Below are 71,882 nucleotides of genomic sequence, written 5' to 3'. Positions count from 1 at the left end.
CACAGCCTGTGTGGCTTCTGTGTACTGCCTTCAGTTTATGCACCGCTTCCCCATTTCTTCAGGCCTCCTTGGACAACCTTGAAATTAGCCTGCCCTGACCACCCCTGCCTGCACACGTTGCTTAAAATAATCTCATCGACACGACTTCACCCAGCGGTGGCCAGAAGCTGCTCTTGCTCCCTCGGAGGGGTAGGATTAGGAACGGCAGGTCGAAACACGGGACGTACAGGTGGGGAGGCTGACGAGAAAAAAAGCGTGGAGGGAGAGCAGAAAGGAAAAAGTGGGGCTGACTGATTAGTGAGAGCATAAAAGAGCAAAGCAGAGACTGGTATGCAGCACGGCAGTAGGGAGAGTGCTGTATAAATAAAACATTGTACGGGAACCACAGAAGCCTGGAGAAAACTGGGAACGCAGAGAAAGGCGAACGCAGGAGGAGACAAAGCAGCACGCAAAGAAAAAGCAAAAAGAGAAAGCAAAAACATCCGTGCTCGGTTGCTTACAGGCGGTGAGACTCTCCTTGCTTTCTCCTCTGTCAAGAAATGCCATGGAAGTTTCCAACAAAGTGTCCCAGCTCTCCTGACACCGCACCCACCCCATACGAGGCAGCTGCTCTCCCTTGTGTCCTTCACCAGCTCTGGTCTTGTGGGAAATCCTGGTTGTTGTCCGGGCTGATGGCATGCCCGCGGGTACCGGCAGCATGACAAATGCATGTTTTTTGCTTTTTAGAAACTCCTGGTCTAAATGCCATTTGCCACAGCACATAGCAGCATGTAACTCCTCTAAGTGTGCATTATGAGACACAGCCCACAAGGACTCTGCACCGCTGGTGGAGGAGAAAGCTAGAAAATCTGCCCCCTACTACAGTGTACCACAAATAAACACGGTTTACTTCTTTTAAGATAAAATATTTAAAATGAAATATTTGGAGCCCATAGGGAAAAGAAAGAAAAAAAAAATTGTTCCTCTGATAGTTCATGCAAGTTCATGCAGGTTGAAGGGAAGCATTTTAATTTGATTTTGCTGGAGGAAAAATAGGAATTCCACTCCCAGAGCGACACAGCCTCACTTCACGGAGGGGTTTCCAGGTGAATCAAAAACCATCAGTGGGTTTTTCTTTTCTTTTGTTTCTGTTTTTGTTGAAATGGGATTTTCTCCTCAATGAGTAAACTTCATTTTTTTACCTGAAACTTTCTACTGTTGATCTGTAAAACATGGTAATGCTACCTATTAATCTCTTTGAGATGTTATGAAAATAAAACATTGTGAAGCACTCAGTTGCCATAGGAATTAGTATCATGGGAAAAGGCCTACAAGAAAACAGAGGATGTTGTCTTCAGAAAAGGGTTTAAATCCTGCATGAACCTTAAGACCCACAAGAACTGACGAGGAGAAAAAAACATACAGAGGCCCTGCCCATCCTGGACTGCGTAGTGAGGCAGAAATCCTGCAGGAATTAAAACATTAGCTGCTGGTAAAACTAAAGGCTCCACGGCTCACACAGCCACCTTCTTTTCTACATTTCCGGGGAGTTTTTTAGGTGACTTGGCAACCAGGAGAATGTTTTTATTAGTTAATGGGGTTTGTGTCAAACTCAATTTGATGTGCCCTGTTATGTGTAATTTAGTCTCTCGCCTGGATACCTGAGGAAATCATGTCTCTGTATGTTCTTTTTCCAATAGAACGGTCCTCATAACTAGGTCTAAAACATATACCATATATATTTAAAAGTACTTTGGATGATAACCTTAAATTTCTGCTCTAACCTTTGTCCACCTTCTTCTTTTTTTTTTTTTTTATATATATGTTCTTTTAATCAGCCTTTTGTTTCACTCTATCGCCAATAAAAAAAGAAAAGCTTCATAATCAGAAGACATGATGGGGCTTGTTAGGTTTTGAAATAGCAGTGTGCTTGGATGCTTAAGAGCATTTGGCTTTGTGCTTCGCATCTCGCCAACAAGCACACCTAGGTGAGCTGCTATTGGGCAGAGGCATAATCCCTGTCATGTTTAATCACTACATTAAAAGATTTAAAGACTAATGTTAAAGGCCATTCAATTTGGGCCCCGTAGACTTAAATGACTGAGCTGGAAAAGCCACTTGGTTTAGCCAGTCAAAACCTGTCGTAAAGCTTTGAGAACAAAAGGCCATGGGAGTTGAGAAAGGACCTTCTTCCTCACAACCTCCCATGGCTCAGACATCTATCCCAACTTCCAGCAAGCCTCACCTATGTTGTCCTATTTGCATCATTTACTTAAGCAGCTGCCATGAGGGGTTAGCTCTGGCCCACTTCTCTTCTGCTTGGTGCCAACCATCCCTGCTGGGTGCCCTAGTGCACAGGACAGGAGGGGCTGGTTCACTTTCCCTGAAGAATTTGCCACTGAATGTAACCTCTCCGTCTTAAATCCCACTTTGTTTTGGGATCTGACTTCTAGCAGTAGCTGCCAGGGTTGTTCCTGCCTTTCCAGTTGTCTGAGGAGTTAGAAGCCTGTCTTGGAGCTGTAGACTTTGTTGCAGTGTGAATGCCATGTGCTTAACTTTGCTAGGTGTGAATGCCACGTGCTTAACCTAGATCTGAGAGAGCAGAGAAATAAAAGAGGTGCAATGTGTCTGCTCTGTTTTGTTCCCTGGAGCCATGTAAATCCTGTGTTGCATAAACTCCATTGGCTTCAGTGTTCCATTTCCAGGTCCAACAACTGACTTTGATTTGCCAAAACACTTCTGATTCATCCTCTACATCTGAAAAAACACCTCCTTTTAATCTTCAGTCAGCAATTAATCAGCTGGAGGGCTCTGATGCTACACACAAACCACGAGGCAAATGCAATGCCTTCTGCAGCTATGTCCTAAAGACTCAGTCCCTCAATATCCAGATAAAGGGACTGGTAAAGGCCACCATGGATTCTTCCCTGACTTTCTTACAGATTTTCTTCCAGTGGAAAACAGGGCAGGTAGTGAGGGAGGAGTGACATATCAGGTCTCCTTCTGATGTGCCATCAGGATTCAGGTCCTGCTGCTCAGAGGCATCCTCATGGTTCCCTAGTTAGATGCCTGATACCTCACAGAATACACCATCCCTTCCCCTGGCAAAGACCAATTTTAATTAACTTCTGAGGATGCTTTGAGCATAATTAGCTATTTAATCAGACCATTTCCAGGGTCCTATTTGGAGGGCCAGAGATCTTGAGGGGTATTTTAGATCTTTGCTGACTACTTGCTTGCATGTTGTTGTGCTGGTTAACTTTACTGTTCGGTTTATATCTGTGGTAAGTGTAAATGTATCTGGAGGTGGTACGGAGATGCACTAAATTAAATAACAAAGTAATAAAACTAATCAGCATATTGATTTTAACCATATTCCTACAATATAAATGGAAGCTGAAATTCTAACTGCACTTGAGATGCCTCCCATTAAGTGGGAGGCACTATCTTTATAATTGCTTTATTTACAGATAAAATTTAGTTTTTCACAGACAACCCTACAGTAATCATCACTCTTTCCAGCTATCAAAACCTGCCACAAACTTCCAGGGAGAAAGCCTATTTCAATAATCAACATCTGCCAGCACCTGTGGAGCAAAGACATCCTTCCCTGATGTTTTCCCTGCACCCCTTTTATCTTTGCTGCCTTGAACAAAAATGTTTTCACAGCCACAAAGCTAACAATATCACACATCATTCCAAGCATCAAGTCTTCCTCATATGATAAAAAATAATAATATTAATAAATAAAATTTTAAAGCAGCAGACTACACAGTGATGCCCACTGCTGTAGAATAGATATCCCATAAGGGTCTCATCAGAAAGTCATTCCTTATGAACACTCATTCAGATTTACAACGCTTCTGTAGAAATGATTATATTGACAATATGAAGGGCAATTTAAACCCTGCAATCTTTATTTATTTATTTATTTATTTACAATTAAAATTATGCTACTGTTGTTTTATTGCCATTTTTTTTCATTGGGGTAGTACACATTGTCTTTTTCACAGCTGCGTGATAAACCCATACAGGTAGGTTTTAATACTCCAGAACAACCTTTGCAAATGTTAACCTTTATCATATGTTGGGCTTGTCTTTCATGCACCAGTGTACTTGTGCACACACAGAGAAATACACACAGAAAAGCTAAGGAAAGCAAAGCACCTTCCAAATCAACCGCTGCCAGCAGTGGTCACCTACCGATAAGACAAAGCACGATCCCCATATACAAAGAATTATTTGCTCAAGTAGGGCAAGGAAGACTTGGCCTAGGATATTGTTTAATGTAAAAGTAATAAGAAGACTTTCCAGTGCAAATATTCCACCAGTCACATGACTTGAGTATAGTCTGTGGCTCAGCCTGTATGCAGAGTGGACTCATCTTGCACTAAATTATGTTGTGTGTTTTTGTTTTTTTTAACATAAGAGAGTAAAAACAAAGATGTGAACACAAAAGAATCGTCAGTGCATCTCACTGCACGAGTGGCCTTTTCAGTTCTCCCTCCACACAGACACATGTGGCTGAGAAAGGCAGAGGCTGCACGCCCTCTCTGTCTGTACAGGCACAGCATTTCTTCTTAGGAAAGGTCAACATGAAGCACAGTGCCACTGTGCCCTGTTTACACCTTACCCAAATATTTGCCACAAGAAGACTGAGGGTGAGAACCTCACTTGGTGTTAATTTTCAGAGCTCACACCTAGTTCTGAGTGTCTTCAAATTATTTTTTATACTATTTTCATCCATTTTCAGCACATGATTTCACAGATTTGGCATCGCTTTATTCTGAGAAAAAAAATATCTAAGCATAATAGCCAGTGTTTCAGAGTTAACTTAGCTAGTTACTAGTCTTAACTAGTAATTAGGTGAACGGTACACTTCTGATGCACTGTATGAAGGTGGTATTTGAAGCACTACAAGCATTATAGCATTAGAAGTTAGGCTGATTCCAGGTCATAAATGATTACAAGCACTTACCACGTTACACAACTCTTAGCTGAAGATCCTACACACTTATAACTAAGCTTTTGAGGAGCCTCTCAGGGCAAAGATTTTATCATGTAAATCTTTCTTTCAGGTTCAATAGGAGTATTTTTATGGAGAAGAAAGAAAAAAGAAAAAAAAAAAGAAAGAAAAAAAAAAAACAGGGATTACTTGCTATATTTAGGAGCTCATTAGTTTAATTGAACATTAAAGAGAGTAATAGTGTCTGCAAGCATGGAATTAACCAAATTAGAAGATGAAAACAGAAGGATGCTCCTTCTAGAGTATAACATGCCAGTCTTGGAAACATCATCATCGGTATTTTAATGGAAGATAAACCCCAATCCTACACAATACTTCTTAACACATTTCCCCTCATTCTGAGGAACAGAATCTCCAGCAATTTCCAGTCATTAACTTCAAACTGGAGAGTGAGATTTGGTGGATTTGTATGCTGAAAGGAAGGTCTATCATGCCAGCACTGAAGCTCCTAGTGGTGACTGAGCCACTAAAATGCAATTCTTGTGACTCTGGCTTCAACAGCAAACCAATTTAAAATATACTGCACCTTTTCACCTCCTTGATGGTCATTACAGATCAGAAGCACTAAATAACAGACGAGCATCATGTTTGGCTCAGGCAGGAAGGACATGAAACTGAAAAGCAACAGGCTGCACAATGATGGCCACTGTTAGAGAATCCACATCATACAGGGGTCGTACCCTTAAAGTTATGCTTTGTGAGTGCTCATCTGGATTTACAATGCCTTCATGCCTGTAATTGCATCAATTTTGATTAATCTGGAAGCGTGCAATGGCATTTATTTTCATTATCCTCCGTAGGATATTGATGCCAGGTGAGGTACCTCTCCAATCGGATGTCACTGGTGAAAAACCTCTGACCTGCTGCTTCCTTTAGAAAAACCAATGTCACCGCAACCTCTCGGGGTTACAGAGCGATCCCTGGACACAGAACCACATCCGCTCTGTGATTCGTTTTCACATTTCTTTCCATAATTGCAAGGCTGTCAGGACCTTCTGGGCTTACAAAGGAAAAACTGTCAAGAAATCACAATTAACATTTATTGTATGTTTGAATCTGATTCTGATGTGCATCACAACCACTGTAGTTCAATGACTCCAAACAGTGCAAAGTAGCTGCTGTTTTTTTATTTTTAAGTGCTTGCAATAAACGATCACTATAGGTTATTAAGGGAACTAGTTCACAGGAGCTTGTCCATTCTTTACAAACATAACAATTTAATCACAAGTTTGGCCTTTTCCGTATTAGTAAAGTAAAAGTAGGATTTCACAGTTCACACAGATTAAACATGAGCCTAGAAAAACAGCACAAAAAGCAACACACTGTTTCATACCTGAGCAGACTTTCTGAGACACAGGAGAATTAAGATTCTGTTTTAAAATATACTGATTTTTAGTTCAAATGAGTTCTGGATCCAGACAGCTCCAGCCATTATATCCGAAAGAGAAAAGCAATGGGAACAAGGAGCTCTGAAGCACCTTGGTACTGTTCCAAGGTCTATTTCCATCCCAAGGGCCAAGCCTTTCAGTACACATTCATGCTAAAATCCCGACTATTTAAACTGGATTTTCTTCTGCCGTGAAGCATTTTACCTTCTCTGTGCTGCATTTCTTCAGCATGCCAAACAGAAAGTATTATCTTCCTACACAACCAAATGCAGAATTAAGAACTGTGAAAGCAAAATCACAAATGGGCTAGATGTCTTGTGCTTTTCCAGACAAAGCACCTGCTGAATGCATTCGCTGGGTACACAATGGCCTGGATGATCTCTTCTGCTCCGTGTGCACCACCAGCCCAGGGTGTCCGTCAGCCCCAAAATCCAGAGGTGTGATATGCCCGCATGCCAGCATCAGGTGGGGCCGAGACAGGGAATTTACAGGAGTTTCCATAGAAAGGCAATGCAGGCACAGGGCTCAGACACAGCCTGCAACACTCTCCAGCAGGCCCCAAGCACTGCGTCCTCCAGCTTGGTGCCACCACTTCTATGGTGAGCTCAGCGCTTGGGGTAGAGGTAGTCTGAGTAGGTACGCTGGCTGCACTTCTTTTAACCTCTTGTGTCCAAACACAGCTCATCCCCACCTTGGTAATAGATTAATATTTTCATCCTCTTCTCCCCAGCTAGGCTCTTTCAATGGCCAGTGCCCCCAGCGTCCTTGTCCCTCTGCCCCGTCCTCTGGTATTCCTTGGAAGTAAGGCATGGAGCAAGGCCCAAACCACAGGAATGAAATTTCCACCTCATACCAAAACCAGGCAATTCATGATGGGATAAGGCACGAGAGGCAGCTTAAATCCTTCTTCTTCTCCTCTGCTCCTTCTTCCCTCTGTGGTTTTGCTGTCTCTGCAGCAGACAAGGAAGAGCTACAGTAAGGTGAGTATTGCTGCTTGAGGAAAGGAGGGAAGCCAGGCTTCACACTCACATCTCCTAACACCCAAACCAAGGCAAGCTGGAGCTGTGGCTGACACTGTTTCTTATGCTAAATAAGGGTTTGTTTTCAAGCAGACACCTTTCAGGAGCACCCTCCTTTCCAAATTAAAACCTCCCCAGACAACAGTATTACTAATGCAGCTGTACCAAAAGCACCAGGTATGGAAAGCTGCATATTCTGTGCTAATTACTCAAGCCTTCAACTTTTCAATTATGTCAGGATGACCTTTTGAAAATCATTTATTGACTGGAAAAAAAATATATATATATGGATAGCAAGTTGGACCTGATTTCACCAAAGTGCTGCTGCAGTGCTATTAACCAAACCATGCTTTGTATTCAAGGATCAAGCTGTTTAAATAGGAAAGTAATTATGACATTAAAATGCCAAAGGGAAAAAAAAAAAAAATTTGAATTTAGCACCATGTAGTATAACACAAGGGCAAAGTGAGTTGCTGGCATGACATAAGCTTCTCTTGGAAAAATACAGTGTCTCTTCGCAAAAGCAATATTACCAATTGGGCGTTGTGTTGTCCCTTGTTTTAGGAAAACCTGTGCTGTGTTTGTGCTGGGATTGCTCGGCAGATTTTTTTTTAACTGTGGCAGGTTGATAAATGTGGATGCCTGCACCCTTCCAGGCATTATTAAGCATGTCACATTAATTGCACAAAGTCATTTTGCTCTGCTCAGCATGTCAGGCTTCTATATATATCTAGGAAAAATAATGTAGGCATGTGGTCAGGAAAACAGCTGTGTCAGTCAGGCTTCTCGTTTACAACTGAAACGAGAGTTAACCCAAACCTGCAGAGCTGTGTGATGCAAGACAGTTTCAGCTGTGTGCTGCAGAAGCCACTGAGATGGCCCCGTGAAATCTCTGAGTAAACAGAAGTATTGCTTCTGAGCATCTTTCACAACCTACTGCAGCCACTCAAAGGCTTCTTTCTGAGACTGGACGACCTGTCGGGAGCTCAGGCGGGGCTGTGAAGGTAGAGAAGTGTAAGCACAGCAGAGAGAAAAAAGGCAGGGAAAAAATGGGTTGGAAATACCTGCAGCGCTGGCATCCTCATAGCACAAAGAAAAAAAAAAAATGATAGTGGCAGAAAAGAGCATTTCCAATTCATCTGCAGAGGTGACCAAAGAATATTTTGGAAACCTACAGCACCAGCCCTGCACTTCACAGGGAAGAATGATTGTGTCCACAATCTGACCCTGCAAGGAGACTGAACAAGGTCAGCATGAGGTGAGCAGAAAGATGGTCAACACAAAGACTTGGGGATGAAGAGGTGAGCATGAGCTGCTTCTCCTTGCACTGTATTTCCTTCCAGATGCCACTGTGCTGGGTGAAGCAGCCTCTGCCCTGCTGGGCGAATTGCAGTGAAGCACAGAGGGAAAGCTCCCTCATCTTGCAGAAAGGAACTGAAACACTGTCACAGGTCAAGACCAGCCTTGCAGGCAGAAGTGGGAAGGACTTCAAGGTGGCGTGAACCTCCACGTCATACCTTAGCTAAGAGACCAGTCAGCATGAAGAAGGTATGAACAGGTATGTGTTTCAGGACCTAGAAGTGTGCACCGCCTTTCAGAAATGCCTATGGAAAAAATAAATCCTTCAGGTTAAAATGAAGAAGCAGAGGTAAGTAGCTCAGGTCCTAGAATGAAATATTAAACACCACTCTTGCTAGCTTGCTCACTAAGCATCCCTCACTTTTCCCTCCTCCAGTGGGAATTTAAGGTAATCGGAAGCACGCCTGACACAAGTGTTGAGTAGAGGCAAGGAATCAAACTTTACTCTGTATTGCTTGCATTGAGCTTCTGTATTTTTCAGACCAACGTTTCTATGTCTCACAAATAAAAAGAGCAGCGTTTAAACCTGGCAGCGTTTAAGTATTCTCCATGATATTCCTCCGTGCCAAACCAATAATAAAAGCTAAGACTAGTTTCAGACATTAAAAATTAACGCTGGCATAAAACCACATCTATATAAAAGCATGCGGGATGTGGGGGAAACACGTCTGGCCAGTCTCCAGAGGACTTTGAAAAGTGAAGTGCCTGTTTCCTTATTTCCACACGCTTCACTCACATCTTACTCTACCGAGAGCTTTACCACAGCTCTTAGCACAAGGAGGGTCACGTTTACTGCAAGTGGCAAAGGGTGGCTTCACCATGCTGCCTCCACCACGCTGTCTTGGCTTCATCTCCCCCTTCAGCTAAGGATTACGCTGCATTACGCCAACCGACTTGCACTCCCCTATAGACAGCCTTAGGAGTTCAAGTCTCTCTGTCTGCACTGAAAATGAGGAGATCTGAGTCAAGTGTTGTCCCCATCTCCAAATTTCCTCTAGGGACAAAGAGAGGAGCAGATGAGATGACAGACCATCACTTCTTACCTCAGTAACAACCTATGTTTCCACCCCTGTCACCCAGTCACTGCAGAGATTTTTTTATCTCCCTTTTACCCATACGAGGCTCTAAGTCACTATTTCCTTATGTTAGTGACCATCTTTTCCCCTTCCTTACCTTTTAACTGCAAAGGGAGGCATAAAGTCTTCAGCTATCAGCGAGCTGAAGCATTTGGCTTGGCTCCCAAAGGCTCTTAACACTTCAGTGTATTTTTTCTGTCTAAAGAGGATTAACTAAGTTAGACAGCTCACAAAAAGATGCCTATCATCTAAGGGGTTACACTTACAAGGCTTCAAGATCTCATTTTCACTCTGATAATTCTTTGAAATCAACATAAAAAAAGAGTATTATCGAGTCCTTTGTACTGGGGTTTTCACATGAAATGAAAAAGGGATACATGCAGCGTTCTGCCTATGTTCACTAAGCCAGCTCTCAAGGAAACTTTCTTCTACAAAGCTCCAAAGTGAGACATCAACCTCTACTGAAATTAATATGCAGCAGACCTGGTTCACGATGGCATTTCTCCAGCATCAGACATGAATGGTGAACTGGGCTTGGAATGCTATTTTTAATGAAAATTTTTCCTTTTCCTCCTGCTGGAAACCACTGCCTATTCCATACAACCTGTGTACAAGGCAGGTTGTTAATGTTCTTCTCCAGCAGTTAAGAAAAGACACTTATTTCCAAATGTTCAGATGCTAAAAAATAGGTTTTCTAGAGGGCTTCTACATAGCCACCAGGTTATTAGCTGTAATTGTTTTTATATTTTAACCTAGCACTATTTGCATCAGGTAATTGAAGCACCTCGCTGCAGCCTGTCTGTGGAGGGGCTCGCTGGAAGCCAAAGCACTTGTTCCCCGCAGCTGCAGCCCACACCCATGCCAAAAGCTGCAGCACAGCTTAGTGAGGAGCAGGCAGCAGCAGCTTCTCCACTGGGAATTCCACTCACATTTCTCCAAGTTCAGGCTTTGCTCAGCTGGGAAGATACTGTTGCTTTCCACCAGCTGGCTATACCAGCGCTGAAAGCACTCAAGGCAGCAAAAGCATGTCTATGCCCCAATACTCAAGCCCTGTGGAATATTTAAAATACTTAAATGAGGCAGAAGAGTACAATTATCCCCCTCCTAGCAGAAACAGCTTGGGGATGCCAATGGCCATAGTTATCAATGGCAAGTCAAGCTACTCCAGTATAAAAAAAGTTGCAAATACGTGATATAAAACCTAAAAATGATTTAATACTTCCCCCAAAGTAGCAACTTATCCCTAGCAGAATCAAAGCGAAATCCATCACACAACTTGGTCATCCGTGCACTACTGCTACAGAACAATTTGCTCAAAGTATATTCCGTGATGTATTGTCCTTTGTATGTCCACAGCCAAGATGATTTGTCCCACACCTCCTCGAACCAGAAGCAAGGCTGAGACTTTTCCCATCCATGTTCTGTTCAGAGAAGCTTTTCCCATACCTCTGGATGCAGTCAGTGCAGTACACAAGCATCTCCACCCCCACCATCCACATCAGCTGGCTCTATACTGCACGTTTCCTCTGCCTGCTGTCATCTGCCTCTTTCTTAAAATCTCATTTGTGGACTAAGAAATATTGATCTTGTTTCTTCAGAGGAAAACCTGTGAAACTTCTCAGCACTACCTCAGAGCACTGATGGGCCATGAGATGACCATTACTAACTTGGGACAAGATCTCAGGATTGCAGTCAATAGTTCCACAGGGAAAAAAATACACTTGATGATCTGAAAGAGGAAAAAAAATAAAAAATAAGAAATAAAAAATAAAAAATAAATAAAAAATAAAAAATAAAATGGCAGAAACTATTTGGAAAGAAAAAAGGATAAAATGATCATTTCATTGTATAAACCCATGGTATCTCTATTGTAGATATTTTGAGCAGTCCTTCTCCTTTCTGTTACAAGGTTGCAAGAAAATACAAAGATGACCAAAGGTCTCCAAAAAGTTGCAGAGAAGCTCTCATGCAGTGACTGAGTAGGACAGATCCCAGCAAGGACTTTAGGAGCACCACCTAAATGTGCGACAACATTGTGAAGGCCAAGGCCAGGCCGGAATCGAAACTGTTGAAGGTTGTGAAGGACAATAAAGGCATCTATAGGTCCATCAGCAGCAAAAGGAGGCCTAAGGAAATTGTGGCTTTGCTGCCTGATGTGGCAGAGCACCCAGAAAAGGCTACATTGGTGCTGTTGTTACTGTCAAGGTGTGCTATCAGGGCTCCCAGATCTCTGTGGGTAGCAGCAAAGCCTGGGGGAGATAAGGGGCTGCTCACAGCAGAGGAGGATGGTTATTCAGGACTTGAAATGTGCATATAAAAGCTCAGAGGATCAGATGGGAAGCAACCAAGCAGACTGAGAGGTGGCCAACATCACTGCAAGGCCACCTTCTACCATCTCTGAAAGATTGTGATGCTCACAGGAGGCGACCAGGGATCAAAGGCAAGGAGGATCTGGGGGTCTTAGGGCTGATAGGCTTCACCCAAAACTTTGGGAGGTTATTTCCAGGCTGAGCAAGAGCAGGGTGGGAAGAGCCAGCATGGATGTTGTCGTGGTTTAACCTGGCCGGCAGCTAAACACCACGCAGCCGTTCGCTCACCCTCCCCCCTCCCTCTCTGGGACGGGGGAGAGAAATGGAAAGTGAAGCCCGTGAGTTGAGATAAAGACAGTTTAATAAGACAGGAAAATAATAATAACAAAATAATAATAACAATAATAACAATAATGTTACAATGGTGATAATAGGAAAGTAATAATAATATGTACAAACAAGTGATGCACAATGCAATTGCTCACCACCCGCTGACCGATGCCCAGCTTAACCCCAAGCAGTCCGGCCCCCTCCCCCTGGCTAGCCACCCCTATATATTGTTTAGCATGACGTCAGATGGTATGGAATACCCCTTTGGCTAGTTTGTGTCACCTGTCCTGGGTCTGTCCCCTCCCAGCTCTTACTGCACCCCCAGCCTGCCTGTTGGCAGGACAGAGCAAAAGGCTGAGATGTCCTTGGTTTGGTATAAGCACTGCTCTGCAACAACTAAAACATTGGGGTGTTATCAGCACTCTTCTCATCCTAAGCCAAAACACAGCATTCCACCAGCTACTAGGAACCAAATTAATTCTGTTCTAACTGAAACCAGGACATCTATCCACCCCTTATTCCATACCATTTATGTCATGCTCAGGTTACACTCTTTTCCATACATTCTAATTAGTCACCTACAGTAGTCATAGTAGTGATAACATACAGTATTATATAGTAATTAACATGGTACAATTCAGTTCATGGGCTATTCTCACCCAGTATTAAATCTCCTTGAGGTACACACCGGACCTCTCCGTTCTTTTGCATCACCCACCAAGTGTATCCAGGTCCCTGAGCGAAAACAATTCCACGAATGGGTTTGCCTTTTCCTGAGGCAGGAGTAGCCCAGACTGTTTTACCCAGCATATTTCTTACATGCACTACAGGAACTTTATCCCCATCTACAGTACGTAACAGGTTTGATTGGGCAGGTCCAGCTCGGTTGGCAGATCCCCTAGTATTGACTAACCAGGTGGCCTTTGCCAAATGCGTATCCCAATTTTTGAATGTCCCAGCGCCCATTGCTTTCAATGTAGTCTTTAACAGTCCGTTGTATCGTTCAACTTTCCCGGAGGCTGGTGCATGATAGGGGATGTGATACACCCACTCAATACCATGTTCTTTGGCCCAAGTGTCTATAAGGTTGTTTCGGAAATGAGTTCCATTGTCTGACTCTATTCTTTCTGGGGTACCATGTCGCCATAGTACTTGCTTTTCAAGGCCCAGGATAGTGTTCCGGGCGGTGGCATGAGGCACAGGATATGTTTCCAGCCATCCGGTGGTTGCTTCCACCATTGTAAGTACGTGGCGCTTGCCATTGCGAGTTTGAGGGAGTGTGATGTAATCAATCCGCCAGGCCTCTCCATATTTATATTTCAGCCATCGTCCTCCATACCAAAGAGGCTTTGACTGTTTGGCTTGCTTGATTGCAGCACATGTTTCACAGTCATGAATAACCTGTGCTATAGCGTCCATGGTCAGGTCCACCCCTCGATCACGAGCCCATCTGTATGTTGCATCTCTACCTTGATGGCCTGAGGTGTCATGGGCCCATCGGGCTATAAATAATTCACCTTTATGCTGCCAATCCAGGTCCACCTGAGCTACTTCAATCTTAGCAGCCTGATCCACCTGCTGGTTGTTTTGATGTTCTTCAGTAGCCCGATTCTTGGGCACATGAGCATCTACGTGACGTACTTTCACAGCCAGGTTCTCTACCCGAGCAGCAATGTCTTGCCACAAAGCAGCAGCCCAGATGGGTTTGCCCCTACGCTGCCAGTTGTTTTGCTTCCATTGCTGTAACCATCCCCACAGGGCATTTGCTACCATCCATGAATCGGTGTAGAGATAGAGAACTGGCCATTTTTCTCGTTCAGCAATGTCTAAAGCCAGCTGAATGGCTTTCACTTCTGCAAACTGACTCGATTCACCTTCTCTACAGGGGCAGCTTGCACTGCTACTGCTTGTTTCTCTGACCTTGTTACAAGGTCTGCCACAGAGGTTGGAATACCCTCTGCAGGGTCGACTTGCACTGCTACAGCTCGTTTCTCTGACCTTGTTACAGGGTCTGCCACAGAGGTTGGAATACCCTCTGCAGGGTCGACTTGCACTGCTACAGCTCGTTTCTCTGACCTTGTTACAGGGTCTGCCACAGAGGTTGGAATACCCTCTGCAGGGTCAACTTGCACTGCTACAGCTCGTTTCTCCGACCCAGCCACAGGAGCTGGAGTGGCTGCAGGAGCTGGAGCAGCTGCAGGAACCGGAGCTGGAGTGGCTGCAGGAACTGGAGTTGGAGCAGTTGCAGGAGCTGGGACTGGAGTAGCAGCAGGAGCTGGGACTGGAGCGGCTGCAGGAGCTGGGACTGGAGCAGCTGCAGGAGCTGGGACTGGAGCGGCTGCAGGAGCTGGGACTGGAGCGGCTGCAGGAACTGGGACTGGAGCGGCTGCAGGAGCTGGAACTGGAGCATCTGCAGGAACTGGGACTGGAGCGGCTGCAGAGTCCACCGTAGGGGTCACAGTGGCCGTTGGATCTGTCACGGGACTTGGAGTGGCCGCAGGGTCTGTCACTAAGTTGATAGCAGTATCAATGGCAGCTCGATAGGCATGAGCCAGGCCCCAGCATGTTACAATGATTTGTGTTACTTTGGAACTGCCAGAATCATGACACCTTTTTCTCAAGCATTCTGCCAGTTTTTGAGGATTTTGCAGTTGTTCAGGGGTGAATTTCCAAAACACTGGGGGTGCCAACTGCTCTAGATGCCTGCCCATATCCTCCCATACTCCCTGCCACCCACAACTATACTGCCTCCGGGCAGATCTCCGGATGAGCTTCTTAAGTAGTTGTTTAACTTTAAGCAGAACCTGAAGTGCATTCAGGAGGCAGAACAACAAGACTATGCTGGTTTGAGTATCCCAAGGATATTCAATATCTTGGAGAGCTATTGTAGCAAGATGTGCTGAAAATGAATAATGCCTGAGCAGGCTGAGTAGGCCTGCGATGAGAGGACTGGCTCTGTGGGCAAGGGGAGAGCAGACGATGGTGTTTGCTTGGACTTTAGCCCGTGACTTGGCTCCCTGTAACACCCACAGAGCCAAGCAGGGGGTGAGGACTGGACACGGGGGCTCTGCAGCAGGGCTAAGGGGAAGCAGGAAGGGACCACATCTCACAGATCATTTGCTTTGTGTTACTATTTCTGGGGCGACAGGGGAGCTCGTGGCACAATAAACGTTATTCTCAACCTGCTATTTTACTCATTAAAACTGGCAGGTTTGGCAACTGGGTGGCAGAGGGCTTCCAGACACAAACTCTGTGTGCTTTAGCGAGCACTTTTAGAGGAGCACTGAGGCACGATGCCGGCTCGAGCCCAGCGACGCACCCCGCTTTGGGACCATGCTGAAGCCCGAGGGCATTTCGCTCAGGATTCATACCCCATATATATGTCTGGAGGTGCTAGGGCTGGGTGTGCTGCTCCAAAAATCTCTCACGTGAGAAATTTTAAAAATTCGAGCTAAATACGGGAAATAGTGAGTTCAAACACGGCAACAGAGCTGCGTTTTATTAAAGCTCTTAAACACACGCGCAGGGTAAAGATTTGGCTTCGATTTCACGCCTTTGAGAATGCATTTTCATGGTTTTAAGGGTTTATTTTAATATTTTAAGCGTTTGTGGCCCCAAATTAGGTGTGTTTTATTTTTTTTTTTAACCACCTCGTCTACCGGGTTGCGAGCGAGCAACTCAGTGACCCCCCTCCCTCCCCTCCCCCTCCATCAGCGCTTGCGCACGATCCCCCCCACCCATCCCCTCCTCCCCCCATCTTTGCCCTCTCCCAACATGGCCGCGACCGCCTCCCTCCCTCGCAGCGCGCAGGCGCCGCGACTCTATGATCCCACCGCGCTGCTAGCGCGCCCCCCCCTTTCCCCTGTTTCCCCCCCTCCCCGCGCGCTGCACGCCGGGACGCGCCGGGTCCTCCTCCTCCTCCTCCTCCTCCTCCTTCCCCCCTCCGCCGGTCCCAAGATGGCGGCGCGGGGCTCGGGCTGAGAGCGAGGAGCCCGTCGGCGACAGGCGGCGCACCCGCGGCCCGCCCCGGCCCTCCTCCCCTGCACAGGCCTCGGGGGCTCCTCCTCCTCCTCCTCCTTCCTCAGCGTCGTCGCCCGCAGCCCCCGCATGAGCCCGGCCGGCGGCGGTGGCGGCAGCAGCAGCAGGCCCAGGTGGGTAGCGCCGGGCAGGGCCGCGGTGGGGAGGGGAAGGGGAAGGGAAGGAGCTGGGGGGGGGGGGAGGCCTCGTGCCCGTCCCTAAAATCCGGCTGCGAGAGGGCGAAACGCGCTGCTCAACTCTGCCTCAAATAATCCATAATCTCGCCCTGCCTTCTGCCCCCTCCTCTCTCCGCTTCATGTAATTATTTTTTGATGTTGTGTCCCTCCGTGCAAGAGGTGCTGTCGCAGCCTGGGGTGGGTGCGTGTGGAAACTTCGCTGCCTCGGCAGGAGGCCGGGCAGACCTGAGGCTTCCTGAGATCCAGCTCCTCGGATGGGATTTCCCCTGCCTGTCTGCCAAAAAAGTTCGTTGCCGTGGAGTTGTACCTGGTTTTTAGCTCGGATTCGCAAGGAAGAACAACCCCTGTGAGCCTGTTGTCAGTGCATCTAATGTGTATTTTGAACTAGTTTGAAAAGGAGAGGCCTGAAAGATCAAGTTCCTGAAAGATTCGTGCGAGCAGCATCCACGTAGAGAGGAATTCCCCGCCAAGGAGAAAGCTGTGGTGCGAGTCTACCTGTACTGTTAGGCTGGGTGGGAGCAGGGTGGAGGTGATGGCAAGAAAAAAAAAGTAAGAAAGCTGCTGGAAAATGTACTTTAGAGGTCTCCCAAATGACTTGCTTTGGGTGGTGGTAGAGTATTTGAATATTGTGGCACTAAGCGCTCTGTGCGCTTGCAGCGTGGAAGCAGCTCAAGGTACTTTTTTCCTGTCTGAAAGTGCTGTGGAACTCAGTGTTTCGTGATTGTGTTGGACTGAAAACATGAGGCGTGCATCGCCAAGCTGCTGTGGGTATTCAGTAGTTTTCCTCACCTGCGTTTGCCTTTTAGAGCAGATGCAGCTTGCAGTGCTTATGACTACTGTCTTCATGACAGGGATGTGCTGTCAGTTCACTACACACAAATCTCAGCAGAAAAAGCTATGCCACTGTTCAGGTTTACAGGGCAGAAAAAACACCTTTAATTGAAATATTACATGAAAATAGTGCAATATTACAGATACTGTGTTTCTTGTGACTGCCCCATTTCACTCTGTTTACTGTTTAATGTGGCATCCTTCATAGTGGAATTAATAAGTTCTTTCTCTTTACCAGAGCTGTTTGATATCTCTTCACTGCAGTAACCTGAGTTTCTCCCAAGTGTTTAGAAATAAAAGCACACCAAGCTAGATGACAAAATAAATGATTTCACTTTTTTTTCCACTTCTTTGTGCATCTGTATTTTAAAAAAAAAAAAAAAAAGCTTGAAATAGTGGAGGTGTTTGTCTTTTTCATAGCAGTGAGTTTCAAAGCCTCATCTCTCGATCCAGGGCTTCTTCAAAACTAATGTGTGGGTTTTGATCGTTTTTTAATAGCAAACAATTTTCAGTCTTTTCTTAATTACTGCTGCTTCTTAAAGACACGCGAATGATTATCTTGTGTGAATGGAAGTTAAAACTTTGCATGTTAAGTATATCTAGGGACTTGCCAGAGTCTGTTAGAGCACCTTGAGACTGTACCTACGCTAATCAATTCAGGAAAATACAGCACGTTCACTTCGTTTTCATTCAGCTTCACTTTTTGTAAGAGAAAACATGCTTCAGATATATGAAATACGTACCTGTAGTGTGAAGTCATGCTTGTTTCACTTTAAATGCGTGCTTTGTTGATGTGTTTGTTAGTTTTTCCATGAATTCACAGGTCCTGCCTCACTGAATGTATAATTTGGAGGAGGGGCAGGAGCATCTTTGAGTCGAGTTTTAGTAGTCCCAAACATATAAACATGTTTAAGCGTATAACATCTTGTTAAGCAGTAATTAGCGTAGTACATGATATGACACTTTTAATGGAACAAATTAAGTGCTTATTTTATTGAAATATGCGTCTTAGTTTTTGCTGTGTAAGAAAGATCTATTTTTTTTTTGCCTCTACTACTTTTGGTTTCAGTTTACTTAGGGAATGTCCAGAGAGTATTCATTTTTTTGTAAAAGCAGGAAGTGTCTTTTTCCCCTTCTGCCTGCACCAGTGCATTCATCCACTGGAAGGCAAAACCCACTATTTCGTGAAAATAGAACACGAAATTGAGGGGCAAAGAGAGGGAATTCCTAAAGTATGTAGGCGTACATCTCATTTCAAGTGTCAGTCTTTGTTTCTGGTCACCGTAGTCCAGATCTTTGCTGAACTTCAGTTAATGATTGATATTGACTTTATTTATTTTCCTTAAGATAAATAGTTTTTGTTTTGTTTTGTTTTGTTTTTTTCCTGAAGTCTCCAGTATATTTGAGGTAGCCATGAGTTTTATGGAGAGCCAGTGTTCAAGGGCTTTCTGGTAGTAATCGAATTCTGATTTGTATGTGGAAGAAGAAGGGCAAGAAGTTCGCTGTCAGGGTCCATACAAAATAATTTAAAATTTGGTATTTATTTCCATTACTCTCCTACCTTGCCTAACTGGCTGCCCCAAGAGCATTGCACGCGTGGCTTAAATGTTTGTGTCCCAGAGACGACAGCAACGAGCACATCGCGCGTTTGAAGTGACTTTTGTTCTTGCCACCTTAAACACTTTGACCTTAACTAACATTTACTGCCTGAACTTCCTGTATATGTAGCCAGCACCTGACTGCCTCATGAAGCCACGACGTATGGCCCGTGAACGAAAGCTGGGAGGCTGCTGGCTCATCTGGGCAGCAGTGTGCGCGATATATCTCGCTGGTTAGCTGGAAGTCAGCAAAGGCAGTGTGAAGGTAATAGTTTGTAATGAAGCCACGCTTCAGCAGCTGTACCAACTGGGGAGATGTTTCTTCAGGAAAACAACCTCAGAGTAGAGAGGTTTGAAAATAATAGTCAAAATCAAGTGAGGTTTACATCCAGGATTCCTGCCTGGCAATGTAGCATAGGAATGAGTTGGACTTTAAATCACTAAATTCGAATAGTTCCACCTTTCCGTGGCAGATCGTATTGACAAAGTAACTTGTTGATTGCACAATTGCGTTATAAATTAAATATCATCTTACAAAGACTCCTCTTATGAATGAACCTCTTAAAGGAAGCATTAACTGCTTTTTACTTTTAATAGGTTGAAGCTGCTTCCCTGTGTTATGCAGACTGCTGGCTGGAGGAAGGGGGTGGAGATCAGTCTTTACTGATACTCATTGTCACCGCCTCGCGTGGATTTTTGTACCCATGTTTTACAGGGTGGTGAAGAATTAGGAGAAGCTGCGGTTGTTCAGCTGAGTGGATCTAAATGGGTGGCTTCCCTTTGGACCCTCACTCCTCTGTCTTAGGTAAGAGGGGTGACCTGCTCCTTTCGGAGCAACTTGCATTTCCTTAGAGCAGGCGTGTGTGTGTTGTAAGAGGAACTTCTAGGTAGAGCAGCAGAGGCTTGGACTTTTTTTGCAATCTCGTGGTTTGAAAAGGATATTCGTATTATGTGGTTTTCCAAGGCTTTTCATCAAAGAGCATTACTGCTTGCATCCATCCAAGCGTGCTCTTGTGCTTATGTACTGGAAGAATCATGCTCATCTTGTGTAGGATGCCAAGGATGGGACACACCGGAGGTGAATTACAGTAGTGATGTTTCACCACAACCTGGAAGTGAGGTACCTGTTGGCTGCTTGACAAGCAGGCTACTCGTTTTTTTCATGTTATATTCATTAGTGTATCAAAGAACATACTTAAAATCCTTGCGTGATGTCATTTTGCAGGTCGTGGCCTAAAGAATGAAATAAGACAAGCTAAGTGTATCAAAAACTATAAGGTACAGCATCTCTGTTTTGGACCTGCTGGAAATTTTGGTCATGAAGGGCCTTGTGTTAACCAGTGGGCTCACAAGCAGGAAATCATGGAGCTGGTGTTTAGGTTTGGTGGTGGTGTACGTTGGTCTGCTGCTGCTGCTGAGTCCATGTGTTTTTTTCCTCATTCTGGTAGTAGCATGGCAGGAATGATGCTGTCCTGACTGAGCTCAAAGTGTAGGGGTGAGGCTGGGCGTTCATGTCTCCTGCACAGAGATGACCACGCTCTTCCTCCCTTTGGAGGACCCTTGTTGGGATTTCTTGGTATCAAAAAAAAAAAGTATCAAAACCTTCTACCAATCCAGATAATACTTACGATATCTATCACTGCTTCAGAATTTCCATTTCCAATATGATGCTTTCATCTTCATCTGAATGTGGTCATACAAATGATGATTACTTCCTAAATCATAATGAAATCTAATACCCGAAGTCGTGCTGGCCACTATCACGGCTTAACACGCACATGCGCCCTATTCTTTGTTTAGAAAGTCCAAGGTACAGCAGTGCGTGCTGGCAACTGTGGCAGCACCTAGATGGTCGCTCAAACTGCTGTAGCAAAATTTGCCTGTTGTGGGTCATGGAAATACATTCTTGCTGTCCACACGAACTGTAAATTCTTCCAGTTCAGAGGTCAGGGGAGTTCTTAGGGGACTGTATTGCTGCACTTGAAATAACTCTGGTTCTTGATTGCAAAGGTTAAGTCCTTTCCTTTATAAGATGGTGATTAAATACTCCGTTTGCGTTTGACCTGAATATCTACCTCCAAACATCCTCCTTTCAATAAGGCTTGTTTTATTTGACTGAAGTGCTAAGAATGTCTGTGGTGGAAGAAGAAATTCTTACTTCAACTTATGTATTTGAAATTGTGTGAGAGGATCTATACTACTAGGCAGAACACCTACCATTTTCTTTAGGATAGCGTGCTTAAATTCTTCTCTTCTGTTCCCGTCTTGTGACAGCTGATGTGTGCTCTGTGTTTTAAAAGGTAGAGATGATCATTCAAGCTCCTGATAGATGTGACACTCTTACATCTTTTATCAGGCAAGAAACAAGAGTTGTAAAGTGTTTTTCATAACTTATAATTAGATTCTTAAATATTTTTGCAGTGCTGTACACTACACTTGGTTAATTCAGTAGCTTGCCATCTCTGTTAATGTGCAGTGCGACTCGAAGCCTTTTTCTTACTGAAAATGTGTGACGACAGCCACAAAAAAGCAGCACTCTTGGCTCTGGTCATGAGACAGATCGAGGGTTCTTCATGTGGAGTGGAAGCAGCAGCGTTAGCCTTGCTTTTAGCCACACGTGCCCATTTGCATCTTTTTTAAGCAGCTGTGGCTTAGTGTTAATCAGTAAATACACTGGAGGTAAATGTTGAAGTACATCTGATTTTGTGAGGTTACTGTCATTCCCGTTAGAGAAGCGTTGCAGATCCCACGTTCCCTTTTGCTGGTGTTCACGGAGCCTTTCCGCAGGCTGCTGAGCTCCTCGGGCTGGAGCTTGCCTCGGTGGTAGCTGGTGGTGGGAAGGCTGAGGAAGGAGAGCTGGCAGTCCAGGTGCTTCACTTTCACGCTCTTGGAGTTACTCTTTGCTGCTGCCAGCCACGTGTGTGAGTCTTCTCTATCCATCTCCTCCACTCGGGTCTTGCTCCTGCCATAACCTGTACTGTCTTCAACTACGTGGCTTCAGTTCCATTGGGACCCCTTGCTTTCTGGTCTCCTTTTGTGGGCAGTAATCCTAAGATCCCTGATAAATGTATTTTTGTTTGTTCTCCATGCTGTTCTTTGCTGGTACTTGGTGCTCGCTGTAAGTTGGTGCCTTTGTACCTTAGGGGATGCTGAGTGAATTGCGTGTAGATGGCGTTGCTCTGGGTGGGTACAAGAATGTGTGCATAAAAAATAAACATATTTTACAGTTTAAGCTGGAAGTCCTGTGGTATGAGATGTGAAAATCCTGTTCACATTTGTAAGAAACCTTCTAGCTGAGTTTGCCTAATGCTTTCCCTGTGAAAGTACAATTACTCTTCGTGCTGGTGCTGAAACACGGTGTAAAACAGCTGGATTTCTGCTCGTGGTATGGAGTGTCAGCACCTCCAAACAGGAAAAGCATGTTACTCTCTCACTGTTCAGATAAATTTATTCTTCTGAATATTAGTAATGTTTTTTTGACACATTGATGAACATGATGTTATTAATTTTAATTATATATAAATCCACATAATTATTGTAATTGTGTGTTGAAATAGGAATCTTGTGTCACTGAACACTTAGGCTGCCCTGTTTTATTTTATTTATTTTTTTAAATATAGAAGTCATGTACTAACTGTTAGTGCTGTAGAGCTGAACTGGCACAAGTGTGCCTCTCTGGGGTCATTCCTTTTCGTATCCCTGGTATGGAATTGGGCCTTTCGTCCTGCATGGGTCCTCTGTTTGACAGCTGCAAGACAAAGTTGAATGTTCTCTTCAGCTAACCAGATCAGGTTTTCTTTCCTGGGGACGCTCCGATCTGTGTCAGAAATCAGACTGGATCAGCTACATTGAATTTGTTGTTCTTAAAAGAGTTCTAGCGCCAAGAAATTAAGTATTCAATTTCATGGCACTGAAAATGTGATACCTTGCACCAAATCAGTAACTTTCCAAACAGTAATCAGTAGAGCTCTTTAATTATATGCCTATTTCTATGTTACTTAGGTTCACTTAGGTTCTACTGTGCTTGTTAGTTGCTGGTTTGCTTGTTTGTTTAAAAAAAAAAAAAAAAAAAAAATTTGGAGTTTAGGCATAAGTCCTTTGGTTATTGTAGCTTTTCTACAAATGAACTTTTTATAGAAATGCTTATCAAACTTAAGCAGTAAAGACAAAAATGTGGTTCTCTTCATGAATTCTATTGATTTTTTTTCTTCATAGTATAATTACTGGTGTCTTTGATACAAAAAATTAAAAGGGGGAGGGCAGGGGAGAAAACTTGCCAGAATCTTCGAGAAGAAGGAAATGGATATTTATAATGAAGTGGATAAACAGAATTATAAAACTGGATTGCATCACTGGAGAGGAAAGAATAGGGAACACGCTGTGTATGGACTTTCTGCTTTTGCAGTTTTCCTCACATACTAAGTATTTTATCTGTTGTACTTTATTTTGAAAGTATATGTTTCCTTTAGCTGTGAACTTGTGGAGAATTGGATGGCTGTTCTTGAATATGTTGTCTTGAAGCAACAGTGAGTTTCCTGTTAGTATAGAGCATACTACAAAAACTGAAATACAGTGTTTTGCATTATAGGTACAAGAACTGTAGAAGTCCGTTGTAGAATTTGGAAGAACGAGTTTCTGCAGCTCTGGAAAGATATGGTATGTTGTTTTTAATTTTGTTTTAATTACTAGAATACACACAATATATGATTATACTTTTTTTTTTTTTTTTCTTTCCTGATTTAAAAAACAGTTGAAAATAAATTCAGGTTCATTTTTTTCCCATATTTTATTTTTATTTTTTTCCAACTGTAGTGCCTGTTACTTTTAGGCATAGTTTTTCAGAAAGCTAAGTTATTTGATATTCCCGGAGAAAATAAATGCTGATGCTGCAACATTGATGAATTACCTTTTAGTCTGTTTTACAAGCTCAACATTATGCTACTATCATTTGTCTGTTTCTCAATGGATTGGATAAGAGCTGGTGCTGTTCCTCTGAGGGCTTTTTCCTTGCTGTTGTACACAGTTATAGTCAGGCTTGTGCAGTTTTTAGGTGTAACTTGAAAAATAAGCTCAGAACAAGGAGAAAATTTAACCAAACATCACTGTAAGTGAAAATTGTCAATAGGACTGTTAGGAGACACAGAAATGTAACCTCCACCAACAGCATTAACGTCAGGCTGTGGTACCTTGTATCTCTTTTTGTATACACTCTTAAGTGTCCAACAAGCTCAAAAGTATTACATGCATTATAGCAGGATTGGAATGTTAACTTGTAGCTATGCTCATTCCTATTTGCTAACTTTTTACTGGCATATTCCAATGGAGATACCTGGTAGTACAGAGTATCTGCTCCACTCTGTAGTGGCTCAAGTTCTGTAGAGGTCAGCATCTTGAGACAGTGATTTTTGGAAACTTCCTGAATTCAGAAAAAAATATTATAAAATTCAGACCTTTTCTAGGTTATTGAATAGGTCTGTTAGTGCATATAAAACCATATGGGGCTACTTCAGCAGCTATAGCTAAGCTATGCATGTACCTTATTTCTTTTTAAGTGCTTTAAATGCGGGGAAGAACTCAGTAACTGTTGAGACAATTTTTACACCTGTGTGTTTGTCTGGACCCTTCTTCTGAAGATACCTAACATAAAAACATATTTAAAGTTCTGAAACCTCAACGTTACAGAGGGGTTGTTGAGTGTCTTTTTTTTGTATAGTTCTACTTCATAGGAAGCTATCGACAGGAGAGAGGAACAATTCTAAACTGAAAATTTAAATATAGCGTGTGCTAATTAAAACCAGTAAGGTTTTTTTAAAACAAAAAAAAGTTGCGTTATCACAATCCAGATGTTCCTGAGAGAATGGTATAGATTGGTCCTTTACTCCAGCAGGCATCTATATTCATTTTTGCACCCACAGCACCACTGGGACCACCCACCTGCTTCTTGCTCTCCAGTTTCAGTACCTGTTGTGTGTATGACAGGTCTTCAAACCTAGCCATTATTTCTTTACTGCCATTACTTCTGTTGACGGCTTTTTTCCTGAATGCTTAACTACTTGGAACTGTATGTATGCACATAGTCTTTGTAATGATGTGCACTTCATAAACCGGTGAACAAGAATCCCCAATCTGCTACAATATGCAAGTAATGAATACTAACAACATGAGAAAAACTAAAGGTTGTGCTACAGAACTGCACGATTGTTTGCTTTCAATATGAACTATATACAAACAAACACGCTGGTGATACTGAAGAACTTGGTGAACAGGAAGGTACTTTATGTGGAAGAGGGAGGATGGAAAAAGAAAGCAAAATAACCAAGCTTGAGCAAAAGGATAGCTGGAATAGAAGTTTAAATATTAAAGCTGGAATGTAGCTGTAAAAATTGTTTGAAAGAGAACTTAGGCTGATACCAGCCCAGTAAACAGAGGTCTGCTAAAACAAATCTAAGTAGACAACTGTATTTATTTCACCTTTCCAGGTGGGAGGGCCTTTCCTTTCAAAACTACATATAATTTTGGAGGGAGCCTGAAGTAGCATACATCAGTGAGATGGAAACAAATGGTTCTTCCAGGGAAAAAAAAAAAAAAGGGTTTGTGTGGTGGAAGAAGCATCAGCTATGGCCCAAGCAAAAAATGTAGGACCTAAAGATAATTGTACTTCTTTCCCTCTTTTACAAAGGTGAATAAAGTATGTCTGTTATCTTACAAAAATATAAAATGGAAAAAAAATGCTGGGAGGGGAAATCTAGTGTCCAGAGCTGTAGGGATGGTTTTAGAAAATGAGAGTAACAAACAGGCCTTTAGCTTTAGAAGGAAAATGGGGCCAAACGTGAGACCTCTTCCTACTACTATGTGATTTTTATTAAGGTATAGCAAGTATACAGATAGCATGGGGTGAAGTTTTTGTATAAACCTGTAGTTGATTTCTTTATTTTGGGATGTACCAAATGCTCCAGATTCTACCTTTATTAAACTCAGGATCTTACGTTTTCACTGAAGTGTAAATTCCAGAATGGTACCAGCCTTAATTTGAAGATGATAATGAATTCAGATCCCCATTACAAATAACTTATTCCTCACCATCCTGCATGCTTGTGTTCCTACACTAACTTGAATTTTTCAACCTGTAGTTTCTAGTCATGTGTTTTTGAGAAGCTCTATTTTAATTGGAGGATTTTCTGTGCCATGAGAGGAATTAGTTTCTTCCAATATTCTTATTGATTAGCCTGGTTAACTTCAAACTCTTTCCATTGGTCCATCACAAGGAGCTTTCTCCTGTTTTCATGCTTGCTTTGTGGTTCTCTTCTGCTGCTTCTGGAATGGTTTGGAAGAATACTGGGTAACTGGCGAATAGACTCAAGCTTTTAACATGTCTGAAGTACTTTGGGCAGATGAACAAACACCTTTCCAGAAACTGTTCGTTAATTGTGTGTCTTCAGCTGTTAATACTGGGAGCATGTGTGTGTTTGATTCTCAGCTGTGACTTCTGTGGTCACTTTTGGTTGGCATTTTCCATGATAGAATCCCTTTTTATTTTGGTCTTCTAACCACGTGGTTTTCTATTATTCTATTCTTGCAATTAAATGGGTTTAACTTATGAAGTAGTGAAGAAAACTTTTATACAAATGCTGGCTTTTGCAGCTCCTCTACGTTTTATATAATCAGGCCATCAATAAATAAAAATAAAATAAAAATAAGCCAACATTTAAATAATAGTAAACTAGTGGCTGTTTTATTTTACTTTAAGGTAGCTGTTAATTTGACCTGCTAGAAGTTTCATGGAGAAAATGTCTGGAGTCTTATGGAGAAGGACATTCAGAGGGATCCTTCAGTAAATGTATGAAAGGTGCCTTTCATGGTGTCATCCTGAGAGATAACCAGAGAGCTGGTTATTTTTTAAAAAAGCAAGTCAAATTTCAGCACTGGAAGTTAAGGAAGGTCATGACACGTTTTGTATTGGTGGATCAACTCCTTTTTTTGTTAGATCATCCATCAAAAAGATGGTCTTAAAAAATGGATAGAAGCTTACTCAGGTGGAAACTTAAATTATTCTCTAAAAGAAACTTACGTTCTTACCAATGCCACCTCTCAGGGCATCCATCCTCCCAGCTGTTGATCAGAATTGTTCCTCTGCTCCAGGGTTTTCCTAGACCTCTGACACTGAGTGTCAGCCACCACCTAGCTGTACTGCCCCAGCTAATGGACACCTGGAAGTCAAATAACACAGGGAAACAGTAGGTGTAGGAAATGCATGCAAGTGACAACTCGCTTGGATTACTTATGAACATGTACTTGTGTTCTCCATGGCGTGGCTTTGGATTATGTTTGTTGAAGCTGCATGCCTCTTCTTGACTCATGTTTGTGCTTCCAGACTCTTAAGATTCAGGTAAACGTATAAGGAGAAGGTCTCATCAGGCTCTGCAACAAAGTTGCTTTTAGCTGCTTTTGAAGCATCTGAACATGGTTTGACTGCTTGCTTTCAGCAATTTATTATTTATTTCCTCCTCCTCCTTCAGCTGCCAGGAGTATTCTTTTCAGAAAATCTGCACCTTAGAGAAAGGAGTGTCACTTCCAAGCGCTGCATAAACATTACTTATCCTGCTCACTGTTGCAGAGTGCTACTCTGGGCCATTCAGGGCTCTTCAGATGTGTGGTTTGAGGGCATGGTTCTTGTTAGTTGCAATATCGGGCGCTACAGTCCTGCTTCAGTCTTCGCCTTTTACATAGTCACTCGGCAGACATAGATGTGTCTGTCCTGGAGCACGCCCAGTCCCGAAGAGCCTCCAGCAGCCATCTCAGGTTTCTCAGATATATTCCACAGGCGTACACTATGCTCGATACCTTCAGCTGCCCTGTGTGTTTGTAAAAGACTAAACCTTAAACCGTGCTAATTATGACAGTGAAGACTGGAGAAATCTTTTTGAGTAACTCAGCTCTGAGAATAAATATTTGCTCTGGAGCTGCTTTAGAGTCAGAAGGTAAGTTACATCCAGAGTTTTTTTTGTAAAGGAATACCTATGACAGAAAAGCAGGTGTCCTAGGTCAGTTTCCTAGTTATTCTTCCCAATGCATCTTTCCAATATACTAATTTATTTGTTAGTATGGTTTCCCTTTCCTAGTCAAGTTGTCCTCTGACTCTTTTAGCGTTTGTTTCTGCCTTGTCTGGTTCCAGCAGTCAAAATGTGCTGTATTTGAACAGATACTCAGCATAAGGGATCTCTGGTAGCCTCCTTCACGCCCACCCCGTGTTTCAATGTGCTGGTCTCTTAATGCCAGCAGACAGTACTCTGCTGATGGGTGAACAAGAGAGGTTTTAGTGAAATGAATTTTCATCCATGCTGTCATCCACAGGACTGGCAGTGATTAAAAGTGGGGAAGGTAGGATGAGAAGGAGATAGGAGGGAAAATGAAAGTGATTCACTGAAGTTTCTTGCTCCTGGCATCTGGATTGTTGAAAGGGACCATGAGCTTTTTGTACCTCAGTACAGTAAATCCAGTCTTAAGGTACCATGTAACAGATTTGAAATGCTGCAGCTCCGTGATTCAGAGTTCTGATCATAAGATCAATTTGTAGATACTAATTTCATTACGAAGCTTGGATAAGTTAATGTCAACTCTGTCATGCTGTTTCAGATAGTCTCTTAATGTGGGTACTGTAAATTTGGTTTGGTGCTTCAGTAAGTCTGGCTAACAGAGCTGGGTCTGTGTCAAGCGTGAGCACAAACTTGCCTTGGCCATGACTGTGCAGCCATCACCTTTGACTGTTTTTTAATGTTCCAAACTCGGATGGTTTTGAATCCAGCAGCAGCACTTCGTGTGTTCCTTCACCATTGACAATTGAGTTCATGGCTTCTTCCACATGAAACAGCTACAGGAAAATCCAGTTTTGCTAAGGTTCCTGTCAGCCTGTTACAATAACATGCTTTTACTCCAATGGAAAACAGCTGCAGTTAACTTCTGGTGATGCAGGACACAGGTCTCGATAGGGTGTGATTGACTGAGCCCTCCCCAGAACAGCAGCTGGTGCTTAGAGCAGACAGACAAAATGCAGGTTTCCCAAGCCATGAGGCATTACAGCTTACACCACTGCCCTCTTTCACCAGCGTACAGAAAGTTACTTGGGCAAAGAGCTTGGTTTTTCATATCTAAGTGCAGTCTTACAGAGCCATTTCACTTCGGTTCTTAAGAAAGCAGCAAGAAATAAGAATAAGAAATAAGAATTAAATAAATTGTAGGTACTGGAGAACCTTCCTTTTGTTTAGGAGGTTTTCAGATGCTTGCTTTCTACTTGCCTTAAATCAACTGCACTTGTGAAGACTCGAGTATTACTGACTTCAAAATTAAATGGCACTTTACCTGTGTCAAGAAATGTACCTGACAAAACTGAAAAGCATTATTTCCAAACTAATATAGATTTTACTCCATTTTAAGGATGCAGTTCGTAGCGGAGTGGCAAATCATAGTAGAAAGGCAAAAGTCAGCAGCTCTGACAAACTTCAGAAAATTGTAGGACTTGTTCAGCAATTTCATATCTCAGATGAGTCAACAGGTACAAATTAGTGTTGAGAGTTCTTGATTGCTCATCAAACCTAAGACCTTTCTGAAAGATTCTCATGGACTGAAGCACGAAAGCATTGTTTGATGAAACCTTTAATGCTGTGGGTTGTACTCTTGGTGTTTGCACCAGGTGGTGATGAGTGCAGGTGTCGCAGAGCTGTGTTGGTCCTCAGTAGCTCCTTAGCCTTTGGGCACCATCTGCAGAACAATCTAAAAATGTGGATTCTCACCTGTGTCAAGAGATAACAAATATAAATTTTCAGAGACTATAAAGAGGCCTGTATTCATTGCTAGTGGCTGCTCAGGGAAAGTAAGATACTTTTTATTTACTAAGTATAGTAATAATGTTTCAGTTTAATTAAACATTGTACATCACTAGAAACTGAGTAATGCTTTTTGTGATCAGACTCCATCAGAGGCCTGTTTTCTTTGCAGACTATTCAAGGCACCTAGGAGCTTGGGTGGGAGAGAGAATGGGGTGATACTGAGCATTGAGGGTTACATTTGGAGATATTTTATCAGTTAATTTTAGTTTAGAGTAGCTAACAGCAGTAGGTAAGAGACTAATTGGTTCCTTTTCAGCCATGGAAGTAATCAGCTGGGGTGGTCCCAGGGCGCCCTGGGCACGTGTATTGCTGAGTGATCATTGGCTGCCACCTGCGTGACAAAGTAAAGGACCAACCCTTCAATTTAAGCCAGTGGAGCCAGGTCACAGGAAACAATTGACAGGTAAAAGACCCTTTTGAAACCATAAGGGAGAGGAGAGAGTCCGAGCAGCATAAATGGAGCAACTAACCTGACAGACTGGCCACCGGTGGCAAAACTTGCTCCACTGAAACTTTCACACAGCTTTAGCTCGCTTCATTTTAGGGAGAGGCATACAGCAGAGTGTAGGTTACGTGTTCTTCCCTTTGGAACACAGAGCCTCTTTAAGGAACCAGTATTAATTGAGTTGTAGCAGGGAAACAATTTATCAAATTTTATTGTAGTTAGAACCTAAAGTTCATGTTTACATACATCCTTCCAAATCTGTAAATGCTTCTTGTCTTGATATCAAGTGCTTTCTGCTGATCCAAGAGATGTTTTTTCTTGTGTTTTTTTTGTTTTTGTTTTTTTTTTAGAGGCTAAAAATAAGTTGATGAATTTTCAAGTTCACCGGTTGTGTGTACTGTAGTAAGGTATTCTAGCAATCATATAATGCTATCCAAAAATGGACAAATCTTTGTGCAGTAAGTCTTAATTTTGTGAATGAACTAATTCTTAACATCTTTTGCATTTTTGTGTAGCATATTGGCTGAAAATAGATTGTAAGGACTTTTAACTAAATTATTTTTACTTATTTAGAGTTGTTAAGCTTATGCTTAGCCCACCGTGACACAGGACTGGTGTGACAACTTGGTTTTTAATCAGTGACTCAAAATTGTGATCACCCTGATGTCACCGAATGGCCACAGCTTGTAAAAGGTAAGGCTGAAGCATATTGTGTTTTTTTCCTAAGGGTTATTATTAGAATAATATTTATTTTGTATGTTTAATTTGTATTACTTGAAGTTAATTCTATAAATAGTACTCAAGTATATTATTTATTTAAGATAAGTTAGCTGGCAAAGCTGACTTACACTATTTTACTCAGAGTAATTTCAAAGCTCGCTTACCTTGTTCCTCCCTGCTTTTTAAATTGCAAGCATGGTGGTGCTCCATCATGCTCTTAAGAGCAAAACCATCACTTAAAAGTCTCTAGTGACTTTTACCATCACACTAAAATTCTGTATAAATTGTTTGATGTGCTTACTTAAGCAACTTGTTGTTTTTAAGTGTTTGTCCAGTAGGATTGATGAAAAATTTGTAGACATGCATACCTTTACTTTTCTCTCCTAGGGAGTTACAGTGGAGGTAAAAGGAGGGGCTTGCAGAATGGAGGAGTTGCTCCCTGTGTTGTTGGAAGTGAGCCACCATTTGAATTCGCTAGCTCATACTGCAGTATTCAGATTAGATGGTGTCTCGTGATCAGTTTCTACCATCTAAGTCAAAGCTGAAATTTGTAAGAGCATTTGCTCTGAGATTTCTCTCTGGACAGAACTTTTTTTCAAATTTTAAAGCGTGATGAAAGGACATCTTGTACTATAGAGTTGTTTTACAGTACTGTTGCCTGCTTAGAGGAATAACAAGGTATCTTGTTTGTAAATCGTTACTTCTTACAAAACAGCTTCTCAACAGATGAGTACAATTCCTGTAATTAGATTGATCTTCCGTGTTGTTTTAATGAATACTGAAAGATCATCTTATTTGGTGCTTACATTGTCATTTGAAACCTGTTAAAATCCAGTTACTGCATGGATTAATATTTCTGCAACTCATTTTTATGGTAGATCTGCTCATGTTACAGAAAATAAGAATGTGAAGGAATTTGAGCCCCCCCCCCCCTTTTTTTTTTTTTTTTTTTTTTAACTCAACTATGTTTTTGTTTTTTTCCCTGGAACTTTTTCTTATACATTATACATAAATCATAAGGGTAGGAAAAGGTCTTAAATATACTGATAGCTGTATTTACATGTCTGTACTGCAGACTACCAGCTACTTTTTTGTATATTTAGATGTCAATTTGCTCTTTTTCTGTAATTTTTCATATTGCTGTGTTTTTTAAAGTCTCAGAGTGACTAACACTTGACTTCTTTAACACCACTATTTCACTTGTATTTTCATAGCAATTTAAAGCATTGCTCTTATCCAAAGCTTCACTGTGTTGCATTTCATGTGAGTTTTCACATGAGATTTCAAAGATAGCAGCTGCCTCAAACTTCGAAGGTGTTTCTGTGCTATTGGTTGCTGAAGCCATGGATGTCAATAGAGGAGTTAGCCAGTATGAATATAAAGACATCCCATCAATCCTCAGGTTGTATGGCTTCTAACACTTATGTGTACTGGTGAATAATTAGAAAAAAAAGAAAAAAAAAAAAAAAAGAGGTTCTTTCCTCGTTAAGTATTTGGGGACTTTTGTACACTGGAGTCAAAGGGGAAATGCAACTTCCATTTGTTTTCCCGTTGAGCATTATTTTTTCTAGCAGCTATTTTGTCAGTCCTGAACTTCCTTGAGTAAGGTGAAGATCACTTGGAGGCACTAAGCAGATCATATTTTGAGACTGGGTAGCTTTTGTTATTTTTTTTGAGCTAGAAGGTATTTGCGTTTTAAGCACGAGCGTAAACTTCGTTGGATAGTAAGGTCGGAGTTCCACCTCTAGCGTCAGATGAATATTATAACTTAGTGAAATGTAAACAAATAACTTCCTGTGTGCTGCATCATCTGTCACTGCACAGTATCCAGTTAGCTTAGGAATTTTAACTTGTCTACCAGGAATGCTTTCTAGGCACCCAGTCTGTTAATACAGTACAGTTTGGTAAAATCTAGGAAGCTACTAAGGTTTGGTATGTCAGTAAAAGGAGCTACAGTTTTAGTAGAAAACTGTGAGAACGTTCCAGGCTGTGATAGCAGGGACCATGTAGTGAGGTAATGCAGTGAAATTTAGGATTAGCAGAAGTGCTTCAAGCTATGGTGGAATAGCGTGTAAAATAGCATGGGTGGCCATGTAATAAATCAAGAAAAATTAAATTGCTGTGAACAAAGGCTATTCTAGTAAAACTATGGGAAATCCTGCTTAGCTGTGCTAACCAGAGTCCCCTAGCAAACTTGGTTGAAACCTCCAAAGTGAGCTGTATTTACAGATGTTAGCTCACTTCTGTTTAGAGAAAGCTCTGTTGTGAAAGACACTTTAGTTCATGTAAGCTTCAGAGTTTTGCTGTGATGGCTGTGTTGTGTTTCTACTCTCACACAATATGTTCAATTTAACAGTTCTGGTCAACTGTACCGAAGTCTGTATCACAGTGAAAGTTGGGTACAGTTCACGATACAACTTCAAGGCAGCTTAAGGTGACTGAAGTTAAAAACTGCTGCTTTCGTACTGCCTTGTTTCTTGGCTCGGAAGTCTCATCTGGCTTCAGACTCTCTGGGTAGGGGGGAAGCCCAGAAGACAGGAAAAAATTAATGTCTAAAAAATAAATTAACTTCCTGAATCATTGCTGGCATAACGAAGAAGATGGGAATAAGAAGGAGCCAAGCAGCTGTAATTTAGCTGACTTAAGTTAATATAGAACTGTACCCTTTAAATAACTCTCTAAATTAAATTAAGGTGATAGGCAAGCTGCGCAGAACTGCTGCTTGTGTTCAAAAATGTCAGGCAATAACACCTAATTCTCAATATTACTGGTGGATCCATTGGTTGGAGTAAACAGAAAACTGGCTGTAGCTCTTCTGCTCTGTGAAATTATGTGCATAAATCTGAGTAATTAGACATGAAATTTGTTTAGAGATTGTTCAGACCTGCTTCTGACCTGCTGTAGCTGTATCTTTGAATCCAACTGTTGATCACTGATAAACTTGGAATATACGTTTGGCTTACAGAAATGGTTATGAAGAATTACCCCAGAAGTGGTGCACCACGCAGCCTACATAGAGAGGTACTGCCAGCAGAAGTCTCCTCTGGCTGCTGTTGCATAAGCTTTGGGGAAAAACACCATCCTTTGCCTTAACTGTGTTCTCAGATTTATGTTAAAAGCTGTCTTCTACAGTTTGGTCACAAGTTAAATGTACAAGTGCACAAAAGCTGATGCTTTTTAATTACAAAATAATTATCACTTTGCATTTCTAACTCTTCATACTGTAACAACTTAAAATAACAGAGTGCTTAAGACTTTATATCTATATTTGCAGATCACCAGGAGAACCTCACTCTGAAAACATTGAAACTAGCCGAATGTAAGTACACGAGTAGATGAGTTTGATGTATGTTGTGTGAAAATGTTTATAATGTGTAGCAATTACTCTTGCACCTGCATAAAAAGAAAGGCAGAAGCTAAGTAGAACTATGGAATCACCTTAGAAAAATTCAAACTAATACTTTTGCTGTGAAAAATTATCTCAGGTCTCTGTAAAAACTAGGGTTTTTGAGTGAATAGATTGAAGGGAAAGTTTGGAGGTTTAATTTAATGTGAACCAGTAGATGGTAGCATAATACAGTGTCAATAATCTTCAGGCCTGTATTCAGATTTGACAGTAGGGGTGTGATTTCTACCTGCTACTTGCTAACATCATGCATGGGTTTGAAGACAGCTCAGTACTAAAGGCATAACACTTGCTAGCATCTATTTTGGCGGATGGATTGCTGAACTAAGAAAAAAAAAAGGTCTGATCTGGCAAAATTCATATGCTAGGTACTACTAGAAACAGCAAACTTCCTTTCACTAAGCAGTATTCACATAGCATCATGCTAGCAGTTTGGAACCTTATTTTGGTCTGTCTTCATTAGTCCAGAAGCCAAGATTAACTAGAAACAAGATTATATTAGACTGAAATGTTCATTTCTATTTCAAATTACAAAAGGTTGTGGGAATGAGGAGACCATTTAAAAAAAAAAAAAAGTTACTTGAGGCTTTATTCTTATGTAAGTTAGCAAATGAAGATTCTTTTCTAGCTATTCAAACCATCCTGTCCTAGAATTCGAATAGAAAAACCACAAGCTTTGCTCTTGTGGCTTAGAACAGAAGTTCCAAAATAATAGAGGGAGTGTATCCCAGTTGCTAGGGTACTGTCCTAGACTTCAAAAGATCTGGGTTCATTTCTCTTCTGTCTGAAATGTCTTCTGTGACCATAAACAAATTGACCATTTCCTTCCCTCCTTCACCCCAAGTGGTCTAGTATTTTACACACCACGGGCTGGATGCGAATTTCAGGAGTTGTCTCGCAGGCTAGGGACATGGTCTGAATGGCTCAAGGACTCCCCTGCTGTAGCTGCCCAACTTGTGGAGGGGCAAAGCTGAGCTGAGCAGCTCCACGTTGGTTTGCATATCTAACAGCAGAAGAGGAAGCAAGGAACACTTCCCCATGGGTTTTTAGGGATTCACTGGAGCAAAGTATCTTCTTGCATTAAGAATATTTCTCCTGGGATGGCGAGTTTGCTCACCACCTTTCATGCCACCAGCACCAGAAGTGCTCTCAGCTGATTTCTTAAGGGCACAGGTTGCAGAGATCCAGTCCTGAGAGGTGACTGGCTACCACTGCATGGCATGTGTTAGAGGTTGCAGGGCAAAAATCCTGCCATGCTCTCTCTTTTGCGGCAGCCTGTTTTATTGTTCCTGGAGCAAGCTGAGTTATGTTTCTCTGTAGCCAATTGTGTGGAATTGGTCTGGCTATAATCTGCTCTGGATATTGTAAGTTGGGACTGCTGCTTGTCACCCTTTGTAAGGACAGATACGTCAGGTAACAAGGACCTCACCTGGTGTGAAACGAAGACTGCTGAAAGATCTATGATAAATCAGAAGGAAAAGCCAGTACAACTATTTTCCCTTCTAGCAGTTTGACAACTTATGTTTATCCTCCTTAAAACTGAAGATGAAAAGTTAGCATCTGCAGTAGCAAGCTTTTCTGTGAAAGCTGGTATTTTTTTGATGCAGAATGATGATAGGAGTTGCTCTACGTAGGTTTTATGTATCTCTAAAATATATGCTAGCCAAACTATAGGGATTGTGTTTTAGTGGCAGTTATATGGCATTAATAAATGGTACGCTTGCAAAAGGAAATCTTGTAAAACTGCAGGACAGTGTGATGTGTATATCACCAATGAAGAATTTCTGCAATCCCGCTGCATAGCTGCTCTCCCCACATCAGGTGGAATAGCATGCTGGGTAACAGAGGTTGACCTGCAAGCCTCCCGTGCAGCTAAAATACTGGCTGTGTTATTAACATGCCTATAATTCATTAGTAAACTCGGGGACTTACGCAAGTGTTTTGTTATTTGCACAATGAATGTTTAAGTTGTTTTGCTCTGGTTGGCTGATATAATTGCTTTATTTGTTCCTGTCTTGCATTGCAAAGCTCTGTACCAAGAGCATGGTCACATGTTTCACATGTTAATTAAAAGACAATAAAATTTGACTCTTTTGGACTCTGCAATGTGCTTCCATGGATAAGAGGCTTACTTATCCCAAGCTTTTCAAGTTCTGCCTCTACTTCTGATGAACAAACATCTTAGTGCAAGCTCAGAGTTAGGAGTCCTTTTTTTCCTTAAGTATTCATTCAAGTCCTTAAATTTTCAAGATCAGCACCTTCTCCTGTCTGCTCCTGCCACAGGACTGCAATAATTTCTGGCATTGATTGGTGCAGCTTTCTAAAAACCCCTTTAGAACTAATTTACAGAATTTGTCATTGTCTAACGGTAACTTGAAGACCCTTCTAAGTTCATGTACTTTCCCTCCGCTTATTGTGTTTTGTCACACATCAATCCCAGGGTTTGAATATTATGTTATGATGGTTTTCTATTAATTCAGCTTTCGTTTTGGTCTTGAGGATGGGATGTGTTGTAACTTTGAAATGTCACATTTGTTTTGAAGTTGCTTAACCCCACCCATCCCCATTTAGAGTGTTGTTACGGTTCTATTTGATGCGTAGCTGTCTCGCTTTGGAGTGGATTTCATAGTTGGTTTGTTTCCCTTCAAAGAATGGCAACATGAAAATCCTGCAGCAGCCTCCAAAGTATGCCAGAAAAATAATTTACAGCCATTGCAAATATATACAGTGACTATGTAAGTATTAGTGATTCATCATACCTAGTGCCTAATGTCTGAAATTATTTTCCTCGTAGCTGAAACCGCAGGTGGATTTGCAGAAACTGGAGCTTTCTAATCCACAGATGCTGGACTGCTCTTAAACTGGAAGTTAGGGTCTTCAGATCTTCTGATCCCATGTTGTTTGCAGTCAGTTTCTGCATGACCACAGGCACTGTTTTAGGACAGTGTCAGATGGAATGAACACACAGTAAAAGAATGCTGCCATGGGAACCTAACTCATTACAAACTCCAGAACTATTTTTTAACTTGAAAACAGAGTTGTAGGATTGTCCTTTTCCTGTACTAGACCTCTTTCCTTCAAGCTTCACAAGGGGAGTCCGTGGTGATCACTGTTTAGGTCCTTTCCTGCAGGTTGGTCTTAGATGTCAGTCCTCTTCTTATATCAATACTTTTGTCTAAAATAGCTTGTCTCGTGGATCAGGCAGGCTTGCTACAGGAACACAGCAGTGGCCTAGAAGGAGACAATGAGAACCGGTGTCACCGAGTTACTGTCTTTATATGTTTTATCAGCAGCACTGCAATGAGATGCAACCTCTTTTGTTCGTTAGGGCTGCAGAACACAGCTGTAAACTTCACAGCTGACAAATTTCAATACAGTTCAACGTGAAGTTTAATCTTTTTAGCTTGAGTGTTGGGACTTTTTTAACTGAGGGAGAACAACACAAAACATAGTAAATATGTATTTTGCTTAATATTTCATAAAATACTCCTTGTTTGTTTTTGTCTTGAACGTTACACAGACCAAAGGGTTCTTGCTAGTGTGTGAAGTTACTGTTGTCTCACTTCTTTTCAATAAAGACAAAGCTGGCCTTTTCACAGTCTCACAGCCAGTACAGAGTACTAGTTTTTAGGACTCCTTAACTTAAAATAGAATTTGGAGAACTGCAGAAATATTCTGTGCATAGACATGATAAACTCCTAAGGAGTTTAGCAGCTGATAACAAGTCTGTACTTTTAACTTCAGTAACAAATTTGTTCAAAGAGGGTAAAACATTGTAAGCTTTTAGTTAGTCCTAAACTTAACTATTAAAAAAAAATAATAATTCGAATTACCGCTGGAATATAGCTGAGTATGTTTGTGGGGTTTTCTGTGAAAGCTGTATTCCTCCCAGCTTTTTCAAAAGACATTAATTCTGTAAACCTGAGCACAGCGTTTTTAAACACAGTGAAGTGTCATGATATGCCTGTGGTTGTTACTTACATATGTTGATTGATTACAATAATTGTTTAATAACTTATTTTAGGGGAAAGGATTATTACCTTCTGGCCTGAAATGTTTAGCAAAAAAAAAAAAAAATAAATAATTATCAGGCACTTCTGATATTGCTTGGGTTGAAAAGCCAGGGTGCAACTGATATATTACTCATTTCTAAATGTATTGACTAATTGAATGCTGAAATGCTTTTTTAAGAAGGAGAGATAGGAACCAGGATATGAAACCAGTTAGTCTGTGGCATGATATTATCTCTGTAGAGTCCTAGAGCTAATAATCAGCAGAGGAAAGGGCAGTAACGAAGGGCGCTTTCCTAATAGGACTACAACCAGGTAATTTGTCTGTGAGACAAGATCAAGAGATACATGCTGACCACATTCTTGACTCCATCTCTCCAGCTGTCTTCCTGCATTGCTCCATGAAGCCAGGATGACTTCTGTTCTCAGCCTCGCCCTTCTTGAGGGAGCGCTGTATCAGGCTGCCAGCGTGTAACACTCATGGAGGCACGGTGGATCCAGAATGTGTGGTGGGGAGGGAGGACCCTGGGTTGACCAATATGGTACCAGGGGTCATTGTCTGCACCTAGCCACTGGGGTTCACAGCCTGAGGCACACCACACTGGAAGGATCAAGGTTTGGAAACGTGAGCTCCATGCGTGTGTGTTTGCAGGCCTACCTTAGCTGGGATGGCAGTGGCTGAGGCAGACAAAAGGTGTTAAAACAGCACTGGAACCAAGGGGCAGTGCTCGGCTCCAGCTCTGGGTGGAACATCTGGCATTTCAGTGTGCAGGGTCCCTTCAAAGGGGGCTTTGTGGGCAGTGCTTTTACTAGAAACTTCCCACCAAGCATTGCCATTATTATGCTTACAAAACAGAAGAAGGAAAACAGCGTGCAAAGTTTAAAACAAAATCTCATAAAACAATATTTAAATTTGCAAGTAGGTAAGGGTTTTTTTGACTGCTTTTCATCTGATGGTGATCTTACTTCCAAAGTGCAGTATAACTGTTGCAGCTATGTAAGTCTGCTTATGCTTCTGTTTGTTAAGGCATAGACTGAAAGATGTTTTGCTATTAGTACCCAAAAAAAATTGTTTGTCTTCTGGGTAGAAAAATGTCTAACAAATTTCTCTCTGGTTTTCATGTGTTAGTCTATTTTTCTTCTTTTTTTTTTTTTTTTTTTTTCTATCAAGGAAGACAAGAGTTTGTGAATACTTTGGTACTTCTGGATTCTTAATGGCTTTGTTAAGACAGGCCATTGTAAATTCCCATTTATCAATATTGGACATGTTAGAGCAATCTGAGGCTTTGGTGTATTAATAAATTTAAAATTGTGTTCTAAGGAACAGCTATTTGGAAACAACAATCCATGCTGATAATTCCAGAGAAATATGAAACCTTCATAGCTGTTTCTTAAATGTAGGTAAGCTTGAAGTGAAGATTATTTTATGCAGATATCTTTAACTTCAGACAAGTTTTTAAACTTAGATGGAAATCCTTTGCTTTGCAGGTAGACTTTAAAATATGTTCTCCACATTTTTTAAAATTCCTTAAATGTTTAAACTTCTGACTTTCTCTGTTGCAAGTGTTGCTTATTTTTTTAATGTAACATTTCTCTTTATTCAGTGTGATAGCTGAAAAAGGCAAATTAGGTTCTGAAGTGTAGAAACTTTTGAAGCAGCACTTTCAACTCCTTGTTTTGTATATGCTGTAGGCATCCGAAAGAAGGGACTAGAAAATGAGAGTTAAGAGGGGTGTCTGAGGGAATTGGGGGTGTTTAGTCTGGAGAAAAGGAGGCTGAGGGGAGATCTCCTTGCTCTCTAAAACTACCTGAAAGGAGGTTGTGCCAAGGAGGGTGTCGGTCTCTTTGCTCAGGTGACAGGAGATAGTACACAAGGAAATGGTCTCAAGTTGCTCCAGGGCAGGTTTAGACTGGACATTGTGAAGAATTTGTTCACAGAAAGGGTGGTTAGGTATCAGAACAGGCAGGGAAGTTGTGCAGTCTCCATCTGTTGGGACATTTAAGAGGTGTGTGGATATGGCACTAAGGGACACTACTTAGTTACGGAGCTCAGTAGGTCAGGTTAATGGCTGGATTTGGTGATCTTTTCCAGCCTAAATGATTCTGTAAGTCAGTGTGCTTTCGCCTACGTATCCAGAAAGCACCGTGGTGCAAGTCTCTAGTGATACGCCACAGATTTTGCAGCATTCCAATTACAAATGCAAAGTACTTAGCTGGCTTTTCATTAAAGAACAATTAAAAAGCCTAGGGCATTCTTCTTTCTTTTTTAAGTACATAAGAGTAAGTCAGTAAACACTAATTTTTAAAATGGGAAATGAGCTTGTGGAACTGTTGGGCTTTGGGGAAGGAAAAAGAGAGGTAATAGTGAGCTCCTCTTGCCCTCGCTGAAGTAGTGTCTCACTTAAGAGAGCTTTGGAAGGCCCCGTGTTTAGGAAGTTATCCTTAAATCAATTTGTGAAATCCTTTTTCGTCATGATGTACGTGGAAAAAAAAAAAAAAAAAAAAATGAATCCCTTAGGAGTTAGCTGTTAGAGACAACTCTAAGCTTAGCTTTATCTCTTAACATCTCGGATATGACCTGCTTGAAGTGTAGGGTTTAATATTGCTATTAATATAATCAGTGTTTATACACTGAAATAACTTCATTAAAGCTAGATGTTAATGAGCTAGAAGGGTGTGTATACTGCCTAATAACTTGTCCAGCTTGAAAATGCAAGTTATCTCTTTTTAGGGAATTGATCAGCTTTTCTCAATGTATTTAACCTGAATAACAACTCTAGCTGCTTTAGGTAAAAACATGTATGCACACATTTATGTATCACGTCTCATAAGCTTCTCTGTGGCATTCAGAGCTATATTACACAGGTCAGAAAACAAGTTATGGCAGAGAACTTGTAATCTACATGTAGACTGCAATGGAGAAATAAGACGGAAGGAAAATGTGATGAGGAAGGACAAAGCTTGAAAAGAGGATGTGTGTATGAAATGACTGCCGTTCTATATGCGCTGTGGAAAACATGCTCAGTGAGAGAGGAAAATTAGAGCAGTGAGCTTCAACTCGAGGTGGAAGGAACTTTCATGAAGGTGTCAAGGTAATGCATAGGAGGGACTGCAAGAGCAGTAAAGAGCATGTTGGTGAGTCAGGTGGCCATATCTCAGGTATAAGAATTCAATATTAATTAAGAAAGCCTTTCATGTGTTACATTTACATGTGCTTACAAATTATATTTTACCCTTTAAATTTGAAGGTCTGGAATGATTCAAACTCAAGAATGATCAAAGCATGAAATCTCAGCATTCAATAATAAATGTCTAAAATTGTGTACTGGTCTAAGCTGTATAGAAGACTATTTTTAAAAACTTTTAAAAGCTGAAGTATTAACGAGAAGATGAAAAATAATTACATTTCTCTCTGTGTATGTACACCTACATGTGCGCACACAAGAGGCTGGTGTTCTGAAGACCACATATATAAAATCTGGAAAAAGCTGTAACTCTTTCCCTGGATCAAAATACAGCTACTCCATTTGTACAGTAGTGGTTTTGATGATATTGATGGTGCTGCTTCATTTTTTATGGTCTTCCAACTCTGTCTTAGGGTGTCAGGGAAACCTTTCTGTTTTTTTTTCTGCCATGGAACTCACTAGGGCATTTAGAAAGTCAGGTAGACATTAAGGTAATAATTTTCTTTGTAAGAAATATTTTCTTTCTTCTCTTACACCTTTATGGTTCACGTGATTTGTAGAGAATGTACAAGGGTGCTATTGCTGAATAATTCACACCTCAATAGTCACTTTCAGGATGCTTTCCTTTCTGAAGCCACTGCATTGAAACTGATACTTGACCAGCCCATACGAGCAGCCAAGTGCAGCAAATGCTGAGCAGTACCGGTGGGTCTGGTGCTGTAGTTCTGAAGTATTTGTGTTATGGAGAGAAGGTGCATCAACTTCTGGAAGAAAAGCAATTTCAAGTTAATCATTGCAATTTCTGATGAATATCTTGCTTCCCATCTTTATAGCACTGTATCATTAAAGTTGGATAAAAAGCCTATGTATTAGACCTGTTTGAAATGTTATTTCATAGTTGGTATCTTTAATAACTAGCTTTCTTAAATGAATTGAAAAATCTGGAGGTTTATTTCAAAAATGTGGTGAAATATGTTGTTCTTGGTGCTGCATGCAGCTTTTTCTGTCCTAATTGCCAGCAGCTTTCAGGTAGTGTATTTTCCATTGGCATGTTTTTATAGAAGTTTGACTTTAGTAACTGGCCAGTTAGTTTTTTTGTGTGTCTGTATAGTACTAAGCATATTGAGTGGTATACAGATACAGTTGTAATTCTTCAAAATACAAAGTTGCTGTATGTTACTGTGGGGAAGAAAGGGGAGAATTTGGCAAACAGCTCTTGGAGAGCCGTATACCTTATTAGGCTGAGGTTACTCGGCCTTGAGCTCATCTTTAATCATGGTTTTGTCAGCAGTTTAATTAACCAAGCAACACTTTTCCTACTGATTTAAATAGACTAAATATCAGATAACCCAGTCATCTGGAATCTTGTTTTAAAAAAAGCCCTAGATTTTTTTTTTAAGTTTACATTCTATTGCTGTAGTATTAATAAATGCCTGGATCATTTGTTTGTTGTGCAGCTTCCCTCTCAGTGGCAACTGTACCTCAGTACTATGCAACAAAGACGTGATCACCTGTAGATCTGGTTCTGTTTTACGTGCAACCTTGCTTTGCATCTGCACTGCTCTATTTTTGTTGTCAATTGAGATTGTGTCCACTGTAACACTAGAGTGTAAAGCTGTAAACTATGCATAAAGAGGATTTACCTTTCATTTGCATAGGATCTATAAATCAAGCTGTATATTAAATATACTTGCGTTTGTCAAGATGAGTCCTACATTTAAAAAAAAAAATAAAAAATCTCCTGATGTTTCCTCTGATTCACAAATCTTGTGTTTCAGTGCCTGACTAATCTCTGCCTTGCTGATGCTTTTTGAACGAGCTTTGTATGTGAAAGCTCTACTAATCCTTGTACTTACTGTTTGAATGTTTGCTACAGGAAGCGAGCAGCTGCAAAGCATCTAATAGAGCGCTACTACCACCAGTTAACTGAGGGCTGTGGAAATGAAGCCTGCACGAATGAATTTTGTGCTTCCTGTCCAACTTTTCTCCGTATGGATAACAATGCAGCAGCCATTAAGGCCCTCGAGCTTTATAAGATTAATGCAAAACTCTGTGATCCTCATCCCTCCAAGAAAGGAACGAGCTCAGCTTACCTAGAAAACAATTCCAAAGGTGCCCACAACAATTCCTGCACTGACAGAAAAATGAACAAGAAGGAAATGCAAGGCCCAAGAGATGACTTTAAAGGTAAGATGTCGTTTTAGATTCTTCCTAAAATAGAACACACTTAATATGCGCAAGTATAAGTCTACAGATGTCAGCGTGGTGGTGTTTTTTTGATTCCTTAAATAAAATACAGTATTTGACCTTCAAATATTTTGCTATAGGTTCTATAAAGTGGCTGGGTTACTGATGAACACCGATTCCAAATCTGGATCTTCACTACATCTCTGTTAAAATTCATAAGCATTCTGAGATTACCGTTTCTACAGACATAGAGATTTTTAAGTGCTGTTGTAGGCCTATTTTAGTTCAGTTAATTTGCCTAGTTTTGTAACTGCCCTGTAGTTAACGGGCTGTAAAATGTATATTTTGACTGATTCCTGTTTCTGTGTTAAGAAACTTAAGATGAACAAAATGATATAATGGATAATAGGCTTGAACAGTGGATTTTTTTGGAAGAGGAAATAGGACTAATAAAACCTTGGAGTGTCCACTGGAGATTTGTTTTGGACTATCAGTGGCTTTAACATATACCATTCTCATGATCTACAGTTAACCCTTAATGCAAAGCTGTGTCTTTGCCAAATGGCAAACCTTCCAGTTATGATGACCAGACATATTTGCAAAGGAAGTTGTTTAAGGAAGCACTAGAGAAAGAGACCACTGCATAAGATATCTTGACTGTTACTTAAAAACAGACATCTTAAAAAAAAAATAAAATAAAATAATGCATCTACCAAGTGAAAAAAGTTTAAATATTTAAGCCAGAGTGGGAGAGAATTCCAATTCTGTACATCTTTTCAGACTTCTTCTTAGTTTGTTTTTTTGTTTTTTTTTTTTTAAACTCTGCTAGCAGGAGTCTGCAAGAATCGGTTTAATTGTGACCAAAATCTGTGATGCAAAAAGAAATCCCAAGCTAACTGAAATTAGAGCTATTAACCGATGAGCAGACTTAATGTTGTAGTAAATGGTTTAAGCACAGAAGTTTAGATCCATTTATTTTTGCTAAAGAAAGTGAAACCATTTACAGCAAAGAATTAAAAAGGCTTGCAGAGTCAGCAGTGAGATGTAGCTCTGTTATAGGAGACCTGAGATGCTCCAGTCAATACTAGCATTAGTTTGTTCTTCAGCTGATGTAAGCATGTGTCCCCAAATTTTTTATGATCTGAGTAAGCAAAGAAGCAAACAATAGGGAGGGGAAAATGGAAGCCAGTGTAGCGTTAGACTGGCCGGAGAGGCATTTGGTCTGTTCTCTGACTTGTCTCTTAGTTTGGTGTGTTTCTGATGGAGATGTTCACATACAGGATTTTCATTCCTCTACCCCACCCTGCCGTCCTCTCTCCACAATGCAGATATGTAAGAGTCTTTGCACTCCAGAGGCACTCCGTTGTCTAAAGCAATGACTCAAATTTCATGTATTGTAGAGTCACAAGTGCGGACCTGTCTTTGTTGCTGTATGGCCAAAGCATTAATGCGTTGTTTAATACCACTTGGGACTCTTACTTACCTGGGGAAAGGAATCACATTTAAGGAATCGAGCACTCTAGATTTCTATTCTAAATTACTGGAATCACCTCTAAAGCTTGATTTCATGTGTGAGTATGTCATGGAGTAGCATTAGAGCAAGGTTTGAGAGGAACCGTTCATTTTGTTGGATCACTTAGTTGTAGTAGAAGGATCGAGAGAAGGTGTGTAAAGCTCACAGTCAAATGTCAGTTAAAACTGAATTCAATAGAAAGGAGCCTTCAGTTACGTCTGGCTTACTCTGCAGATGATCAGTATTGGATACAGACATGTCAGATGCTGATCACTGCTATAAAGTAAAACGGGACAGGCCCTTACAGCAGCTCAGTTGGAGCATGGTCACAGAATATGACTTAAAGCTGTTATGAAACTGCTTATGCTAATACTAAATATTTTAACAGGAAATAGCACATGGTTTCTTATTTAAATACTATAAATCTGTTTAAAAAAAAAAAAAAAAAAAGGAGGGGGGTGAAATTGTGTTGAAAGCATGGGAATTTAAAATGTGTTAATAAACTGTCAGCTTTATTGATAATTTCTGTGCTATAAGTAACTTCCATGCTGTGGAGTCAGTGAAGAGTGTAGTCCTTGTTTTGAGGACCTAAGGCATAGAACAATCTGTATCAGCAGCTAAGTTTATTTTAGGCAGGTTTGCTGCTTGCATACGCATGGCAGCAGATAAAAATAGGAGATGTATTAGGACTGAATCCTTTCATAATATTTTCAATGCTGTTATTTATTTAGCGGGACAGATTTTAGTTTTGAAGCTTTTTCCACTGTCTTCATATTTGTTGGAAGTGAATCTCAGTAGCGTGACATAAACTTATTTTTTCCCATGTTACATGTGCTCATGATTTTGGGTCTCTGCAAAAAAAAAATAGTCTCTCTGCATGATTTAGTTTGTATTTTTAACTAAATGACTGCTTAAAATGAATGTTAAGGTAGGTAATCCCATTTCAAAATATTTAAACATACACTGTATCTAAGTATATATATATTAAGATGATACAGTTACTACTTTCCTCAAAGGTGGTTATACTGCTGGGGTTGATGGATACAGTGATGTGATGCATGTTCTCAGCCCTGCAGAGATTACACAAATTCAGTTTTCATTCGATGTGCCAGTTTGGAAGAATCTGAATGTTTAAACTAGATTGGCTTTTCAGTGTCTGATCATGTGTTTGGTAGTAATCCTACTCTAAGTCATCACCTGATGCACATACATCTGTGGGCCCTGCTTGAGAAACAGCAGGGAAAACTATATAATGCTTTCTCCTCTTAATAAAGAGAAAGGAAGATTCAGGTTAGCAAATGTATCCCCAAACGAGCTATTGCACTTGGAGAGGGGGGAACAGGTACTTGGAGCCTGTGCTGCTGTTGTGTCTGTAAGCCAGCTTGATCATCTGAATAGCAAGTTGATGAGTGTGCTTCAGCAAGGCCTAGTGGACAGAGAAGTAATTCACCTGCCCGTCTGTGTGTGTAATTTAGAAGGTAGTATGCTTTTCTAAACATCTAGTGTGTTTTTTTTTTTTGAATGATTTTCAGGTATGTTTAATATATATTATATTATATTTATATGCACACACACTGCAGAAAACATTAGAAATAGAAATAAGAAATTGTATATTCAATCATAAATACAACAAAACAAATTGATGAATCTTTTCAAGATCTGTGTTAAGAAGTGGGGAAGTGCGTGGATTAAATATGTGCTCTGAAAAAAAGTTGATAGTTCAGACAGTTTAATGACTTGTCTGTTAGCTGTGCAGTATTGTTACTGTCTTAAGACTTTCAAAGCTTAACATCTTACCGATTGCCCTAGTTGTTCTTGGTTAGACAATATAGTACTGTTAAATGTGACCAAATGTAGTCAATCAAAAGACAGTGAAACAATTTCACAGTCACAGTATGTTCTCTGATTCGCATCCACAAATGAAATATTACACAAAAGAATTGTGAAAGAAGTTATGAAAAGTTATGAAAGAAGTTATGATTCTTCATGCTATTGAAATCGAAATATGTTTTGAATTTATCAAGCGCTGACGCTGCTTTTTCTAAAGTGTGTTAATGATATGATATACATATTTCATGAGTAGAGCAAATATTTTTTTAATTTTATCTTAATACAATTAAAATATTTCATCTCTTTGTAGATGTGACTTTTCTAACAGAAGACAAGATATATGAAATTCTTGAACTATGTCGAGAGAAAGAGGATTATTCCCCTTTAATCCGGGTGATTGGGAGAGTATTTTCTAGTGCTGAAGCATTGGTACAGAGTTTCCGAAAAGCCAAGCAGCATACGAAGGAGGAGCTCAAGTCCCTTCAAGGAAAGGATGAAGACAAAGATGAAGATGAAAAGGAAAAAGCTGCCTGTTCAGCTGCTGCTATGGAAGAAGATTCAGGCGCGTCGTCGTCGTCATCATCAAGAATAGGTGATAACACACAGGGAGACAATAACCTCCAAAAATTAGGCCCCGATGAAGTGTCTGTAGATATTGAAGCAGTCAGGCGGGTCTATGATAGATTACTTTCTAATGAAAAAATAGAAACTGCCTTTTTAAACGCACTTGTGTACTTGTCACCTAATGTGGAATGTGACTTGACTTACCATAATGTGTACTCTCGGGATCCTAACTATCTGAATTTGTTTATAATCGTTATGGAGAATGGCAATCTTCATAGCCCTGAATACCTGGAAATGGCTCTGCCGTTGTTTTGCAAAGCAATGAGCAAGCTACCCCTTGCAGCCCAAGCAAAACTGGTCAGATTGTGGTCTAAGTATAGAGCAGACCAAATTCGGAGAATGATGGAAACGTTTCAGCAGCTTATTACTTACAAAGTCATAAGCAACGAGTTCAATAGTCGTAACCTAGTGAATGACGATGATGCTGTTGTTGCTGCTTCAAAGTGCTTGAAAATGGTTTACTATGCAAATGTAGTAGGAGGGGATGTGGATACAGATCATAATGAAGAGGAAGATGAAGAACCCATCCCGGAATCAAGTGAACTAACTCTTCAAGAGCTGTTGGGTGAGGAAAGAAGAAATAAAAAAGGTCCTCGAGTGGACCCTCTGGAAACTGAACTGGGTGTTAAAACTATAGATTGCAGAAAACCACTTATTCCTTTTGAAGAATTTATTAATGAACCACTGAATGATGTGCTAGAAATGGACAAAGACTACACTTTCTTCAAAGTAGAAACAGAAAACAAATTCTCTTTTATGACTTGTCCCTTCATATTGAATGCTGTTACCAAGAACCTGGGATTGTATTACGACAATAGGATCCGGATGTACAGTGAGCGACGCATAACTGTGCTCTACAGCTTAGTTCAAGGACAGCAGCTCAACCCGTACTTGCGACTCAAAGTGAGACGTGATCACATCATAGATGATGCACTTGTCCGGGTAAGTCCTGCGGCAGTGACGTGGAGTGACGTTGGTTGGGTTTGGCTAGCGCAAACTGCACAGGCTTCCACTAACTGGAAAAGACCACGGGTGTTTCATGTACTAGATTTCCTCTGCAAGGATCTCACATGGCTTTACTCTATTAAGTTTGATTTCTGAGCGTGTTGCTGGAGACTTGCATGGTCAGCAGAACTAGTTTTGCTCGGAGCGCTTGCATCAAAGAGTTCTTGACCCTTGTTAACAGGTTCCACGCTGCTACACATCTTAATGCAGAGGGTGACCAAATTCTGTTTCAATGCCTTATTTTCTGTGTCCTCTGCACTGGATCGTCTTTTAATAATATTCTTTTTTTTCAGGTGTAAGTTTGAATTAAAACCTTTCCTTTCAGTTGTGTACTATTCTTGTGACTTGTGATCTTCTAGGTGTAAAGTGTGTGGAGTGACTACTTGATAAGTAGAACTTCGCTTCCCTAAGCCTTGTTGGTATTTGGTGCAAATAATGACTGAGAAAGGGGAAGTAAGACCTGTTAGTACTTGAGAACTGTGAGAGCAGCCTGTTTCTGAATATGCTGGCTTCTTAAGGTAAAACTTAAAAATCCTTGTTCACGCCTTTTTTGAAGATGGGAGTTGTGCACAATACAAACTGAAGAATATTTCACACAAACTTTTTTCATAACTAGGTCCCTTAATTTCAGGACTTTTCTTCCCTTTATTTTTTTGCTTAAAGCTGTTTGTGTTTTTTTTTCAGAAGCTCATTTTTCTGTGTTCTGTTAAAAGCACAACAGTCATTGCAAACTTTTAAACATTGATTTTAAAGCATGTCGCTAAAGAGCCAGACAAGGGTGTGTTTTTGGACAGAGTTTGGGGACAGTATGACTTCTTGCTTCTCAACCCAATAGCTGCTTCTATTTAACTGCTGCCGAAGGTCAGTTGGGAGAGCCCTGTATGAGCTCCCACCTTGATTTTCATTGTACATCTGAATCTCTGAGTCAGCTACTTCATGCTAATTGCTAATATCATCACTTAGCATGGAAAACTTCTGTCTCGAGTACCAGCAGGTGTGTTGGGGATTTCCAGTGCAGAATTGGCTTGTCTGTAAGCCCAGTTATTGTATCAAGCAAGTGAAAAAAATACTGTCGTAAGATTAAGCCTTCCTGTGTACCAGTTTTCTGATTTAAAAATGCTCTTTGTAGTTTCACTCTCTCTAGGGCTTACAGTTGTGCCCTGTTAGGTTTTGTCACCTTGAAGTAAAGAGGTTTTTCATTGATGCTCTTCAGGTTTGAGATACGTAAATACTAGAAAAGAGGGAGCAGCCTCTCTTCTGGAGAGGATTGGTGCAGTTGCTACATCTCAACTAAGCTACAGCAGACATCAGTGCAGCCTCTTGGTCTGCTGGAAATTTAGGTAATTTAAATCACTTGAAAGTCAAGCATACGAATTTAAATTGCAATGCATGTGCAGCAGCCCTAGCACAGCCCAGCAGTCTACAAATACATGCCTGGGCAGTTGCCATGGATCCTCTTACGGATGTTAATTTCAGCTGTCAGAGCGTGTTAAATTATGGTGATCTGACTGTCAAAAACCAAAGGAGAGTAAGAATTTTAGACTGTTTATTCTGAGACCAAAGAAATGGAGAAAAATACAAAGTGCTAAATTCAAGCCGTCTGAGCTGAGGTGTTAGTGAAAGCAAGTGGAGCCCAGGCACTTCCCAAAAGTTGGAAAACGGATTATCTTCAAGATGAAGGAAGACTCACCCTCCCTAGGAAGGGAGCTGTATGTGACATTTCAAACACATGCATCAAGGTACCTGTTGCGAAATGATGTTGATTGAGGAAAAAATGTGTTGATAAAACAACCACTTGATACAGAAGTCATATATATCAACGTGTTTTAGTTGACAATAAGGTATCAGTGCTGAAGGAAGAGACTTAAAATATTTCTGAGGAAGCATTGAGAAAGGAGGGAATGAGAAAATACAGTGTCTCTGTTTACCATGTGCTTATGTCTCTTCTGCATTTGTTTCCTATTTTAATATTAAAGGATGTAATAGAAATCCAGAGAATTTATGGTCTCTTCAGAGAGATGATGAAGTCCTCTTAAAGGAAGATGGATGACATGACATAAAAGAATGATGTAAATCTGCTGGTAGCTGGACAAGTGTAGTCAGGGAAATACATCCACACTGTTGTCTTTGCACTTAATTCAGCAGCTGCCTGATTGCTCACTTTCAGAATTGCATGCTGCTGTTATAAGCACTTCCTATAATAAATTCAGAACACAAATCTGTTTCCGCTTCCTAATTGGCATGAAATGGGTTAGGACAATCCTCAGCATTACGTCCCAATTGTAAGTGACTTCCTCCGCCTCTGACTGCAGTAAAGATGGAACTGTAGGTCAAAGGCTGGATGCTGTTAGCGATGGCTGCAGTTTCAGGTATGATGTTGAACTTTGGAAGGGTCTCAGTAACTGTTAAAAAATTTGCCAAGATAAGTCTTCAATCATAAAAGCAAAGCCTTAAACCTGTTCAGTGATAAAACAGTTTCTGAGCATGCTTAAAATACAGGTAAAAAATACTATTTGTAGTATTTTACGCTTACGTTTTTTGCTTATGGGGTTTTTATTTAGTGAAACTGTTTGTGTGAATTCTTATAGACCTGTTTAAATTGTATTTAAATATGCTTATGTCAGCAGACTGGTGTTTTTAGAAAATATTTACTGCAGGCTTTGTTTGGCTGTATGTGGAATTCCTTGGACAATTTCATGATGAAGGCATTCTCAGAAATATTGATTAAAGCGAGGTTGAGATGATCTTACTCATGTTTTCTTTATCAGTACTGGATATTTTTAAAGCAAATACATCAGTCAGCTTTCATAATTCATATTAGCAAATGGACTGAGTGCAGGTCTTTGCTAATTAGTCGAGCTGGATTTACCTCCATATTTAATATTTAAACTTCAGGAGTTCACTGTGTACATCTTGCTTTTTGGACCTCATTAAAACAAACACAAACTTGGAATGTTTTTAATCATGATAGGGTTATTTTCCTAGAATTTGAAGTAATGCCTTTTAAGTACTTTTTTAAAACTACTTTTTAATAAGCAAGTTGTAGTTCTCCCTGTAATTAATATAGATAAGAAAAAAACTTCATTTATAAATTCATTGTTCAATTTCTTTGCATGTATGAAACGCATTTTTCTGATTTTTTTTTTTTTATTGAAATGGACTTAATGAAACAGTAAGTATGTAATACAAAGAAAGACTGTGTACTTAGCTATATGTACATTATTCTGAAAAGCCCTCAGAGGGGAAATGGTCAAGTGTTAGTCCTCACTTTTATTACAGAGCTCTTACACTCAGGAGTTGGCAGCTCAGTTTGCAGTCCTAGAAAGCAGCTGACGTGTTCTTACATCTAATGGGTTTCTTTCAAGAGGTTAGCTGGACTACAACCAAGCCACATTAGGTGGATGCGGTGGCAATGAAAGGTTTATCCTTAAATCCCTTCTTCTGCTTTTTCATCCCCCAGCAGTTCTTTCTTTCATCCCCTTCCTCCGAGTTGACTGTCTTATTTTGCACAGATTATGTGGATTTATCCTCAGGTAGCAGTAATGGAAATGGTTTGAGTTACGACGTGAGTTTCCCAAGTGGAAAATGCGGTGGGTTCCTCCAGCAGGATCTGGCTGGTACTTGCTTGCAAGCTAGAAATTCGCTTTGACAAATTTGGTGTTGAATCCAGGCAGCTGGCAGGCAGCCAGCCTCTTCTAGGTGCAAATGACTCTGCTAAATGCATTGGTGAGTGAAAACTCCTATGTGACAACTCAAGCCAGTGTGCAGATTCTCACGGGATGCTAAAACCAAGCACTCCAGGAGCTTTAACATGTTCTTTGAGACTGAGTTGGTTTTTGTGTGTATGCAACTGAAAATCCAAGCCCTTAGCGTGCCTTGGTTGCGTGCAGACTGCGTACATCACTACAGCCAGATGTAAGCTCCACTGGCAAGCATATGTGTGAACTATGAAATGCAGCTCCTTAGAGAGGCTGCTCCTTAGTCACTTTTTAAGTACTACTCACATGTAGTTCTGCACGTGCACAAAATGTGCTGCCTGACATACGTCACGATGTGTCTCTGGTACTTTGAACCTTGGAGCAGTTGTAGTCACTTTTACCTTCTAGCATGAAAAGTGTTCCTGCTGCTGTTTCTGAACTTGTGTGTTACGTGCTGGAGCTTCCTATCTTTCAGGGAAACCCAGTGCTGTTCTGTAAGCAAAGTAAATCATACGGTCTGCTGTGTTGTGGCACACTAACATATGTAAGCCAACAAAATACACTTATTTGTATAACATCATGCCTCAACTTTTTAGCCTTTGAATTTGTATATACTCGGTTTTTGATGGTTATGCTTCAGACAGTTACACAGATGCTTTCTAGGAAGTTGCTGGAAAATACACTGACTTTACCTGCATGGCCAAACCATCATGACAGAAAACATCAGCTTCTAAAACTTTGGGAGTCCACATCCATGCAGATTGGGTTTATCCAGCAGCATCTGTGTTGGCGTGGCCAAGACAGCTCTGTTTGTTTAAAAAAATAATAATCTTTTAAACTCTTTTAAACTCTTTCATACTTCCTTGCTACGGAAGCACTGCAGTTTTACTAAAATGCACTGCCTCTACTGTTGTGGTGGTGTTTTCTACCGAGTTTCATTTATTTTCTTGTTAGGTGTCAGTTGAGAGAGATGGATATTCAAAGGAGCAGCTAAATCTGTGACTTTCAGTTGAGCAGCTTAGCAACATTGTCCTCATAAAATCTGCTTCAAGGAACATTGCTAGGCTTTGACTCACAATACGGGCCTTTTGTCCCTTATCTGACTTCCTCGCAGATGTTCAGCACGGTGTTCCAACCAGTGTTGCTCAACTCAGTGTTTCCTTCCCCTTCTTTAATACTGCCATTTCTTTTATGCTGCTCATTACAGCCTGGTTCCCAGCCAAAAATAATTTCCATTTTTTTTGACTGCTACATATATGTAAATATGAGTATTTTCTTTAAAGTAAATGTGTTTCCATGGCACGAAAATCTTTATACCATGACAAAAGGGTTGCTGTCCCCCCAAAATAATACACAGGCAATACCTGCTTTCTCAGAACTCATCAACGTTTGTAAAACTTCCACAAGAGTAAATTGGTGGTGGTATATCCTGCAAAGCCAGTGAACTCACAACTGGGAAGAAAAAAAGTATTAGTGTACTTGTAAGAACAAATTCAAAAGGAGAACATCTCTCTAATATATAACTGGTACTTAAGGTCTGTAAATCACTAGTGTTGTTTTTAAAATAATAATAAACTGCTGTATTTAGAACATGGCTTGTGCTCTGTCCTATTCAGGAGCAAAATTCTCCTTACACATTTGTAAGATGCTAAATGTAAAGATTTATGTGAAAGGCAAGATGCAAAACTACATTGATGTGGGAAGCATATGATAGGAGTATCAAGTTGGAGGGAACTGCAACGTGGTCTTGCATCAGAAGTATTGTTGTTTTAAAAGATACAGTGAACTTCGGTTTAAAAAAAGAAAGTTTTTTGGTCTCCTTTGGGGCTAAAATGGCTCATGGCAAGTGATATGACATAGTCCATCAAATGGATGGACTACTTAATATAGTATATAACTGAGTTTTTCCAGAGACTCTTGTAATGTCCATTTCAATCTAGTAACCTGAGCTCACTTGCTTTCGTTTGTGGAGACTTCATAGCTAACTTGTTTCTTTAGCTGAGACTTATATGTATATTCTAAGGGGTTACCCTCTGTGTAGCTCATCTAGGTTATAGATACTCTGTATCTGCCCTTCCTGATACTGGTTTTCAATACCAGTTGGTGTGATTCTTTCCCCATGTGCTCCTTTTGCATAAGGAGCTTCAAAGCCTCGAGACCCATTATGCTCCCCACCTTCAGCTCAGTCACTCTCCTGCCCTGCTGTGCTGCTCGTGACGTGGCTGCCCAATTGCCTTGGTGTCAGCAGGAGAAAATGGCTCAGGAGAAAGCATCTCACTGGTGGCATCGCTTCCTTCTTTGTCCTCCTTGTTCCTGTTTTCCTTCACACTCCTGGAGTCTGATTCTGGGGCATAAGGGACGTGTTGGTGCTTGTGTGGATAAGGTAGGGTAGTGAAATAAAAAGAGGTTCAGCATGTTAAGAACACGTACCGGTAAGTACAGTTAGCACCATCCTGGATTGTAGGCGGATCTTGCCAGGAATATGGTCTTTGCAGATTGTACAGGTCCTTCTGTGCCTTACATTACTGCTGTTGAGTTTTCTTCTGCACGTGGGTATGTTTAATAATGCTGCACACGTTTGACCAATATGTTTGTGCTGCTAAACAGCACATTTCTTGGCAGGTAAAAAAATATTCTTTAATAACTTGTAATTTAATGAAAGGATACATTTCTGTTGGGGGGAAAAGGTGTTACTGACCTGTAATGGCCTGCACATAGGAATGAAACTCTTTCCTATGAAACATCATAACTTCTGTGTGACTTTACCTGAATTTTCAATTCCAAGGAAGCAATGCAGTAGGTCTGTGTGAAGGCACTGAAATTAAAAGAGCAAGATGTTTCTGAGACTTCTTCGCAAGGGTCAGGAGGAACGGGAATTCATTTGACTGTAATATTCATGTCCTTTTATTTGTTTTTTTTCCTACCTCTGTTAGTAAGATGTGACTACTTTTCAAAGGCATGTCTGCTGTCTTCCACTCTTAAGTATCACATGAAGGTTCCAAAAACAAATCTGTGTGGTCCCTTTGTAAAACCTTTTGTTGTCAGCTGCATAGATCAAACTGCAGTCTCTTGTAGTCCGATGAGTTTAGTTAACCCAGCAGTGCACCTTGTTTTCATATGGTTTTCTGTGAATTTTGTCAACACATTGCTAACTTATTTGAAATAAGTGCTTAGAAGAATGGAAATGGAGAAGGCTAACAGGCTTAACTGGCTAACAGATAAGATCTTTGGTAAGTTTCTTGCTGTGTTAATCCCCAAACGCTAATACCTGCTTAAAGTGATTTAGCATTACTGTTGTTCTCTGATGTTTTACAGTTGTGATTTATACTTGCTTTCTTCTTAGGTTTGGAGAGTAGATTTTAATGTAGTTAACCTGATAAGCCATTGGGATGTACTAATGAAATAATTTCATCTGTTCACTCAATAGCTAGAGATGATTGCCATGGAAAATCCTGCAGACTTGAAGAAGCAATTGTATGTTGAATTTGAAGGAGAGCAAGGGGTAGATGAAGGAGGTGTTTCCAAAGAATTTTTTCAACTGGTTGTGGAAGAAATCTTCAATCCAGATATTGGTATGTTACCTTCGCTTCTGAGTAATTAGTAAGCTCTTTGCAGTGCCTTTCTACATTTGCTGCTTCTTTTCCCTGAAGTTCCCCAGATTCCTTGGTGACTGAGAGTACTTGACACATTAAGGCTCAGTGTTTTGCCATCAGTCATCCTCCTGTGGAGCAATGATGAAAGGCATAACTGTATGTAGTTAGAAAAAGCTGCCATTGTTTGCTTAAATATGTCAGTAGTGCAGGGTTCCTTTGCAGGGTTCCTTTGTTTGTTCTCTCACTTTTCTCCTCGCTTTGCTTTGTGATTAGCTTCTAGAATTAGTAAGCAAACCAGAGAGGAAGAACTTCTGCAATAAAACCAGAGTAGGACTATGGTGAGTTTTTGAGTTATTTCCTTCCCTTCCCCCAGCTTAAGAAAATACATACATATATTTATATGTTTAAGAGTTTCAGTTCTTCTAATGATTTACACTAAAATGTCTCTAGTTTGACAGTAGTGTCGAACTTGAGTGACTAAGATGTATCAAACTGTTCCTAGTTCTTCTTAACCAACTACAAGGTTTTTATATTTGTTTTAAGTCACATTTCTATTTTATTATTTTTCCATTGCTCCCTGCACCAGTCTCTTACACTTCTGTTTTTATTCATGCACATACATGCTTTTAATATGCAGCTTGCCTGCAGTTGTGGCAGAATTTAAATGATTACATTATTGTGAATGTTCTCTCAGGACAGAAATCAGACCTACTGGGATTCTATCATAATTTCATGATTACATGGAATGTGATGTCATGTTTTAGTTCCTCTAATCTAACTTCTATTAAAGCTCAACAGCTTGTGGCCATCAGTTAATGTGGTTATCAAACTTTTTTTTAAAACTGTTGTTCTTAGTTTTGTAGCTTAGAAAATCGACTAGGAAATAGGTATTTGTTTTGACCAGATGAAGGAGGAAGTCCCCAGACATGTTAAGAGAATCTGGATCTTGGGACTTGGCCTTTGCCATACCAAGGCGGGTGCTTGTAACAAGTGACGCAGACTCAGTCTTATTCACTCCAAAAACTGCTGTTGGAATCAGATTTGGAATCTGAGTTAAAGGGTACTTGGAATATATTAAAGAATGACAAAATAAGGAAATCTTAGTACTTTGTTCAAGTACTGTTTCCCATGTGAAATGTTTGTTTTAACCTGAGTTTATCTAAAGAGAACTTATGTGGGTTTCTTCATCGTGCTATATATTGAATAGACCTGTGTAATAACTGAAGTCTGGTTCAGCTAAGATTTTGCTTGTGTATGTACGTTCCCACTAGATAAAGATGGATAACAGATCAGGTGTGCATGCATGGTTTCTTCTTTTTTAATTCAAAATACAAACAATTACAAGCAGTTTTGTATTTATATCAGCTTTGCCAACAAAAAATAGCTTTTTTTCTGCTTTTGGTATAAATATGTAAAATCAGAAAATGTAGCTTGCTTTCACATTCTTTTCTTTTACACATATATTAATATGCACTGTGGTGTATGCAGTGTATAAGCTGTTGTACTGTGACTTCTGCTGACTTGCGAATGATTCATTTACTAGTGATAGAAATCCTTTAAATAGAATTTAAAACATCTGCCTAATAGGCGTGTGTGGAGTGATGTTTATTATAATAGTTATTTGGTAGTGCACTTCAAATGTTTTCATATTAAACTATCTTAAAGTTTTTGTCAAAAAAAAAAAAAAGCAAAATCACAAAGTATGAGATTTATGACCAACAATTCTCATGGGAAGAGAAGGAATAGCTTCATCTAATTCTTAGCAGCATTACAAAATTGTTTTCCCCTTGTTGCATTTTCCCCTTATTGCAGCTTTTCTTTCTTCTGGTGTTATATTGTAATTTTAATGTACAATAGTTTCAATTTGGGTCAATGAATAAAATACTGCATTTCATTTTAGTCTTTCCAGATGTGAATATGGGTAAACTGTTAGTCCTTCATTATTATACATTTTCTGGAATTGTTTGTTTTCACTGTTTAACTCTTTCATCATCTTCCAGAAAGTACAAGTCATTGCTTTTATTATGCCAGTAATCCAGAAGCTGCCTAAACTTCAGCCAATTCGGAAAATGGAATGCAGGCCTCTGTTTAATGTTTCTCCTTCATATGCTTGTGTTGCTCATCTGTCTCTGATTTCCAGTTTTCTTGCCTGATGTTAGTCTATTTGTGTTGCCGTTGATAGCTGACCCTGTCCTAGTACTTTGCTGAGATAAATAATAATCTATTTTGGGGAATAGCCAGCTTCTTAGAATGAGTTTGCAGGTCATTCCCTTAGGTTCAGTTGAATGAGAATTCAGGCTTCATATCTTGTTTGAAGGTGACATCTTATTTTCAGTCTAAGGAGGCATTTGGTGGCTCTGTGGCTTTGTAACCAATTTGTGCATCTCTTTAGGTTGTAAATATGCGTATCTCTTTAAGAGCTGTTGAGATAAATCTTGAGGCAAATGTAGTTCACATACTTGACCACATGCATCTAACTTCTGCCGTGTTGAGAGGAAGGAGCCTGGATACTTTGCCTTAGATTCTGCAGGGACATCATCAGGCTTAGCTGTCCAAGCTGTAGGTCACTGGCAATATGGCTTTATTTATCCACTGTGGTCTCTTAACCTCCTCTTAAGTCTGTTTTTGTATTTGTCTTTGCTTACCAGACTTCACAGTGGGATTCATTTAAATAGCTTATAGCCTCTATAAAAACCATGGTTTCATGAACAAGAGGTAATCTAATGGCTTGTTACAGCAAAAGGGAGAGAAACTTTCTCTCGTCCACGTAGTCCTATCCCTTCCCTGCAGCTCTTAGCAGGTACCAGTTCAGCTGTTTATTAAAACCTGCAGTGAACTTGGCAGGGAATCAGTCACCTGAAGCAGTGATCTGAATCAGATAAAGGGATAAGGGAAAAAGGAAAAACCTACCCTTTCAGCAGTGACATGTTAAAATTGCAGCTTCTCTTTGAAACAACAGTCCTGTGCTAGGTTTCTTCCTCAAGTTAGGATGTATGTGATAGCTGCACTAACTCAGTTACCAAAATACATCTTTAGGCATGTATTTAGGTGTGTTAGGCATCTACCTTGTTTTAAGTTCACATGTAATGGTTAATCCCAGCTTATCATCATAGCTTCCAGATCAGTGATACGGCTGCATCTATTCCTGTCCCTTTGAATTGGAATTGGCATGGGAAGGCCATCACTCTGCAGTAACTAGAGTTCTTCAGGACGATTTCATCCACATGGCTATTGATTGTTCTTTTCTAGCCCTGTTGTATTTATCAAAGTTAAAATCTATGTTGACAATGTGCTGCTGCTTCCTCAATAATGGAAGGGGTAGAAAAAGGTTTATATGTATGACTTCAGCAGGCATTTTAGGATGTTGTATTGCAGGCCTCATGCTTGCTTGTAGTCATAAAGCGAGTACTAACATTTCGAGCAGCTTCAGTTACCCTAAAGGTAAGTAGCTTCTCTTTTTTGCCATTAAATTCAGTATAACTTTAAATATGTTTTGGAGGTGCTCTAAATAGGTTTATAAAAGTATGTTTTACTTGGCATTTTTATTGAAATGTAACCGCAATTGTTCAAAATCATTTTTTGCAGGTATGTTCACATATGATGAATCCACAAAACTGTTTTGGTTTAATCCGTCCTCTTTTGAAACTGAGGGTCAGTTCACACTGATCGGCATAGTGCTGGGGCTCGCTATTTACAATAACTGTATACTGGATGTACATTTTCCCATGGTTGTCTACAGGAAGCTAATGGGCAAAAAAGGAACTTTCCGTGATCTGGCAGACTCTCATCCTGTAAGTCCGTTATGTTCTTTGAGTTTATTACTGCCTTTTCTAGGCAATATCTTAACCGAGATTTAAATTAAAACACAAGATCATTGTCAGAGGTGGAAGCGAATTAACCAGTGACTTGTGTGAAGAGTCTGTATTTGTTAAAACAAATTCATAAGCAATAAAACCTACATCTGATTTGGAGGAGGCAGTGAACAAATAAGACTGAGTGTTGTTAAAGCTTTGCTCTGTTTTTTACATACTGCCAAAGTGGCTTAATGTCATTATTAACAGTTGCTTAGTGTCTTCCCAAGGAGATTTCTAAACTGAGGCATTTACCTGTATTTGTAGAAATAGATTTCTACAAAATACATAACAGTAGCAGTTGACATGTAGAGACACAATGCTTGTTTCATGTTTCCTAAGCAAAGGACAGAGGCAGCGGTTCATAAATACTCATCAAGTTTGCAAGCAGTGATCAGTGTCTATTTTACCTCTCTTGTTCCCAGCCAACAGCTACGTAAAAGCACCAAGCTGCCAGCATACGTTACTGAAGCATGCGTAGAAGCATGTATGTGGGGTGTCTTGGCCCTGCACCAGTAGCTTTCTCTTATGCTAATGAGTAGGGCTTGTTATGCTTCATTTCGTTTCAAAGTGGTGGGACACTTCCCTTTTCAGAAGCAGTTATGCAAAATCTTCAGGTATTCAAAAAAAAGAGTAAGGTGATAATTTAAAAAACGTGTCTTTTGTTTTGATATAATCAGGAATTGAGGCACGTGTAATCAAAAAATAGGCTATCCAGTCTGCTTTGGATGACTATACGTATCAACAGGTCAGCTGTGACCAGTTTCTCTGTCAAATGATGTTGAGAAATACCGTGCTCCCAGATTCCAGTAGTTACAATTATAAACTAAACATTTTTGACTGGAGAAATATAGATTTATTTCTGTTGAACAAGGCAGTCAGGGTAGTTCTTTTTTCCTGCTACTCTTCTTTTTCTGTTCTGACACCTATGTTGACCTTTTAAGACATTTTTTTTTTTTTAACTCTTGGTATTCTAATATGACTGGAACTTACTTCCAAGCTTCAGAAGCCAGAAATGAAGTTCAGAGTAGTCAAGCCATGCAATCTTCTCTAATGCTATCAAGTGTGGGATGCTCCCCAATCCTCATGATCCAGAGTTCAAGTCCAATTGTTTTCAATGCAAGGTATTTTAAGAGGTGCTGTGGATGTACCAAAAAGATCCAGCTAGTGAGAGGGCAAGGCTTACATGTGAACTTCCAGTAATTAAAACATTGAGGGGAACATTAATTACTTCTACTTCACTATAAAAATATAATCCCACTTGTTTTTTCTGACACCTTCAGTTTGTATTCTTGAATCATGTGTTGAAACTTCATTATGGACAGATGTGTATTTCTTTTTCCATTAGGTTCTTTACCAGAGTCTGAGAGACTTGCTTGAGTATGAAGGAAGTGTGGAAGATGATATGATGATAACGTTTCAAATATCCCATACGGATCTTTTTGGCAATCCAATGATGCATGATTTAAAGGAAAACGGTGATAAAATTCCTATTACAAATGAAAATAGAAAGGTACACTTTATCCTCAGATATATATTTCTAATGTAATGTGTAATTTTTAGATGCTATGTGCAGAATTACCTAGGACTCTATAGAGGTTGGTCTCACTTCTATAATGTATGTTTTAAAGCATGGCAGTTCATTATTTATTATTATTTTTTTTTGAGGGGTGGTTGCTCTTTTTGTTAGAGGGCATTGGTACATACATGCTTAGCTTCTGGGTTCTGGGTGTGATGTTTTGGCCTGTTTGAGGGATATTTGTGACTTGTTCTTCACCACAGATGAATAGAAGCTGAGAATTATGTAGAATTAAATGTATTAAATGCATAGGATTAAATGTATTTTTGGAGTTTTACATTGTTAGGAGATACTTTGAGTGGAGTATGTGTTGAAGTACTAAGAATTTCTTGGGGGCTGTTTCCTTGCAGGAATTTGTCAATCTGTATGCTGACTATATACTCAATAAATCAGTAGAAAAGCAGTTCAAGGCCTTTCGGAGAGGATTCCACATGGTGACCAATGAATCTCCTTTGAAATATTTATTTAGACCAGAGGAAATTGAATTACTAATTTGTGGAAGTAGGGTAAGAATCCTGAATGTACACCAGAAAAAAGTGGAGCTTTTTTGATCCTAATATAATTAGTGGTCGTTTTTTAAAATGTCATCTTCTTACAGAATTTAGATTTTCAAGCACTAGAAGAAACTACAGAGTATGATGGTGGCTATACAAGAGACTCTCTTATTATTAGGTAATCTTTTATAATTTCTGAAGGAGTACAAGCACTTTACATGCCTGTTTCTTCATAGTGAATTTAACACTGTCAGATTGAGTATTTTTGTAGTATCGGAAATAAGTCTTATCTATAACTGCACTTTACTCAAGTACTGTCATTAGAGCAGATAGCATAAGCAATGTTTTTAGCTTCCAGTGAACTTTTATAAAACTTTGATGGTATTTTCCTTGGGATTTTTGTATTTCTCTTAAACCATATAAGTAGGACTGTTTCAGGGCCAGGTTAGATGGAGCTTTGAGCCTCTTGGTCTAGTGGAAGGTGTCCATGCCTATGGCAGAAGGATTAGAACTAGAGGATCCTCGAGGAGGATCCCTTCCAACCCAAACCATTTTGTCATTCTGTGAATAAATTATCACTGCTTGTGGTTTTGTTGGGCGGGGGGAAGAGGGAGGGGAAGGATTGCAAACACTGAATTGTTTGAGTAGGTACAATGTGTGTAGAACTTTCTAATTAGAAATCAAGCAAATTCAACATTTTTAAGAGGAAAAATGTTTGTAATGTTTTTTTCCCCTTTACTGTCCCCTTTGACTGGAGAACTCTGTGTAAGCAAGGATCAGAGAAACACGCCTTTAGTCTTCTGTTTTTTTGACTTAAAACTGTAGTTTGTGTAAGGGTGGAGGAACTTTGACAGCAGTTGCATTTGTTTACTGTGGAGTTTAAGAAAAAAGATGGTTCAACTGGACAGTATAACTAGTGTATCGTTATAGGGCACAAGAATAATAAAACAAGGAATATTTTCAGATCATTTATCAGCAGAATTAGGACTTAAAATAGTTAAACTGCAATATTTTGGTAATATTTTTTTATTTCTACTTTAGTGTCTCAGTGACTGGTAAATACGTTGATACTTGTTTTATGAGTGCAACTTGTAAATTGATAAGATCAATGAGAGTACTAAAACTTTTTGAAGTTAAGTTACTTTTGAAAGCCTCATTTGTAGCAAAACAATTTCCAGTTTACTTATTGTTGTTTTCTTCCTTACTAGGGAATTCTGGGAGATAGTCCATTCATTTACAGATGAACAGAAAAGGCTATTCTTGCAGTTTACAACAGGCACAGACAGAGCCCCTGTGGGAGGACTTGGGAAGTTAAAGATGATCATAGCCAAAAATGGCCCAGATACAGAGAGGTAAAATTCTACATTACACTTGCTTGTTTATAAATGGAAGCAAATTCTCTGCTTTAATTTATTAAAGCTTTCACATTTAATTAAGCTAATCTTTAAGCAGAGTAGGTTCTCTTTGAATCCATTGTTATGTATTTAGAACATGGTGATGTATTTCTTAGCATGTAGTAAGTGTTCCTCAATCTGAATTCTTCTTTTTTGTGTTTTTCCACAGGTTACCTACATCTCACACATGCTTTAATGTACTTTTGCTTCCGGAGTACTCAAGCAAAGAAAAGCTTAAGGAAAGATTATTGAAGGCCATCACATATGCCAAAGGATTTGGCATGCTGTAATAAATATAACAAAAGGGATTAAATAAATGATGGTGGTGATGTCCCTGTCCAAAAAGGCCATAAGATAGTGAGCTACAGTAGTCACCTGTGTTTGTGCCTCCCTTCTTTACTGGGGACATTGGGCTGGAACAGCAGATTTCAGCTGCTTATATGAACAAAATCTTTATTTTTTCTTTTAGCGTGAAAGTGTTACATATTCTTTCACTTGTATGTACAGAGAGGTTTTCCTGAATATTTATTTTAAGGGTTAAATCACTTTTGCTTGTGTTTATTACTGCTTGAAGTTGAGCCTTTTTGAGTATTTACAAGAAAACAAACTGTACTCTCCCAAGGAAAATATTGCCATCATTTGTAGACCATGTAACCTTCAAGTATGTGCTATATTTTTGTCCCTGTATCTAATCAAATCAAGAACTGTACTTTTTGAAGAGTTTGCTTTTGAAACTTGAAGTCTTGGAAAACAGTGTGATGCAATTACTGCTGTTCTAGCCCCCAAAGAGTTTCTGTGCAAAACCTTAAGAATCAATAAAGATGGAAGGGAGAACTTGGAATGTTAAATTGCAGCCTTGAGAACTTTACTTTAGTCACAGCACAACAATTAAAATTCATTTCACTATATGTTGTCTTCACATGTCTTGTAATAAATTGTGGTTTTTAATTAGGAAAAACATTTCTTAGCATATGAAAAGGTAGAAATTTTAGTTGCTTTTTTTAAAAAAAAAAGTTTACTGGGGAAAGTGCATTTTCAACTGAACAGCTTTAGAGTAGGGAGTGAAGTGTTTGAGGAAAAAAGATAGGAAGTCTTTGCTATATTATAAACAAAGCATGTGGAAGTGCACTTAAAATGAAGTTTTATTCTTAATTGCCTATTATGTTGACATTTTAAATAGACAATCCAAAGTCTTCCCTACATGTTATGTCATCACCATTTATTTAATGAATCGTTGTTCCTACTTATCAAGGCACATGATCAGTGTTGCAACATAATCTAAAGGGATGGCTACTGCATTTTAATCTCATCTAACAATAAGCAAAATTTAAAAAATATTAAACAAGGCCTACTTCATGTTGTACACTTCCAACCATTAAATAAACTGTTAGAAAGTAAATACTACAGTTATGTTCATCTACTACATAAAGTATTCAGTAGGTTTTTAATTTAACTTTACAAATCATATCAGAAATAAATCCTTTACCTTTTGTAGTCTGTGTTTAATGTTAATTTCTCCTGTTGCAATATATGATAAAGGGATTATGCATTTTTAAGTGAAGACGTAACTGGCATATCTCTTTCGTAATACAAGCTACAGCTGATGTGCAGAGCTGAGCTTGTGCCTTGACAATTGCTATAACTGACTACTAGAGATCAAATCAGTGACTGTGTGGAATTGGCATTAAAAGGCGTAGTTTTGAAATCATTGGAGAAAGAAAAGATGTCTTTCAGGATTATTTTAATAAATTCTTTCTAGTAATAGAAACAGACAACTGTTATGTAACTATGATGCTGAATAAAACAGTGACCTTTTTTCACCATGGTTCAGTGAAAAAGAAAACAAGTGATTTCCTTACTTTGATAAACTGCATATTAAATTATTTGTTTAGAAAACGTTGTAGTATAGCATAATTTGAGGGTTACAGATGTGTAAAAGCTCTCCAGGAATGAACTGTAGTGCTGCGGGGTCCAGCGATGGTCTGCTCTCGAATCCAGGCTGACACAAGAAGGCTGCCTTGATGTGAGGACTGAAACTTGCCGGGGCGAGAAGGGTACTTTCTGTCTTCTGGTCTTTGATCTCTAGGTGGCACTTAAGGTACGCCTTCAGCGTTTTCACCTCATAGCATATCAGATTTAAGAGGAAAATGCAAGGTAATCTAATGATGGTTCTTGCTGACTCATTTGGGTTTTGGGGCATCTCTTGCTGTAGATAGCGAGAATGGATTCTGCTGAGCTGTTTTGTTGCAGGTATGAACTAAATGATGATACTGCCATCTGGTATGTACTGCCATCAGTAATCTAACACTATTCAACCGATATTCCTATAATATGTTTTATTCTGATGTAGCTATGGATGGTTATATCCAACTGATAGGCATATAAGTCACGCTTTTTATATAGGTCCAAGAGCTGGGCAGTCCATGTGGTTGGATAGGCGTACAAAGTTCTCACAGAAGTGCTAACATCTTAAATATGCTTCTTCTATCTTCCTGTAGCATTAAGATTAAAATAATACATAACTGTATTAGCCTTTAAAACTGTAGGTGGTTTTTTTTTTTTTTTTTTTTTTTTTTTTGAGGAATCGTTTTCAGGTAAGATATAAGGACTTTGACAAATTTTCCACTTAAAATTTCTACTTAATTTACCCAAAATGCCACAGTATTGAAACCTTACCTCCTTAGCAGTGTTACAAATGTGCGAAACCTCCAGCCGGAGCAGTTTCAAATAATAACTCTTGAAATCTTGTAACTGCAAGCTGCTTTCCTGCCCTACAGGAGTTCCAGTTTTTGTAGCTTGAAAGGCTTGTCAAAGCATGGAAAATGCCATTTCAGTCCTCTTCTGCTGGGCTCTGGGAACAACCTGAATGTGCTTTATCTTCATTCAGCCTTTCAGCGGGGTTTAGCAAACTTCAGGTCTATAGAATTCAGCACGGATCTAGTTGGGCTTGCTTGAGTGCCCCTTGAGTGACCCAGAACACAAGGCAGTGGTCTAATGCCAGGATGCTGATGTTCTCCAGCATGTCCTGAATATTAAAAATAAAAAAAAAAAAAAAAAAAAAAAAATTTGGGCATCTCAGCATTGTCTCATTTGACAAATGACAAATGTATCAGAGTGTTTCCCTCTGCACCCAGATAAATTGCCACAATGCTTCCAGCCTTGGTGTGAAGGGGATATCAGGCTTTCATCTGTATTTTGTAGTATTGTATGCCTCAAATGATAGTAATGCAAGATGCCTTGAAAGGAATCATTAATACCGAACAAAAACAGGATTCTTTCAGATTTCCTTAGGAGTAAAGGAATAGTTTGGTTTAAATCTAGAGGTGTGTTAGGACTTGAATCTGAAAGGAACCTGGAAACTTCAGTTGTTAGTTGCTGTAACAATTTCAGGAGCAGCCATCGGAGGTGTGAACATAGTTTGGGTGATTAAGGAATACTGTTTTGTGAATTTCTGACTGGGCTTATCTTCTGTTCAGCAGGCACTAGTATGAGCCTGGACCGTGACAGCCAAGGAGGCCGTCTCGCACCCCATGCTTTGAGGAAAGCTGACAGGAGAATGGGCTGGCGATGAGCCGGGCTCTCCATGCAGCTCTCTTGGATTAGTCAGTCGCACCACTCATCCAAAAGCTGAAGCAGGAGCTTCAGACCATGTGTTAAACCGTACAGGAGTGGTGGAGCTGATGTGCTGAGCCTACATGTAGGCTCTCATATGGGCGCCTGCCTGCCTGCCTGGGTTTGTGCTCTGGAGCATGGGCCTACACGCTGCCAATGTTTGGTAGGAGGACAGCCCCCACAGTGTCAGCTTTAAGGTGCTTCACTGGCACAGCTGTAATTATTAATTATTGTTAATTAATTATGTAATTATTAATTTATTGTCACTATAAATTGTTTTATTAGGTAGTTATATCCATTGTTGGTCTGTGTCAGTATTAGCTAAGACTTCTAAAAAGCTGCATGCTTTTTCTGGCCAAGGCAAGGATTAATGGCCTGCGTTTTTGTCATCAAGTCCATAGCACCACCAGGGGCCTGACACAAATTTTATTAAGAAAATTCACCATATATACTGGCCTTTATAGAAGGAATGCTGTTTTATAAATAGAGTTGATACTGGCTTTTGCCTTTAGACATGTCAGTTCTTACCCTGATGAGAAGTTGACTTGACAACTCCATGAAACAGCTCCATGAAATAATGGCATTTATTTTTCTCCAGTACTTAATCTAAAAATGTCTTCTGCTGCCTTTTTTTCTGACATAATTGAAAAAGGTGTTGTATTGCTAGATTTCTCTAAGTGTTATTTCTTAGAAGTCGCTTGGCAGGTGACTTGTGCTGTACGCAGTACAGCTGGGATCTCTGTCACTGTAGCTTTGCCGAGAGAGATGCTGACCTCCAGGAAGGTTTTCCTGCCACTACCTGCCATTGACATACTGCCTTGCTGCTGGATGTGGGGCCCTCCCTCCCACCCCTGACCCAGCACTTTTCGGTACTGCTTTGGTTAAGTTTCTGACAGCAAAGTATGAAGACAGGTAATCTAATGATACAATTAAGCTTTTTTTTTCCACTAGTGTAATTGCTTTTAATACAGTACAGGAAATTTGTCAGGGAAACAAACCCTAGTGCTGAAAGCATGCTTTCTAAAGAATCTCTATGGTGCTACTGACATTGGTTTTATGTCTTTTTTAAATCAATCTCCATCTGCACATGAAGAATCCTATGAACTTTGCAGAGTCACCCCAAATAAAGCAGGTGACCTTTTGGCCCCACCACCACTCGTGCTTACTCCTCAAAACATAATGCAGGCTTCTTTATCTCTTTTGGGATGATCTCTTATTCCTGAACTAGGATCTCCAGAGGGGAATAGCCTAACACGGGGCCCAGGTGCTGTGTGGCTCTGCCCTTGCTGCTCTTGCTCCTCCTCATCTTCCTCCAGCTGCTGGTGCTCGTGGCTGCTGCAGTTTGGTGCTGGGAAACCTCAAAGCCTTGAAACCTTGTCCTTGGGAGCAAGCCTGCTGCTCGCAGCCCGTGTTGGGAAGGAGGTGGAAACCAAAGCTGGGAGGAACCCAAAGTGGTTTTGCTTTCCTAGAAAAGCTCCACGGCTTTTTGTTGCTAGACACAAAGCTTTTTTTCTGAGCTTTGCATGAGTGCAGTTTGAGACAGCTATATTATTGCAAGGCGTTGCGCTTTCAACAGTCAGGATCTGTTTAAAAAAAAAAAAAAAAAAAGAAAAGGAAAGAAAAGAAAAAAGAAAAACAACTTTCCAGGCCCCTGCTGGGAGAGAGGCTTCATTGTGCTGGGTGTTGGTCTGGTGCAGAGGAACAAGCAGCCCTGAGGACTTGCTGTAAGTGGCCTAAATCCACGCACAATGTGAAAGTAGTGGGGATCCCACTGAAGCTTGTTGGATGAGATGAAATGTTCTGCAAGTACAGTATTTACTCTTCAGTGGGGAACTGGCAACTGATTCTCCTAAAAAGAGTGGGTCTCTGCAGCACGGCCTGTTCGATTCATCAGCTCTAGAGGTAAGCAGTGCTAAAAAGTAAAAATAAAATCTTTTAGTGTTTTTCTATCTCCTGTGGAGAGTCAGTGAGTGGCCACTGGATCTTGCCGTGTGAGGCACCTGCATGGTGCCTGTGAGGCTCTGGTGACCTCGGTGGGGCTGTATCTCCAGAAGGAAGGAGAGAAAACAGGCCTTGGAGATGAGAACAGAAAGCTTTATTTTTCTAGCCTGGAAGACAAAGAAATGATGCGTCAAAGGAGGCCAAAAGCTGAGAGATTAGGAACCACAAATAGGGCAGAGCTTTGAGTTCAGTGGTGGCAACCTCCTTGGCCTCCTGTGAGGATGGCTTCAGCACAGCCATGGTGCTGCTTCCTGTGATCGCCCTGCAGAAAGGGCAGAGCTGATGAAGAAAGGCTTTGTGAGAGCTGCTGCTGCTCCTGGAGCAAAGTCTGTGCTCCTCCTTGAAGAGGAGGACACCCTGAGGCTGCCAGCCTCCCCTCCCTGCCTGCTTCTCCTCACACACAGCAGCAGCTCTTCAGCAGTGAAGCTGTGACGGGGGGGTGGCAGCAGCAGGCCTCGGCCTTTGCTTTTGTGAACCCAGTGAGTAAATTCAAGCTGGAAACAAGCTTGAAAAAGCAAGCTGGAATCTGAATTTTGGAAACAAAAGGCCAGACTGCTTCTAGGCCCGGAGGTTGTTTCTCAGGGCTTGTACCAGTTTCCCTCCATTTCCCCCTCAGGCTGAGCAGAGGGAGCGGGGCTTTCCTGGCTCCCCACAGCATCCTCCTTTCATCTCCTCTCTGCTGTGAACTCAGCCGCAGGGGGAAACGGGGATTCCCGGGTTGATGGCTTCCCTCAGGAAAGCTGCCACAGCTGGAATCCTGCGTTGCGGCTGCCTGTACGGTTGCCAGACCCAACTAGTGCACGATTGGCTTTGCTCTCACAGGAGTACACAAAGGGATTTTATGGATGCTGAATTATGTAAACAGGGGCTTGGTTCTCTTTGTCTTTTCCAGGGTGGAAACATCAACAGAGGAGCCAGGGGACCACGAAGCCAAGTGCAAATGCTGTCATGTCACCAGCCAGCGTGTAAGGATGGAGAGCAGCTCTCCCTTACTCGTCCTCCCTGCCCTATCTCGTTGGACAGCCCGGGCTGCCTCTGCCTGACGAAATCCTCACTCATCCTGGCCAGTGGCAGCACTGTGAGAACAAACCTGCCTTGCAGACCAGCAAGCAGCAATGCTGCTCTTCAGGGGGGAAAGGAAAATGAACGGTTTGTTTCTTAATGTAAAGCACAGCCCTCTGTGCTCCTTGGTTAATAAATACTTGGCAGGAGCAGAACTGTAAAGCAGGTGTCTAAGGGAGAATTAAGTGCAGGGGCTGTTCCTTCCCTGGGCACTTCCTGCAGGAAGATCTGCGGCTCTAGCTGGGGGTATGTGCACATGCACGTGCTGGTTCCTATCACCACCCTTTCTCTTGTCCCCTTCGCTGGTGTGAATTTTTCCAGAGCAGCTGTTTCTACTGAAATAGTCAGGGAGGGATGTGGGCAGAAGGAGGGAGTGCTATTGCATTATTTGCTGCTCTGGAGCCAGACCCTGACTTGGGGCCTGTTCCCTAGGGAAGATCTCTGCAAGCAGGACCTGGAGGATGATGGAGTTGCTCCATCAGCTTTACCCTCCTGCACCTGCAGCACATGTTAAAACCGTCTGCATCTCTCGGGTGCCTCCAGGCTGGAGCAACACTACCACCCCATGGCCACCTGCTTCAGCAGGGGTTGTGTCCTGTACAAGCGTGGCATGTGAGCACTGTGTCCATTAAAACCCCGTTTGCTGAGGAAACACAATGCTCGGGCACTGGTGCCTGCATTGCACCCACTAGCACTGTACCAGCATCAAAGCTGGGCACGGAAAGCAGGCGCTGGGCCAGGCACCCTGCAGCAAGGGGAAAGCGCGGTGCTTCCCACCTGGATTTTCCTTGCTTCAGATCTTTGCCTCAAGTACTGATTTTCTGGGCCGTGTGCTATCAGCAGTATCAAAGTCTGCGATAAAACACTAAAAAGCAGGAGCAGAGGGATAAGAGAACACAGAGTTACTCGAGTGTTACTCAAAAGGTTTTAATGTACATGCTGTATCCACATGAAAGGGGAAAACATCTTACAGAGATGAAGGACGTGATTTCATACCACCAAAAGCCATATATTTCAAAGAGACTGAAGCCAATAGCAGTAACAGATCTTTTTGTGGCATGTGTTAACCGGTCCAAGAGAAGGAAAAGGGAAGAGCAGCTATGCTCTACTTGATGGCTCAAGCGGTTGGACCCATCAGGTAGACAACCACTCTTGTTTTTTTTGGGGGGTGGCTTTAACAGGTATAAATTTGGTCTAAGTAGTCAACGACACTTCACCATCACTGTTCCTCAGGGGTGTTCAAGGGAAGGTTGAACGTGGTGCTTAGGGACATGGGTTAGTGGGTGGCATTGGTGGTAGGGGGATGGTTGGGCCAGATGGTCTTGGAGGGCTTTTCCAACCCTAACGATTCTGTGATTATTATCCAGACAAGCCACATGTGGCTATCTGGCTGTAATGCTGTAAGCAGTGGCCCTGCACCAGCCCATCAGCTGCGCTGAGGAGGTTGGAAGGAGCCTGGCCCCATGCTGAAGCTGCTGTGCCTGGTACAGCTCTGCTTGGGCAGGAGAGGCTGGCCCAGTGAGGAGATGGGGCCAGAGGATGGCTGGGTTTCTCTGCCTTAAAATGACATGGGCAAACCTTCTCCTGCTCGAGAAATGGGGCTTGTAACGTTGCAGACAGCTCTCACTTATGTTAGTTGGCACTGTGTATTTTCCACTGTT

General features: G+C 40.8%; 1 protein-coding gene across 4 annotated transcripts; it reads left to right on the top strand.

The window, feature by feature from the left end:
- Window positions 1–16,430: 16,430 nt before the first annotated feature.
- UBE3A (ubiquitin protein ligase E3A) lies at window positions 16,431–65,371 on the top strand. 4 transcript variants are annotated; one of them, XM_084294986.1, is made up of 14 exons: window positions 16,431–16,637; window positions 19,845–19,934; window positions 23,718–23,785; window positions 31,031–31,150; window positions 34,452–34,496; window positions 43,655–43,965; window positions 47,619–48,874; window positions 56,063–56,207; window positions 59,814–60,019; window positions 61,428–61,592; window positions 62,009–62,164; window positions 62,257–62,330; window positions 63,361–63,504; window positions 63,716–65,371. In XM_084294986.1, exons 4-14 carry the CDS (start codon window positions 31,131–31,133, stop codon window positions 63,834–63,836), a joined length of 2,643 nt encoding a protein of 880 aa, XP_084151112.1. In that variant the 5' UTR covers window positions 16,431–16,637; window positions 19,845–19,934; window positions 23,718–23,785; window positions 31,031–31,130; the 3' UTR covers window positions 63,837–65,371. The 4 variants fall into 4 exon arrangements, with proteins under 4 accessions (XP_084151112.1, XP_084151114.1, XP_084151113.1 ...); XM_084294988.1 differs by lacking the exon at window positions 19,845–19,934 and having other exon boundaries at window positions 43,851–43,965; XM_084294987.1 differs by lacking the exon at window positions 19,845–19,934 and having other exon boundaries at window positions 43,786–43,965.
- Window positions 65,372–71,882: the final 6,511 nt, after the last annotated feature.

The sequence above is a fragment of the Netta rufina genome (genome assembly GCF_964035555.1).
Source record: "Netta rufina genome assembly, chromosome: 1".
Classification (NCBI taxonomy): Eukaryota; Metazoa; Chordata; class Aves; order Anseriformes; family Anatidae; genus Netta; species Netta rufina.
This window is presented reverse-complemented; position numbering and strand designations above follow the sequence as displayed.

What these genes read in the sequence shown, in the direction of transcription:
- UBE3A (XM_084294985.1), top strand. Translation starts at nt 31,131, where the DNA reads ATGGCCACAGCTTGTAAAAG. An exon ending in ATCTGGCAGACTCTCATCCT is followed by an intron (nt 60,020 to 61,427) that starts GTAAGTCCGTTA and finishes TTTTTCCATTAG; the next exon opens with GTTCTTTACCAGAGTCTGAG. An exon ending in AATGGCCCAGATACAGAGAG is followed by an intron (nt 63,505 to 63,715) that starts GTAAAATTCTAC and finishes GTTTTTCCACAG; the next exon opens with GTTACCTACATCTCACACAT.